At 40.2% G+C, this 60,948-nt stretch overlaps 6 protein-coding genes across 11 annotated transcripts in view; 4 read left to right on the forward strand and 2 right to left on the reverse strand.

The window, feature by feature from the left end:
- The window catches only part of klhl26 (kelch-like family member 26), a 7,670-nt gene extending 3,533 nt beyond the window's left edge, over window positions 1-4,137 (forward strand). Inside the window, exons 2-3 of one of the 2 annotated variants that reach the window (XM_056379364.1) lie at window positions 183-365; window positions 872-4,137. In XM_056379364.1, the coding sequence (XP_056235339.1) occupies window positions 183-365; window positions 872-2,453 (1,765 nt within the window). In that variant the 3' untranslated portion in view covers window positions 2,454-4,137. The remainder of the gene's footprint in view (window positions 1-182; window positions 366-871) is intronic. The other variant, XM_056379366.1, reaches the window with a different exon arrangement.
- Window positions 4,138-6,984: 2,847 nt separating this feature from the next.
- crtc1b (CREB regulated transcription coactivator 1b) lies at window positions 6,985-25,977 on the forward strand. Of its 4 annotated transcripts, none has more exons than XM_056378332.1 (14): window positions 6,985-7,117; window positions 9,329-9,445; window positions 9,985-10,110; window positions 11,095-11,156; window positions 11,442-11,536; window positions 12,047-12,132; window positions 12,217-12,260; window positions 13,180-13,403; window positions 14,263-14,414; window positions 14,552-14,791; window positions 15,473-15,559; window positions 18,381-18,467; window positions 18,570-18,744; window positions 19,707-25,977. In XM_056378332.1, the coding sequence occupies exons 1-14, from the start codon at window positions 6,992-6,994 to the stop codon at window positions 19,916-19,918; spliced, it is 1,833 nt and encodes a 610-aa protein (XP_056234307.1). In that variant the 5' UTR covers window positions 6,985-6,991; the 3' UTR covers window positions 19,919-25,977. The 4 variants fall into 4 exon arrangements, with proteins under 4 accessions (XP_056234307.1, XP_056234308.1, XP_056234309.1 ...); XM_056378333.1 differs by having other exon boundaries at window positions 12,062-12,132; XM_056378334.1 differs by lacking the exon at window positions 15,473-15,559.
- Window positions 25,978-26,434: 457 nt separating this feature from the next.
- comp (cartilage oligomeric matrix protein) lies at window positions 26,435-38,158 on the reverse strand. Its single transcript, XM_056378330.1, has 19 exons — window positions 38,005-38,158; window positions 35,157-35,230; window positions 34,300-34,351; window positions 33,686-33,834; window positions 33,328-33,465; window positions 32,501-32,578; window positions 32,093-32,245; window positions 31,717-31,821; window positions 31,119-31,226; window positions 30,826-30,985; window positions 30,428-30,546; window positions 29,608-29,660; window positions 29,307-29,500; window positions 29,010-29,188; window positions 28,853-28,901; window positions 28,396-28,592; window positions 27,782-27,954; window positions 27,370-27,509; window positions 26,435-26,874 (listed from the first exon to the last, which is right to left on the reverse strand). The coding sequence occupies exons 1-19, from the start codon at window positions 38,069-38,071 to the stop codon at window positions 26,816-26,818; spliced, it is 2,247 nt and encodes a 748-aa protein (XP_056234305.1). The 5' UTR covers window positions 38,072-38,158; the 3' UTR covers window positions 26,435-26,815.
- A 2,469-nt stretch (window positions 38,159-40,627) lies between these two features.
- Window positions 40,628-49,743, reverse strand: tmem38a (transmembrane protein 38A). Its single transcript, XM_056379191.1, has 6 exons — window positions 49,488-49,743; window positions 44,836-44,992; window positions 43,685-43,869; window positions 42,864-42,951; window positions 42,204-42,321; window positions 40,628-41,349 (listed from the first exon to the last, which is right to left on the reverse strand). The coding sequence occupies exons 1-6, from the start codon at window positions 49,609-49,611 to the stop codon at window positions 41,146-41,148; spliced, it is 876 nt and encodes a 291-aa protein (XP_056235166.1). The 5' UTR covers window positions 49,612-49,743; the 3' UTR covers window positions 40,628-41,145.
- A 1,279-nt stretch (window positions 49,744-51,022) lies between these two features.
- Window positions 51,023-54,309, forward strand: smim7 (small integral membrane protein 7). Its single transcript, XM_056379192.1, has 5 exons — window positions 51,023-51,147; window positions 51,365-51,406; window positions 52,417-52,469; window positions 52,575-52,665; window positions 53,535-54,309. The coding sequence occupies exons 1-5, from the start codon at window positions 51,122-51,124 to the stop codon at window positions 53,548-53,550; spliced, it is 228 nt and encodes a 75-aa protein (XP_056235167.1). The 5' UTR covers window positions 51,023-51,121; the 3' UTR covers window positions 53,551-54,309.
- Window positions 54,310-55,404: 1,095 nt separating this feature from the next.
- On the forward strand, window positions 55,405-60,421 carry LOC130170471 (mediator of RNA polymerase II transcription subunit 26-like). Of its 2 annotated transcripts, none has more exons than XM_056377748.1 (3): window positions 55,405-55,772; window positions 57,225-57,302; window positions 57,417-60,421. In XM_056377748.1, the coding sequence occupies exons 1-3, from the start codon at window positions 55,701-55,703 to the stop codon at window positions 59,004-59,006; spliced, it is 1,740 nt and encodes a 579-aa protein (XP_056233723.1). In that variant the 5' UTR covers window positions 55,405-55,700; the 3' UTR covers window positions 59,007-60,421. The 2 variants fall into 2 exon arrangements, with proteins under 2 accessions (XP_056233723.1, XP_056233724.1); XM_056377749.1 differs by having other exon boundaries at window positions 57,228-57,302.
- Window positions 60,422-60,948: the final 527 nt, after the last annotated feature.

A 60,948-nucleotide genomic window follows, 5' to 3' on the forward strand; every position in this document is an offset into this window, starting at 1 on the left:
CATCACTACTTCGATACAGATTAGATTACTTCATCACTATTTCTTTGTGCATCTACATCTTTGGTTAACACCAAAAGCTACAAATCCACAATTTAAGTACTGGAAAAAGGTTGTAGTTATTTGAAAAAAGTGCAGGATCCCTTGATTCACTGCTTGTGACTCGGCCTGTCTTTCTCTTCCAGTATGGCTAACAAGAATAGCACCCTGCGCTGTACTTTCTCAGCCCCAAGCCACAGTACCACTCTCCTTCAGGGCTTGTCGGTCTTGCGGGCTCAGGGCCAACTACTTGATGTCGTGCTGGCCATCAATGAGGAGCGCTTCCAGGTCCACAAAGCTGTGCTGGCTGCTTGTAGTGATTACTTCAGGTTAGTGAAATCATAAGACCCTTTACTGGCCATTTACATTTTTAATTGGAAGCACTTAGCTGATGCTCTTACCCAGAGCAATTTATACTGAGAGCACTGTTAGAGTAAGCAGTTCACAGATCAATCATATTCAAAGCAATTTAGTTGGGAGGGGAAGGTAAGGGTGGGAGAAACAAAATGCACGCTTGTTTTTTCTTTAATTTTGTCTTTTGATATGAGCCATTATACTTAATAATTTATATTTAGAGAATTCCTACTGATTATAAATTGTAGAATGATATATTCCAGACATTAACAAATGTTTGAAAAATGTAGCCAAATCTACTCTTAATGTTGTTTTGCACATTTTTTCTTTAAAAAGTAGTTTTCAGTTCATCTGCCGTGGACACCAGACCTAAAAAACAATAATTCAGAAAGATTCTGTTACTTAGTCATGGAAATTATTGCTCTGCATTTACATGAGATGGAATTATAAAAATGTTTTTTACTGACTTTTTGTGTTTCAGAGCAATGTTTACCGGAGGCATGAGGGAGTCAAATCAAGATACCATTGAGCTTAAGGGCTTGTCTGCCCGTGGGCTGAAACACATCATCGACTTTGCCTACAGTGCAGAAGTCACATTGGACCTGGACTGCATTCAGGACGTCCTCGGAGCAGCGGTGTTTCTTCAGATGGTCCCAGTCGTGGAGCTCTGCGAAGAGTTCCTCAAGTCAGCGATGAGCGTGGAGACATGCCTGCACATCGGCCAGATGGCCACCACCTTCAGCCTGTCTTCCCTCAAGGAGTCGGTGGATACCTTCACCTTTCGTCACTTCCTCCAAATTGCTGAGGAGGAGGACTTTCTGCACATTCCCATGGAGCGCCTCGTCTTCTTCCTGCAGAGCAACAAACTGAAAAACTGTAGCGAGATCGACCTCTTCCACGCCGCCATCAGGTGGCTCCAGTATGACGAGTCCCGCCGGGCTCAAGCCAGCAGTGTCCTCTGCCATGTCCGCTTCCCACTAATGCGCTCCTCAGAGCTGGTGGACAGTGTTCAGACGGTGGACATCATGGTGGAGGACGTGCTGTGCCGGCAGTATCTCCTCGAGGCCTTCAATTACCAGATCCTTCCTTTCCGACAGCATGAGATGCGGTCCTCGCGGACACTCATTCGTTCTGATGTCATGTCACTCATCACCTTTGGTGGCACGCCCTACACTGACAACGACCGCACAGTGAGCACCAAGGTGTACTATCTCCCTGACATCGCTTCCCGCCAGTTCAAAGAGCTGACGGAGATGGAGACAGGGTGCAGCCACGCTTGTGTTGCTGTACTTGATAACTTTGTGTACGTCGTCGGCGGGCAGCACTTACAGTACCGCAGCGGCGAGGGCGCAGTGGACAGCTGTTTCCGCTACGACCCACACCTGAGCCAGTGGCTACGGATCCAACCCCTGCAGGAGGCCCGTATCCAGTTTCAGCTCAACGTGTTGCACGGACAGCTGTACGCCACCGGAGGGCGCAATCGATCTGGCAGCCTGTCGTCTGTGGAGTGTTACTGCCCAAAGAAGAATGAGTGGACTTATGTGGAGCCACTTAAACGCAGGATTTGGGGTCATGCAGGGACTCCATGTGGAGAAAAGCTTTATATCTCAGGGGGTTACGGCGTCTCACTGGATGACAAAAAAACTCTTCACTGCTATGATCCCGTATCAGACCAGTGGGACTTCAGAGCTCCCATGAATGAACCCAGAGTGTTGCATGCCATGATCAGCAGCAGGGATCGGGTCTATGCACTGGGCGGTCGCATGGACCACGTGGACCGCTGTTTTGATGTGCTGGCCGTCGAGTATTACATTCCAGAGAACGACCAGTGGACCACCGTCAGTCCCATGAGGGCAGGGCAGTCCGAGGCAGGCTGCTGCTTACTGGACAGGAAGATCTACATCGTTGGAGGCTACAACTGGCACCTGAACAACGTCACAAGCATCGTGCAGGTGTACAACACAGAGACAGATGAGTGGGAGAGGGATTTGCACTTCCCAGAATCTTTTGCTGGCATCGCTTGTACGCCGATTATACTTCCACAAAACACCACACAACGCTAACTGCCAGACCTGTGACTGTGAAGATTTTATTCCATGTGCTCTTTCTACCGAACACTGACTCGACACTAGGTGTGAACGTAATATAAGCTGTTAGTGTGAGTGTGGGGGGGTTTAGTTGAGGGAATGACCTGAAAAGCTACGAAGCAGCATTACACAAAATAATGTATTATTTTGTATCTTTGCTTTGGGTGAGGTGTGTCTAATCAAGAGGTAGACCTTCATTGATATGAGCAAACCATCATATGAAAACTCTAAAGGGTTTTTATGTTGGGACACTTTTATAATACACTTTTGAATTACAGGATTTGAGAGTTTGTCATTATTCACCAAAACATTTTGATACGTTCCAGTGGAAAAGCCTTTAGCAAGATGATTTTGAGAGTAATTTCCTGTTTAAATAACAGATTGACTGATATATTATTGCCAGTCTGATTTTCAGTCAGCTATGACATAATATACAGTATAATCAGTCTTTTTATAACATATAATCAGTCTTTGATTATTGTACACTTGCCTATTTGGAAAATCTAAAATCACTGACAAATGAACTGAAGATATAGGTTCTCTTTCAGAATAGCATAAGCAAAAATTATAACACGTTATTACAAACTATTAGTAATTCTGTGAAAGTGTTATTGTTTCACCAATCAAGGGCTTAAGTTTCAGACGGCACAAAGAGGCTCTTTGATTTTATCCTATCCTTTTATCGGAGTAGGTTTGATTTGATAATCGCATCTTTGAGTGAAGGCCTTGAGTTAAAATTTGCTGTGCAAAGGTATTAAGAGACTCAACCTTTATAATGTTGGACTTTTTGATTGTACAGTTGTGTGTATTTTTTTTTATTTGTTGTTTTATTATTCTACCAAAAAAAGATAACTGATAATCTTAACTGTTTTTACACGTCTCCTAAAATGTACTGATCAACAAACCACATACCGATGCACAGAATTGATTGCACGAATTAACACAAGCATTGGATGTGTCTCAACTTCGAATCAGTGATTCCACATTATGGTGTTAATGTTCTTTCTTTCGCCCCTCAGTCAACGTTACAAGCCAGTGTGGACCTCTTAACGCTGCAACATAAATCTTTGATGTTTGTGCCCATTAGAATGTCAGTGTGTGCTGCTTTTTATGTTAAACAAGTGCTACATGTTGCTTTCAGTACATGCTTCTGTCCCAAGCACAGTAACATTTAATGTTGCAGGGGATAACTGTCTTTTAAAAAAAAAAAAAAAAAAAAAATGTAACTACTGAGCTGTTGCTCAAACCCTCACAAATCTGTAACTCACATGGTAAACATGCTCAAAGTATTTGTCATGGCTGATACCGACTTGTGTTTTTATTTGACTGCCTTGCTGCACTTTTAAGCAGTATCTATCAGACATCTGATTCTGCTGCTGAAGTTATAACTGTACTTAATGTGTGTATAAGGAAGAAACAAGCTTAAAGTTCTTATTTCCTTTTTAAATGTGACCATCTGTATGATGGTGAGGAGTGTCCATTTTAAAACTGTCTCCTGTTTGCCTTAGTGTTTCTTTGTCTTGTTCTACCTGTACCAATTAAAGCACATTACATTGTTGAACTGCAATATAAAAGAAAGCACTGTAGTCAAAGGGGAATGTAGACATTTGTGTAGCTTTATGTGCATCCTTTATTAAAGGTGTATCATATTTTAAAAATATCCTTCACGTGCTTTTTGTTTTTCGAGTTTGATAAGATGACGCACACAAGCCAACTGAAGCGCTGCGTCACATCATAAAAGTTGAAATGTTTGTGTCCACTCATTGCCACTGACAAAGTACTGTGCAGTTTTGCCTGATAAGAAAAATTATACTTCTTTTAAATCCAAGAAAAATGTCTTCTAGTAGATTTGCATTGATATTTAGGGTCATAGTCCTTGGGAATTTTTATTTTCTACTTGATGATGTCGAGCTGTCCAGGTGCAGAGGCAGCAAAGACTGCACCTTGACACGTGGAATGTAAAGGTGCAGCAGCGCCTTAACTCTGTGGTGTCCGGCCACCATGCTCCATATAACCATGCACCGTGATTTGCTCGTGGTACAATAATGAACAGAGATTTTTAACCAGCTCCAATGGTTCCTTTAAGCCTTTAGATGTTGATCTGGGATTCATTTTTACCTCACTGATCATTCTGTGTTGTGTCTTTGGATTCATCTTAGCTGGACGTCCACTTCTAGGGAGAGTAGCCACAGAACTAAATCGTGTCCATTTATAGCCAGTTTGTTTAACTCTGGAATGATGACTATCTTAACTCTTTGAGATGCCTTTGTAACCCTCTCAGCTTTTTGCACATCAACAGTATTTCATCGTAAGTCTCTTTCATCTTTTTTTTTTTTTTTTTGGGGAGGTACGGTTCACATTAGCAGATCCTTCTTGTGAATAGCAAACTCATAAATGTATTTAAAATAAATAAAGTATTTCTTTATAAATCAAAGTAGCTCTAACCCACACCTCCAATCTTTTTTTTATTGACTGACACTATGATAACTTCTGACTCACTTAGCTTTTATTGATGTCATTAGCGAAGGGATCACATACTTTTTCCAGCCCACACTGTTGATGTTTGAGTGGCATTATCAATATGAACAAGAACAGCACAATGATTTGTATGTTATTAGTTCAATTAGACTGTGTTTGTTCATAATCGTAACTTGGATGAAGATCTGAGCATATTTTAGGACAAATTTATATATAAAGGGAGGTAAAAAGGGTTCACTCACTTTTTCTCACCCTCCTGATTCTTGTTTAGGTATAAGCTACAGCACCACCAAACACATTCAAGGATTTTATATGTGTTTCTCAACTTTCTACAACCAAACATCGGCTACGTTGATTTTAGGATTCAGATGCTTTGCAATTTTTTTAAGATCTTTTTAGGCATTTTGACTTTATGAGACAGCGACGGTGTAAGAGATGGGGGCAGAAAGAGAGAGGTATTACATGCAACAAAGGGTCCTGACCAAAATCAAACTAGGGAGTTTGCAATTATATTGTGTTTACCTTAATCCACCAGAACACAAAGTTTCCCAGGCCCAGCAATTGTACTATTTTAAATAAAAAAAGGGAATATAGTGTAACAGCAAGAACATTGTTGCTGTTTTATAAACTATAAAAACCTATTATACTATAACCTAGATGTCCTAAAACCAAATCTTAGGTCATTTTGGTGTGTGTAGCAAGAACTCTCAAAAACTATAGGAGGTGGATTTATGCTGTTCAAATGGAATTTGATTCTCTTGTGGAAATGCCAGAGATTGGTGGCGCTCAATCTACTGAGAAACATGGACAATACTTCTCACCCCTTAATCCTTTCTGCATGGATAAAGTAGCATCCTCCACAATAAGCTAATACCACCAAGATGCACCACTGATGGCTGACAGATGTGTGTGGCCATCAGTCTGTACAAATGACACTCATACTGAATACTGCCAAGGGATTATAATCATGCATCTCGGTCTTAAACCACTGTTTATATTCCTACAACTGTTTTTTACTACATTTCCTACTTGCACTTCCTACTTGTGTGATCAGAACTTCATACAGTTCATACAGTGTTTTCCAAACATTCATACACATTTAAATGCCTGTGATTTGTAACATATGTGACACAGATGCACCTTTCCCTGCAGTTCATTAATTGCTTATAATTTGAAACACTAGCTGTTTTTTTTTTACCTCACTTCATTTCATTTTTACTATTTGATGTGTAAATATCCATGTCTACTTTATTGTTGCCATTAATAAAGGGTTGTTTAAGCTATAATTAATGAACATTATTAATGGTTAGGGTTAGAGGATAGCAACATATGGTTTGCCAGGTTGTGTGAAATCTTTCCCCGGCATGACACTTTCGTCTTTTTAGCCAATTACCTTATTATATTTTTTTCTTGGTGTTAATCACAGAAACCCTGGGGAAATGTCATATTATTCCATCATAGGGGTACTGTAAGGTTGCAACCATCAATTATTTTCATTATTAATACATGTCACGTTTATTTTTTCTAATCGCTTGTCGATTGTTCAAGCCCAGAATAACATATAAGGCAATAATTGTTTTAATTTGTACTGACCAACATTCATAAAACCCAAGGATATTGATATTACTGTGATAGAAAACTGGGGCAACTAGCAAATATTCACATATGAGAAGCTTGTACCAAGAATGTTCCTTGAATTCTTGGCATTTCTGCTCAAAAAAAACTTTTGGGTTCTCAAAATTGTTGTCAATTTTCAGTATCGGTTACTGGGTCCCTGGGGAAATTGTGAAACTGTACAGTGGGCACCAACAGGGGCCCAACAACAAAGTTTTGCCCCCGGTGCTCCTCAGGAGGAGAGTCCAGTCATGTTTGTGCTGTTTCATTGGAGACTCACCCACCTACAAACCCTGGGCTACTGGCAGCAGCTGCAGAGGCAAAAGGCGAAATAGCAGACACGCTGACCGTGCGCAATGACGACACAACAAGGCCCAGGCGTAGTGCGTAACGTAACATTCCATTGAGAAGAAGAGGGAAAGATGGCGTCCTCTAACAATCCTCGCAAATTTAGCGAAAAAATCGCTTTGCATAATCAGAAACAGGCGGAGGAGACTGCTGCGTTTGAAGAAGTGATGAAAGACTTGAACATCACCAGAGCTGCACGGGTAAGACGCGCACACCCCCGGCTGTTTACATTTTGTTACATCGCTGTTTTTGCAGCTAACGAACGCTGCGGAGATAAATCTGAACGTTGGGATGCTAAAGTGGCTAAAGTTAATATTAACGTCCTCAATGTTATCTGCACCGGTGCAACACCACAAAATCACGTTTTCACCCTGCCTGCAAAATAAAAAGCACCCTGGCCTTCCTCAGGGTAGTATAGCATGTGCAGCGTTAACCAGCTTATCTAGCCTGTGTAATGTGCACCTGTGCTCTTGTATGTGGATGGTTTGAGCAGCTGACATTGCAAACACATCGGCTGGCATGTAAATCACAGTATAATAACATGTTTGGAAAGTCAGCTGCTGGAAACTGCATAGGAGCAGCATCTCTGTGAGGGATCGTATGTGATAACCAGTGACTGTCCTCTTTAGGTTAACCATCTACTACTAGCTTGACGTTACCCGTTACACCAGCTCGGCAGCTATTTGTTAACAATAAGCAAACATCAGACTTTTCGGAAATAAAGACAGCTCTAAATGGCCCACATGTCTGTTTTCCTAGCTCTAACAGTTTAGTTTAGTCAGTGTACATTAACGTTAAGTCAGCATAACTTTGTCAACTTTCTCTCAACGATGGTAAACAGATGAGTTAACCACCAGGGCTGCAACTAACAGTTTTATTTGTGTATAAAATGTTGGAAAATTGTAGAAAATGACCGTTATAATCCAACAGCCCAACACGATGTCTTCAAATATTTTGTTTTGTTCCACCAACGGCCCAAAACACAGATATATTTGGTTTACTATTATGTAGGACAGATAAAAAAACAAAGAAACAGTAGATTCTCTAATTTGAGAAGTTGGGAAGCAAATGTTGGTCGTTTTTGCTTGAGAAAAATAACTGAAATTAATTGAATTATTCATTTATCAGAAACTACCTATTCATTTTCTGTCTGTTGAGTTATGTTCCAGCTCCATTATCAATAAACCTGCTGATTATTATTATCCCATGTTTAGTCAAGAGCTGGAAAGAGTGCTTGGTTTGTCCTTTATTACATTGATATAAAATAAGTGATTTTCATCATTTAAGTAATCAATTAATAAGAATTGACATTGGTTCCAGCTGCTAAAATGGGACTAGCTGCTCTGCTTTATATAATTGTAAGTTAAACAGGCAATTTTAAGATGACACTTTGGGCTCAGACATTGTGATAAGAATTTTTCACTATTTTTTTTACATTTCATAGACTAAACAATTGATTTATTTTTCAAAATAAAATCTACAGATTAATTGATAATTGAAATAATTTAGTTGCAGTCCTAGTTTCCTCTATAAAGTATCATAAAATAGGGAAACATGCCCATTATAATTTCCTCAAATAAAAGTTATTGGATTATAGTCCAATAACATTCAGTTAACAAACATATAAATCACAGTGACGAAGCAAATCTCAATATTTTAGAAGCTGAAACAAGGCAATGTTTTTTTTTCAACTTTCAACTAAAATGATTCATCAATTATCAAAATTGTTGCCAATTTTTGGCCAGTCAATTGATCAAGTAGTCGTTTCAGCTCAATGTACCACAAAAAGGAACAGCTTGTTGCCAGGAAACGTTTGGGCTAATTGTCGGCCCTATTGCTGGAAATGATGCCCACTTAGCACACGCTGCATCAGTGTAAACCTGAGCTGTACTGTCATTTACTGCATGGAGAAGAATTGAATTAACTTCTCTCAGATTTGTGGTCTCTGCCAGATTTCTTTGTGTTTCCATCCAAACATCCGTCCATTGCATTTGTTCAGATCAATCTTACTGCAGTTCATTATTGGTAGAAGAGGCCTTCCATCACATGTCACACATAATGACATACATGTCTTTTGTGACTGATTTCTCTATGAAGACGTGTGGCTGATGTACTAGCCAGATGTGTTACATGGAAAGTCTGATCTGTAATTGCACCAGCTGTCAGTCAGGTGTCACTCACATCAGCTGATGTGGTCTTTATTTGCTATGAAAGATGTTGTCTGCCTCTTGATTGTTCATGAAACAGCCACATCTGCCTGTCTCACCATGTTTCGTCTGTCAGTTAATGAAATCATTAATCGTTCATTTCACCACTGTGGACTGGCAGGTGTCATTCATTTTTAGCATCACTTTTTTTGTGAATCAGATCAGTCATTCACTCATGCTTTCATGCAATTTTACTTTGCACAGTTGCAGTTACAGAAGACCCAGTATTTGCAACTAGGGCAGAATCGTGGACAGTACTATGGAGGCTCACTGCCCAATGTCAATCAGATTGGAAATGGCAACATTGACCTGCCTTTTCAGGTGAGCCCTTAGCCTCTCGGCTGGTAAATCAAAGGTTTGTTCTCGAACAGTGTACCTTTTTTAGTTGTTGGCGATAATATTGGACACACAAAGGCTGCAGTTATCTGTAGTATTGGTGAAAGATTGGCTCAAAACAGTGAATAAAGCAATTAAAGAAAGTCTGCAGGCTTAGCTTAGGTTATGACGGTAGTAAAGTGTCCAGAAACCACCTGCTGGTCAAAGCTGCAAGGTCCGACCGGTTTTATCTTGGTTCAAGAATGAAAGAATGAAAGGATGAATGAAGTGTACTACAAGGCATACCAGTTCTACCCTGCAGTGTAATTTGGTTCCAAAATTTTTAAGTATATCATTGCTTGTCACGGCTTTCCATCTTTAAATACATTTGCCAACTCGAGCATCAGTATGGGGGGCCCATGGCTTGACTCATTTTGAAATGAACACATTTGCACCATTAATCCTAAGACATTATCCAAAGACATAGTTTTGCTGTGTAAGTAAGTGGTTTTGCTGGCCTCATTCACCTGGTGTGCTCACTCTAGAACTCGGTGCTGGATACCAGTCGGACAACCAGGCACCACGGGCTGGTGGAGCGTGTTTACCGTGACCGGAACCGCATCACATCTCCTCACCGCCGGCCACTGTCAGTCGACAAACACGGACGCCAAATATCCTTTGTCTGAAAGCGCGTGGGGATGAGGATGTTTTGACTTTATTTGTAGTTGCTCTGCTCTGAATCTGTACCCAGAGCCTGCTTTATCACTGCAGGGTTTACACCTTTGGTCTTGTTTTGGCCTCTTTTTGATAACAGACACTTGGGTGACTTGGACCCCCTTGGCTGTTTCCAAAGACATAACATGATCTGAGTTGGTCTCAAGTGTGAACAGTTTCTGTCCAATTCTCATTGACACAAATACAATGACATTTCATTTCAGCATATTTCATAGTTGCAATGATGGATACACTTTAAAATGAATCCGAACTTGAGATGGGATATAAACTGTATGGGAGGATCTTCCAGCTCTGGCTCTTTATTCACAGTACCATGATAGATGAGAGTTGATTACATGGTTTAGCTAACAGAAGTAAGTAAGGAGTGTAATTGCTATGTATTAGACAAATAACACTGGAATTATTTTGTTTACACAGTGTACTAAACCAGACAAATTTGCATACAAAATGGTTTGTGAGGAATACATGCAGCATGTTAGCATCTGAAACCTCAGAGTGAAACAGTGGATAGTTGCCCAATCCATTTAGAGTGATGTCTCTGCAGTATATGTAGGTCTGACACATGACAAATACCACCAGTTATGGTTTGATACCTCTAATGGTGAGGTATCATCACACAGTGCTGCAGTGTTTGACAGATTTCGATCAAAGTGAGGTGAATTTAAGAGCGTGATATCGAATGATACAATATGAGACAGTGTGTTGTCACACTTCTGTTGACAGGATTATTCTTAGAAATATGTTCCACCATTAGGTAACAAGACGCTGACTGAAGCCCTTTTCAAAGTAATTGGATCCCAGTAACACTTGTGTGTATGTATCAGGTCTATTAGATTGAATCAGCCAAGAGACATAAAAGTATGGATTAGCTTGGATCCATTTTTCATCCCGCCTACTTTATTAGCCTTAACTAAATTCACATTGACAGCTGTCCTTACAGCTCAGTTTACCTCTCCCCACCGCCAGACACTAGCTGGAGAAGGTAAGCCACCTCCCCTTGTCATTTTGCCAAAGTGATAACTGAGGCACAAAACTGGATACAGCTCAATTGCAAAAATTAAAACATGACACCTGTGTATCCGTGTTGATACAAAATTTCCAAACTCAACCAACACAAAGAAGAGCACACATTTGCTGAATGACGGCAAACAAGTGTTCATAACAGTGTGAGATTCTTGATGGGTATGATGCTGTAGACTTGGCTATCTGCCCTCAGTGTGGATTTGGCAGTGATTTTGCTGACATCTCATCTTTCTAACACATACAGGACAAATTCGGACTCTGCCTTACACCAGAGCGCCATGAATCCGAAGCCCCAGGAGGTGTTTGCAGGGGGATCACAGGAGCTGCAGCCAAAACGAGGTAACGGAAGATCCAGTTACAAAGACACAAGGCTGCTTTTATTTATTAATGTGCCAGTGCAGGCGGCAAACCTTAAATGACACAAAAGGGTTGATGTCACAAAGAAGTGGATCTAGACTCCTCATGAAATATTTATAGAGTAAATGGATACTGATCTCTGGCAAAGAACTACTTCAGCATGTAGTATAGCACACAGCTGGCTGTAGAGAAGTGACATCTCTTAATGAAGCTGACTCAGGATGATCTAGAGAGCAGGATCAATAATTCACTGATTATCCATGGATTATGTCTTTTTATGTGTGAGGCTCTGCTATAATGAAGCCAAGATTGGCTGGCATCCACAATCTGTCTGGTGGTCACCTTGCTATTTTTAGAGACTCGGCAATCTAGTGCACAGCAATATATTCTGCATGACTGGGTGGGATATTGATGACTCATTTCTTGCACTGATTTGAATTGTTGTGTATTTTGTCATAGCAAGCAACTGTGTCTTGCTGTTTCACTAATTAGTACTGCTGCTAACAGTGCCTGGGACGGAGAATTCAGAGTCAAATGCAGACAAGGATGCGCAGAAACAGTTGTGGAATGATAAGAAGGTACTGATGGGAGAGGGAAGGGCTGCAACCTGTACACTTGTTAAGGTACAAGATTTGCAGCTCATGATTACGTTTTCTCCTCAGGATGATGCATCAAAGCCCAACGCGTGTGATGTCCCGGGAATCAAGTGAGTGGCTCAAGTGTATTGTATTATTATTCTTTACAGTGAAACTCTGGGGTTAGTTACACAGCCATAAATAAGTCATGCTGTAAGTGCACCGATACAAGACAGCCGGTCTAGCTACACTAGAAACATGCTGGAAAGGCACTTAAACACGCTGCATGTAGTCCTACAGGAAATGACCCAGATGCTGGTATAACACATCTGATCCCAGTGAAAAGCAGAGTCTGGAAAGCAGTCATTGGTGCTTTTAATATTATTGTAAGAGTCGTCTGTTGTTCCCTTTCAGCACCACTTAATTTAAAATGAGGTTTAAATAAATGTTATGCTGTCCAAGTCACTAATGGATCACTGATGCTAAAATAGTACAGGAATCAGAAATGTTCCTCCCACAGTAATTAAATATAGTTTCATACACGGACTAATCCTAAATAACAGCTCTTAAGTGTTCTCTGGTGCTGTTAAAGGTTTGTTTACATCTGTAATGTTTGTCATGGGCCTGCATTTTCAATTCTAATAATTTATGAAGCATAAAATTCAGTCATTTCAGTCAAACTCGAGCAATGTCATATTTCACTGACCGGGCCTTGTAGTTTTCCCCGTCATGTGGCCAGTCACACTACATTAAAGTTCTGCTAAGGCGAAAAAAGTTTTATTGGCATGACATAAGTTATGTTACGTCTGTTGAAATGCACTTTTAAAGGATTTTTAATTTCAAGGAAAATCATGACAGTAACATTATTGGTTCATGAATGGCCAGATTTAAATAGGTATTGAATTATGTCATGAAGTATCAGTGTCTTTAGTTAAAAAATATTGGCATCTTTGTTGATCAAAGTCTAGACCACATATTGTGTCACAGAAAAACTAAAAAGCGTTTCTCATGACTGATGGAACTCTTTTTTTCTTTTTCTTTTTTTTTTAGTATATTCCCATCACCAGACCAGGAATTGAACCCATCCGTGCTCCCAGCTGCACACAACACCGGCGGTTCGCTGCCTGATCTGACTAACATCCAGTTCCCTCCTCCGCTATCCACCCCGCTGGACCCCGACGACACCGTGGCCTTCCCCTCCCTCAGCTCGTCCAACAGCACAGGCAGCCTGACCACCAACCTCACCCACCTTGGCATCAGCGCTGCCAGCCACGGTAACAACCTGTCATTCATGCTCGCCATGTGAGGAGGTAGAGTGATGGGAAAAACCTCTGTATGCTTTACACTCACACTTCACTTAAATTTTTATTACGAGCATAGTTGTAACACAAAAAACATTTTGTAGTTATTTGGAGTTTATTTGGAACTGGATAGTAGGTAAAATATTTAGTTTGAAACAGCCACAAAGTAAAACAGTAGAAGATATCAAACCTAAGAGTTGCTACTGTAATATTAGTTGTGTTTTCCCTTTATATCATTTGCCTATACAGCAATTTGTGAAACAAAGCTCAAAAATATGTCAGCGATATTCTCAAAATGCCAAAAAGTAACAGGATTCTATTCTACGCTCATATCTGCGACCTCAAGTGAAAGCACATGCAGTGTTGGCATGAGTGCTGAGTCTGGATCAGCAGACTGTTGGCTGCCTTTTCATCATTTCCGATGACTTGGCCTTTCTGAGCTGATGATCAGTTTGGCTCAACAGCATCAATTAGTCACAGCCTCTCATATTTGAACCCGAAGAACCACGTAGGAGCTGTACAAAAGCACAATGGACTTGTGTCTTGGTCATATGCTATTCTGCGGTAAACTCTTACGCATTCCACACACTAAAGCTGCAACAGTTACTTGAATTGAGCAAATATTTTGATAATCGATTCATCATTTTTTAAGAATAAAATGCCAATATTCTCTGGTTCTAGCTTTTCAAATATAGTATTGGAGTAATAGAGTGTTTCCTGACATTTTATAGACCAATTGACGAATTGATTAATTGAGAAAATAATCAGGGGATTCGGTAGGTCTGAGTTGAGTTGAGTTGAGTTGTATTCACCTGTATTTGTTTCTTCCCAGGGATCCCTACCTCCTCTCAGCCCACCATGACTGTCACGGCACAGCGCCGGCAACCTCCTGTGGTGCCGCTCACCCTCACCTCTGACCTCCATCTTCAACAGTCCCCGCAGCAGCTCTCACCCACCCTGTCCTCACCTGTTAACATCACACAAGTAAGGAGCTGCTGGGCCAGTGTACAGTTGTGGCCTGGGTGGTGTTTTTATAACAGTAAAGCACTTTGACTCTAGGAGGGTAAAGAGTTGAAATTACACACAAACCCTAAACAGAGTGTGTATGCGTCTTTCTTCAGGCCGTGCCAACGGAGTCGTTGACCCTGGAGCAGCAGCTCGCCCAGTACCCCCTGTTCAACCAGTTGACGGCTCAGGCCCAGGCCCAGCTGCTCAGCGACCTGCAGAAGCAGCAGCAGGCCCTGCCGCAGGGCATCCAGCTCATCGCCTTGCCAACTCAGGCCTCTACTGGTACAGTCACCGCCACTGCAAGCAGCCCCTCACCAGACAGCCAGACGACCGCCAGCATCAGCATCAGCTCGGTAAGGAGCCAGGAAGTCTAATCAGAGACTGGAAGCAGAGATAAAACAAACAGTTAACCTGATGAAATGACTGGGACTGTTTTGCTTATTCTTAAGGTTCTATTCATTTTGTCACTTTATTGTTCAACCCAGAACACCCAGTGAATATCTTCACATCCTTTTTATGCTACAGGACTTTTACATTAATTTGTCATTTTTTTTAGAATAACTCACCTTATTTACTCTTGACTATCAGATCATTTTTATTAGTTGTGTGATGATCAGGAAGATGCTAACAGGGTTTTTTTTAAAGCTGACAAATTCTTCTCACCATTTGAAACTTTTAGCATTTTCTATAGTTTTCTCAGCTTTTGTGTAGTTTAAGGCATTTTGAGATACAGTAGGAGGAAATTGGCTTATATAGACTTATACGAAAGACATATACACCTTTGACCACTCTCTATAACACAACAATAACTTCAGCTATGATATCAGATGTTACTGTTCCACAGTCACATTTTCCAGCCACAGAGTTGCCCCACAGTTTATCAGCTGGTGATTCCTAATACTTCCCACTTGCATGTATACACTTTATACATACTGAGCAGGTCCTTGGCTGATGCCCTCTCACACCCCGTCCTTTGAAGTTTGTGTGTGCCAGGCATGAAGCTTAGTGCTAGCTAACCCTCTTCCCTCCAACAGTACCGCAATCAGACTGGCTCACCAGCCACTCAGTCTCCAACCTCCCCAGTCTCCAATCAAGGCTTCTCCCCCGGCGGCTCGCCTCAAGTAAGGGCCCACCCACCGAGCTAGCTGCTGTTTGGGGAAGGGCTTTGCGTCTGGGGGGAAAGCTAATTGTAGATGAGTTAGGCTGCTTTTCATTCTCTGTATCAGCAGTTAACCACTCATGGTGTCAACAGCTGCATAACTCATTTCTTCATCACCACTGTCACTGTTCACTGTGTGCATGACAACATGGCGATAGTTTGTTGATGGAGGCCCGACCATTTGTTACTGTGAACATGTTAATGTTCATTTGAGCTACACATGATTGAATCTTATGTTCGTTTGTGGTGAGCTGCAAGATGAAGACAAGAGGTCTCAGATTGTTGTGAATAGACTAAATAGTGTTCCACAGGTAAATTATGAAGTAGTGTATTGGCTACAACTGTGATACACTCATCCTGTTGGGAAAGTTTCCCTAAGAGACCATTAATCTAAGGGCAAGGAAGTCCTCATCATTGAGGCCTTTTCTCCTGTAGAAGTGAAACATGAAATACGGTAATACACAAAACACACATTTTTGTAACTTCCCATCAGTCTCATACCTGCAGTTTGAGCGGTAAAATCATTTTCTCTGGCAGTAAGCATTTTTCAGTCTTGAGTGTCTCTGAGCTCATCATCCATGCCGGCCGTTATTCTTGGCTGTTTTCTGCAGTAAAGACGTTGGGAGATGCTATGAACCCGATGCCAATCATGATGCTTATATTTGCTCCGTGGCAGCAAAACACCAGATCATGAAGCCTTCAGAAACACCTGCAGGTTACCCTGGACTACCAAAACATATTTATGGCTGACTATTAACAGTTTCACTATAAACTAGGGCTGCAAATGAAATCGAAATATAATCGAAATTGCAATATGAACTGAAGTGGCAACAGCTGCCATTTTTTTTGATAAAGGTAAAATGTGTCTGAACATTTTTGTGCATTATTAGCACCATCAGCATTGTGGTGCTGCAGAGACGCCCCGGCCTACAAATCATATTCTCCAGACCTTTTTTTTTTTTTGTATATCGTTCAGCCCTTCTATAAACAGACTTGAAAACACTCGCTAGCCTAGCAACTTTAAGGCTACGAACAACCCATAATGCAACACTCTCAGTAGAAGGGCCTGTTAAAGCAGTCCTCTCTGCATTCAGAAAGAATATTTGATGTTCTGAACATGTAATTGTCTAGTCTTTGAATATAAGACAACTTCCACTTTTTCCAACGTAATTCCCAGAAAAAAATATCTTGTTATATTCTGGCCAATATCATATCAGTTGTTTTTTGGTTTAAAATTTGAACTAAGTTGAAATACGTTTCTTAATTGATTGGTTGTGTGTTCGTTCCCTCAAACAGACTTTATTTCAGAATAATTCTCCCATGTATTTTGGGTCATTGGAACACAACTCTGCCTCCATTTACATCTGCTATTTACATACACACAAACACAACATGTCGCTGCCTCCTGTGGGGAAGAGTCATCAGAGCTTTATTCCATCTTCTATAAAACATTTGGCAGAGAGGAAAGGACAGCTGCATGTGTTTTAATAATACACGTTATGTGTTCAGTGTTTTTCAGGGTGCATGGCCACTTAATGGCTAAAGGCCACATCAAGAAAAGCCATTACTCTGTCAAAAGCTGAAAGATAAGATGTCAGAAAAATGAAAATAACAGGTTTTTTAGTTAATGTGAGAAAGCTGACTTGGAAATACGAGGAGGAGGGACTCGAAAAGGGAAAAAGTACAGAGGTAAAGATCAAATCTAGACCAGCTAAGACTTTCACACACTGATTAATGTCCTCGGCTTCAGTAACTAAAAGGTTAACGTTGGAAATGGTTAGACTGGGACTCCACCACTAAAAGAAAGCCAATCACACAGTGTTGACTCTGGGTCCAGTGGTGCTTTTCTCATTGCAAGAATATTTGAAAGGGAAAACCTGGTATTTGTCTGCCCGGTGGTGTTCTCACATTTTACTCACCTCTTTCATTGCAGAGATGTGGAACATGAAGGCTCGGGCAAGAGTGACACTGAGTGGGGGAAAGAGCCTCTGTAGATTTCCAAAAGCACTTAAATTCAAAAGAAATCATCTCAAATGCTTGCCTCTTAGTCTAAGTGGAGGTAAAGGAAATCCCTAGATATCCTGTATAAGGTAGAGTGGTGGATGAAAGTGTTTGAGATGGTTTCTGTTGAATAGATGTTTTTGCTGTTGGGTCATTGTGCTCTTTGCCCTCATCAACCTTGTTCTTGTTGGAGTCCACGTTTTTCAAATCTCTTCAGCAGTAGCAAATGAACAATAGTTGTAATGAACTAAAATATGAGAATAACCCTTGTTGTTGCCAGATGCCAGAATTTCCCTTTAACAAATTGATTTGTGTTTGTGTCGTCATGAACAGGGCTGCCGCACTGTTGTATATCCCTGTCTCCAGGGACGGGACAAACAACCACACCATGTTCATTCTCCCATTCCATGTCTTAGGGTTTCTTTTTTTTTTTCATTTGAAATTATTAGGTGTGTTTGTTTAATTTGAATAATAAATCATAAAGAAAATCCCTTTTTTTAAAGTTTTTTTCGAGCGTTTCATTCACCTCTTTTTGTCTCTCGACCACGACAGCTCTAATCCAGAAAACCATTTGCTTCGGTCACTGCTCGGTCTGACAGTTGTGTCACTTTGTGTTTTGCTTGTGTTTTCTGTTCTTCCTTCGCTGAAATGTCTGCTTGTGGGCCCAGATAACCTGCCCTCTGGCTAATATTGCTTTTTTTTGTGTGTGTGTGTGTGTTTTTAATTGTTGCTGCTTTCTTACCAGTTGTTCTGAATTTTTTGGTTTACTTCTCTTCCTCCAGCACATCCCTGTGGTGGGCAGTATATTTGGCGACTCCTTCTATGATCAGCAGTTGGCATCGAGGCAGACCAATGCACTTTCTCACCAGGTGACACAGAACGCTCAGAAAGCCAATAAGCAGCAGTGACAGAAATGTTTTCATCAGAAAGTCACTGACTCAAACGCCACGTTTCAATTCTCTGATTTCTAGCTGGAGCAGTTCAACATGATCGAGAACCCCATCAGCTCCACCAGCCTTTACAACCAGTGCTCCACCCTCAACTACACACAGGCGGCCATGATGGGCCTCACTGGGAGCAGCCTACAGGACTCTCAGCAGCTGGGCTACAGTAACCACGGCAACATCCCCAACATCATCCTAACAGGTAGCCACACCAGCCAGTCCATTAGATATACTTTTGCCCTATTCCACTTGAGTTTGACCATGAGCACATGGGACTCATTTAAACACAGTTATGTGCTTATCTACTTCACAGTTTGGATGCTGCAGCGTAACTGCGGAGTAGTATTGAGTTTAACTTCTTTCCCAGGATGAAATTACCTCCCTCTTCCAGCGCAAGATGACAGTGATGACATGTAGGAATTTATTTATGGTTAAATGCAGGATATAGTAACAGTGATATCGTACTCGCCCCCAGTGAAAGTTGAGATATCAGAATGCAGCCATGTTACTAAATGTATGTCCAATATGTCTGACCACATTCTGTTGTAAACATCCATCGCAGGTCACAGACTGACTTGAGGCTGTACTCGGATTGTCCTGTGCAATGAGGACATTTTTTGTAACATCACTGGTGCTCATGTTTGTTTTATCTCTAAATAAAGTGGCTAGATAATCTGTTTTATGCAGCCCGCATGATTGTCAGTCTGCCTGTGTTTGTTGCTCCACTGGACCTATTTTTAGTGCCGTCGCTGTGTTCAGAGATCTCAACAATTACTTTGGAAAGTGCAATGTCACATAAACAACAGAACTGCGGCACAGGGTTAGAAAAAGACTCTCCACACGTCACATGGTGGCATTATATGATCCTTTAAGCTCAAAATAATATTTTAACGATATTTGTTCTGGCTTTATGTGTAATTGTGTGTAATAATTCTTTGTATTTATTGTTTTCTTTTCCCAAATTATATAAGTGTCAAATGACAGCTTGATTAAAATGTTCAAAATAACATAACCAGTGTAACATAATAGAAAATAGTTTGTAGTTACTGTTGCCATTTAAGAAATGCAGATACCTCTTTAAATTTATTGTAAAAAAAACATTGGACTGTCCCGTGTTTCTCAGACGTCAGTATCACCATCTTTCTCTATTGTCTCATTTCTCAGTCACAGGCGAGTCTCCTCCGAGCCTCTCCAAAGAGCTGACCAACTCTCTGGCCGGTGTTGGTGATGTCAGCTTCGACGCAGACTCTCAGTTTCCTCTGGACGAGCTGAAGATCGATCCACTCACCCTGGACGGACTGCACATGCTCAATGACCCCGACATGGTGCTCGCCGACCCCGCCACCGAGGACACGTTCAGGATGGACAGGCTGTAACGTTAGAGGCCGACTGTGGCCAAGAACAAGAAGGGGAAAAAAAAAAAAAAAAAAAACACACTAACTTGTGAATGGAGAGAAGCAAAGGGCAGGATGAACCCTCTCCCTCGTTGCATGGCTGTCCAGCTGTCCGACCTCGCCCTCGACTCCGTGAAGCCCTTTGAAACGATGCGCCACCAAAAGACAACAGGGAAAAAGACATCCAGTGGCTTGCCGGGGAATGGCCTCGCTGTCGTTTTGAATGAGATTGGTCGCTCAGCGCTTTCGCTAGCCTGCTGTGTTTACAGTGTACCATTACATGCCACATATATTCCAAAAACGCACATTTGACTTTTTTTTTTTTTTTTTTTCTTTTCATATCCACTGTACTATTTGTTTTTGTTCATAATTTGCTCGTAGCAGGAAGCTGCTAGGACATTGGGCTAAACCATTCCCGTTATAACGGCTGTGTTCAAAAACAAACAAAAAAGAAAAAAACTTTGCTTTCCTGTACCCGGCAATCAAATGAATCGGTTTTTCCCATCATGCCGTAACGGCTTTCTATTTCACACTCAAAGCTTTATTTTTTGACAACCAAATGTTATTTTCATCATGTACTGTATGTTTTGATGCTTTATGTATTTATATGTTCTATTTATTTATTTGGTTAAAGATTTTATATTCCATTTCATAATTTAAATTTGATGCCAAAATGCTCTCTGTAGGCATAGTGTAAAATTGCACTGATGTAATTTGTGTCTATTTATTAATTACTAACATATTTATATATGTGTTTGTTAAGCTACTTGGTTAATGAAGGAGTGCAAAACCTCCCCATAGTTGCTCTTTGGTGTTCGATGTGCCATTCTCTGATGTGGGACGTGGTAGACGTTGCCATGCTGCAGCCCAGCGGTCAAATCAAAATGTCATAGTTTCCAGAAATGGATTTGGGTTTTATGCCATTTGAATTAATTCTTTTCTGAGAAAATCATCAGGTATTTCTATTTAACTAGAAAGCAAGAGAAACATGTCCAAATTCATTTTCTGCCAGTGAAAAGCCAATATCCATGCAGACTGAAGCTGTCTGTTTTTAAACCAGAGAACACTAAAATCTTAAATCTTTTTCACTGTGAAATCACCTGATTTTGCCTTACATGAGTATTCTACTGTTCTACTTAAGTGTCTAATGTGACAGCGTATTTTCGTAACTTATTGTAACATTTTTCTTGTATTTGAGAGGAACTTAACTTTTGATTAGTGATACTTGTGGTTATGTTGTGTAAGGTTTGACAAATCAATGTACTGTATTTTGTAGCGGTACAGTTTATAGCCAAATTGTTGATGTTTTTTAAAGTGGGGCAAAAAAAAAAAACTAAATGAAAAAAACTCAAAAGGACGGGTTTAAAGTGTTTGAGAAGTAGTGCAATTATGGGGAGGCTTTTTGCTCCTTGACAGGGAAGCTCTAACAAAAACGCTACTGACCTTTGCAACAGGGGTCATCAATAACAAAAGTACCATACAGCAAATAGGGGTTTTAAATATTGATTGAAGGATATGTAACAGTATCAAAGCCTTCAAATGGTTGTATTCGTTAGACGCCGTCTTGCAGTCTCAGAGTTTATGAAGATAAGGATATTTTTATTACAGTGAGTAAACTGAATGAAGTAGAAAAAGGCTACGTAAAGATTATGTTTAAGAAAGAATATGAGTGTATTTATATATTTAAAGTATTTTATGCAATTTTTTTTTTTTTGCCAGCACCAACACCGGCCCCGTTCCATTCAAAACAAGCAGGGATCTAATAGAGTCTAAAAGAGTTCACACAAATCTGAAAATGTACATCCCGACATCATCTCTAGCTACGTCCATGACACAGTTGTCTTTTGCCAAAAATGTGTCAAAACAAATTGTGTCAAATTTTAAGATTCACGTCAGATGTCGGTCCGCTTCAGCCTTTTGTCAGAGTTTCCCTGAGAGTTGTGTGTAGGTCTGTGGGATCATGTTTGGTATATTGTAATGTTCATGTACAGACGTGCTAATCATTTACTCACCTAAAGCGCTGTTGGGAAAAGTTCCCAACCCCCTCCCCTCCTCTTCCCGAAAAGGAATCACGTTTGGTTTACTGCACTCCTCTACAGTTGTACAGTTGGTTTCAGTTGAAGTGTTTCTTGTCTGCTGTACACCTCCATCAAAGGTTTTGTTTGCCTTCAACAGATCTGTGATTCCTATGCAAATGAGACAAAAAATGACCCTCAAAGGAAAAAAAAAAAATCCACCTGCTGATGTTTTATTGTTTAACACATTCCAGGAGTTAAGCTGGATTTATGCTTCGGAGATGGTGTGGTAATGGAGACCTCCTCAAGAATGTAACTACACACTGCAGCTACAGCTGGAAGTGTGATTGGTCAGCTTGGCCTGCTTGTGTTCTCTGTGACCTGTTGCTGATGCTGGTAGAAATCGCTGACAGTCACATTTTCAAGGGAGGGTCAGTAATCTCCTCTTCAATATCACTCCACAAATTTATATTGTGAGCTAGAGAAGCCACAACTTTCCCTTTTGCAGTATTGCACATCTAAATTATTACTAAATTATTACTTTTGTGCATAAGATATACAAACTTGTACAGACATGATAGAGACAAGGATTTCAAGGGCTCTGTTGACCGTCACAAAATAACAGAAAAAGTGGAAATGATGAATGATCATCTCTGTTCAGCTGCTGGACAAATGTGTGTTTTTGAGATTAAGCTCCTTTGTATCCCTATAGAACATGAAAGAAAAGATGTAGTCTTCTTTAGTTGGAGAGTACAGTGTATAATGAGTGCAGGACGTGGAGTTTTGCAGTGGTGCTATGACAATCAACGAGTGAAATCGTACGCTGAGCTATAAATGAATCTGCCAGAGAAGCATAAATCCAGCTTTACTTTGAAATGAAGTGTCTTTTCTTTCTTTTCTTTTTCTTTCTTTTTTTTGTACATCACTCACCCTGCCTGTTCTGTCTCTAATCACTCTTGGATAGTCTCTACATTTTTCACAATTCCCGTCCACCTTAATGCATACTTCCTCTCTGCCTCTTCTATGAATTTCTTCCTGTGTGACTGTTGAACTTTGGTGCGAAACTGCTGCTCCAGAAAGAAACCCTTTCTCTCTAATCCTAAAGGAACTGATGCCAAACTTGACCTACTCTTAATGTTTTAGATCAGTGGAACATTTTACTGTAGTGAAACATTTGTCACGGGCCAGGTACTCATTGAAGGAAGAAAAATAAACAAAACAAAAAAAAAAAAGGCCCAGAAATGCACAACACTTTACCAGGAGCTGATTTTGTGTATCTAAAGTTGGGATTTTTCCTCAGAGTCACTGAAACAAATGTATAGAGCTCATTCTTTACATGTTTCCAAAGGTTTTTATTCCTAAAAGAAAAAAAATACGTATTGTCTTAGACCCGAACGTCACTGCTGCGTTACCAATAATGCCAGTGTGTTGAGCTTTCCTGTCATTTCTTTTCTCTCATCCTGCTGAATAACAGTCATTCACACTGACCTTGTACATACACTATAGCTGAAACAAAATGCATGACTAAACTGACAGTCCAAACCTCTAAATGAGAAAAGGCCTTCTATAGCTCCGCAGGTTTGATTTGTGTAACATAAAGCTATCACCAAGTCTGAAGGGATGCATGTATGGGTCTCTCCTGAGCGACAGTTAACTCCTGTTAAGTGACTCTGTTACCTCCATCTCTGTATAATGCTACTTCACGAATGATAAAAGAATGTATTTTCTGTGGCAGTGTCCTAGTTTGAGCCTGTTGCCAAATGACCTGACGCTTGGAGTTTTCTGGTCCCGGTCTTCTTCTCTTCTCTGCTCTTCGGTTGTCTCTTTCCTCCTCCCAAAAAAACAGACTGTTGCTCGTTCCACTCTCTCTCTTTCTCTCTCTCTCTCTCTCTCTCTCTCTCTCTCTTCCTACTGTAGCATCTCACTGCGTACGAGTCGGTGTAAACAGGCGATTCTCATACTGTCGATCCGGCCGCCTCCTCTCCGTCATCACAACCTTTTGGCTTTCTTGAGAGAATGAAAGGAGGTTCTGTCTCGCCAAGACGGCAGGTTGTGGGAGCTTCTGCATTACGCAGGCAGCTGCATGACATGACAGACACATTGAGCAGATTCTTATCCCATGTTATGTACAGGACTTAAATCTAGCTATGCTGAAGTGGAGTGTGTTTTAAGACATCAGATATGATTGTTTTATGTTGTCGTTGCCTATCATGTCAGGTTCTGGACTGGGTAAAGTGTAATTCTGTTTTTTATTTGATTTTTTTTATGTTTTTGTGCAGTGTTTAGTCCACTAGTTGCTTGGCACTTTATTTGTGACCTCCTGGCTTTTGAGCAGGGACTGTTCTGCCCGATGTGAATGCTGACTGTTTCACACCAGATGTATACTCCGGAGATATTTTCATGTCAAAGAAAAGATGACTTCTATATTTTCCTTTGTAAACTATATTTTGGCTTGTCTTGTTTTTTTTTTGGTTTTTTTTTTGTTATTTGTTTTGTTTTGTTTTTTATCTGTGAAGATTTTAGGAGATGCAAAACTAGAAAGGGCTTACTCCAGTGCAGCTTGCGCTCTTGTGTTGGAAAAGAACGGCGCTCCGAATGTATTTCTCTGTTGGTCATTATCCCCCACATGAAAACCACATTGAGCGATTCACGCTTCACACAGTGACACTAGATCGGCCTCAGTGCAGCAGTTAGTTGCAGTTTGCGTCTTGACTTTGGCCACACGAACTGCTGCCAACAGAGAACTGCACTGAACGCTGCTGCAACACAGTCTCACTTCTTGAAATGATCCAAACTCTGAAATGCAGGTTACATGTTTTGGACATGAAGAAGGTGATTCCATCAAAATGAAAGCATGTGGCCCAGGTCTTCCCCGGGACACCACGCTCTACCAGAGGTTCCCAGCTGCCAAAAAACATCTGGTCGATAAAGCGTGGTGTGCTGGAGAAGAGATGCCAGACATGAGACATGAAGACATAAAGTGGTGACATATGTGACAGGGGTGTTAATGTAGTTGCCATTTTCACTTGTCACACAAAGTGAACAATGACTGTGTAACACTGGTGAAGGTTAGAATTAAATTTAGGCAACTTAACGACTTTGAATAAAGTTAGGACAATGTAGAAAAAAAAAAAAGAAGAAGCGGTTAATAAGGTAAAAGAAATGTAACCATTGATCATCAGAGCTGAAGCTTGGTCGTGGCTACTTCTCACATGTAGAGCCTGAATTTGCGTTTTAAAATACTGGAAACAAACTTCTCAGGCCGATGAACAAAGAATTGGAGGTCCATATTCCAAACATTAAACAGAAGGATGACCTCAGAGTATATTTTACTACGTCCCATGAACTGTTTGGTTCTGACTCATCTGCTTGTTTTAGTTTAAGACTCCCCTCGCTTGCATTACTTCTTAGCACAGCCCATGTTTATGCTGTGTTAAAAAAAGCAGTGAAGCTAAATCTGGGTCCAAACTGAAAAAGCAGATGAGTGAAGTTCATACAGGCGTCCTGTGTTTCAAGGTTTATCCTCAATCCCAGAGCAAAAGGAAAGAGCTGCTGCTCGGTCTTTACTGCTTGTTCCCAGAGTGTTTTAGGTCTGAAATGTCCCTTTAATAACACAGGGTTTTCTACATCGACTAAAAGGCTCTGGAAAAACAGTTTAAATTCCACGTAAAGCTTATAGTGAGAATAGCATTATATCACTGTTGTCCTGTTAGTCGTAGTAAAAGATCTGTAGTTATTTATTTGTTGCCATGTGATTCTCCTTATGTGACAATTTGTTTATAAGATGAAAGAAAAATGTCAATTAAATTGAATGTGGAAGATTTTTCTCTGCACATAGTCTTGATTGGAGAATAATGCTGGTTTAAAAAAAAAAAAAAAAAAAAACTGTCCGGTGTCATTTTACAACATCACAGCGTGTTGCTGTGGACATGCATGATGTTTCGATCCTGTTGTATATTGTCTTTGCTATCGTTTCTATTTTGTAATCTGTATTTCAAAATGCAAAATTTAAAAGATTATTTTGGATATGTGCATGCTTGTGAAATGTTCAGAATGTTGATTTCCACTAAAAGCTGTTGAGTTTGAAAAAAGTCATGTCTGTTACTTAAAGTCAAATGTTTGACCTTGTTTGTAGAGTTAATATATGAGAGGGATTACTAATATTGGATAACGTATAGAACCTTTCATTTATAGAGCACGTTTCTAGATATTTAAAGACTCGTTACATGACAAAAATATAATATTCCTGATCTTTTTTTTTCGAAAATTTGCATCATCACCAACAATAATTTTTTCCCACTGATGCATTTGACATGTTTACAATTTAAAGTTACGTCTAAAATCAATTATTTCACAATTGGTTTTGTGCTAATACTCTCTGGTTATTGATCAGAGAGGCTATAATCTATTTGAAAATGCACAATCGCCATAATAAATTGTCACAGTTAGAAGTTAGAGTTTAAATTCATCCAGATACTGCTCATAATTTACCAAAATCCACATTTATTCAATATTGACAGTTTAATCTTTGCAATAGTTCTTCCTTCAGAAAGTATACATTGAAAGTTATAAAAAATATAGATGATGATATTTCGTTTCAATATTATTTCAGACAAATTTCTTCAAAAAAACTGTTTATGTTTTATTTTTTAATCGCTGGTTTCCTCTGAGGATTTTTTTACAGCCGTGAAGTTTCCGCTTCTCTGTCAGGAGTTTGGAGCGCAGTCGATCTGTTGTCGTCTTCATTTCAGAGACGTCTCTTGGACTTTTCATTCAACTTTTTGTGTGACAATGATTTTCTTTCTGAGACACCGTTGTGCGTTGGAAAGTGTTCCCAGAATTCCCTGGGCTCGTCCCCGTTTCATCAGGCCACCAGCTGGACCTGCTGGGCTCTGTAGGTGTCAAAGTCCTCAGGAAGAGTGTCTGAAACAAGACACAGCATGAGGTGGAATCAGTTTAGTTCAGTTTGAGCAGCCAAAGGAAAAATACTCCACAAGGAGAAGGAAAATTTGTTCTGTTCTTACACGATTGCTGCATTTACACAGCCTCTATTTTCCATTTGTGTTTGTACAGTAAGTATAAAACAAGTTTGCACACCCAAATTTATCAGAATGCTCTTTCAATTTCTTCTAAAACATGGAGAGTAAAATGTTCAGATGTGTTCTTTGCCCTTCTTCAATCATTTTACTTCATATCAAGCCATTTCCAACTAATTAGCTTTTTAATAACTGAGGTAAGTAGTAGTAAGTACTAATAACCTTTGTTAAACTGTTTAAAAACATTAATGCTCAGTTTAAAATATCATTTTGTTTAGAACTTAAATACAAAACCAACGACAAGTAGCTGATAAATGTCGCTGTAAAAGAGCAGTTTGTGGCCACAGTCGCGTCTCTCAAACCTCTGTGACGCGTCACTCACCGTTGCAGCGATAACGCAGGTTCGCCCAGATGATGTTCTCCTGGGAGAAGCAGAAGACTCCTAGTCGGCCTCCTCTCATCGTGGTGTCGATGATTACACCTGTGTCCGCCACCATCTGAGGACCCTCGTAAAAACGAACTCTGCACACCAACAAAGAGAAGGTAACAACACAGCGAAGCATGGAGTCATGATTTGTACATATGTTATTCAGTCTGTAAACAAGATAATTTAGAATATGCTTGAATATTTTTTCTCTCTCTCTCTCTCTCGCTCTCTCTCCCTTTTGGTAGCAGCTGCCAGTTTCTCCCACCTGCCAGTCTTGGTGCTAAGCTAAAGGCTAACCATGTCAAGGATCAAACTTACCGCACAGAGATTAAACTGATTTAAAAACAATCTCATCTAACTGATGTACCTGATGTAGCCGTCAGCGGGCCGGTGTTGGAGGAACCAGCGGTACGAAGTCTTGTCCTTCCAGCCAACATTGCGAGCATCTTTCCACAGGAGTTTCACCTGGTCACTGGTGTCACCGGTGTGCCACAGCGCGTTCCTCAGGTTCTCGCCTGGACCTGTGTTTGACTTCACGGCCTTTTGGAAACCACAAATGACAAAGTCTGAGTCTCTGGACCAACTGATGTCTTTGGCCCTTTGATTGCAGCAGATCATTAAGCTTGTCATGGCAGCTCTTGGGTGTTTATGCATATCTTGAGGAAGAATGGAGTATTGTCAACATAAAGACACAAGCAAGAAGTAAATGTACACAAGGCCACTGGCTAATAGCTGGCCACTGAGGTTTACCCCAAACAAACAGGTTATGTCTTCCTCCTCTGTTCCTGAGAAATGCTGATATTTCGGCACCAAAGCACCATTTATAAAGGTTTTATAAGCTGTAATTTTAATGGCTTTATAAATCAGTTTAATAGTGCTTTAGAGATCAGTCACAAGCATAAGAAAGCCATTTAAAAATCTAAAATGTGAATGTGTCTTTACAATATTATTTCTTTTCTTATTGGCGGAGCAGCACACTACCTTCAGTTGGATGCCAGGTTCTGCCACAGCTCTGAATGGGTTTGCCTGCCAGTAGATCTGCTCCACCTGCTTCCACATCACCACGTAGAAACTGGAGCTGTCCTGGTAGCCGAAGATAAATCCTGCGTAGTCGTCGTCCGTTACCGTATTTACATGAAAGGTCCCTTCAAAATCCACGCCGCTGAAAGCAGTGTAACCTGTGGGGGAAAATGTTGCACACATGTATGACTAGATATGGTAACGGACCAGCTACAGTTTTAAAGCACAAAGTGAAATTTATGGATACTTTGATCTTTATAGAAAGATTGAAGTTAAGCTGGTGGTGGCAGCTTCATATTCACCGTGCACTCATGAGAGAGGTGTCAGTCTTCTCATCTAATTCTTTGCAAGAAGCCTAATGAGCTACTTTCCCAAAATGTCAAAGTATTCCTTTAAACAGCTGATATGATGCACTTACCAACAGCCAACCCAGGATCACTGTTCATCGTCTGGACAATCTCTCTTCCCTGCAAGATTAAAAAAAAACCATGGATTTAAGATTTAATCAGATTAGAAGAAGTGTTTTGGGACACAAGAAATACAACAACAACAAAAGGAAAAAACAATGACTTAACCTGGTTCAGCACCACCCAGTTGGGGTCAATCTGTGCATCTCCCTCCGGATCTAAAACGACAGTCTGGTACTCCCTGAAGTCAGTGAGGGTGACTTCAGCATTTTCTGGACAAACATCGATGGTGTCGATGATAGTGTCGTTGTCAAAATCCGTCTCACAAACATTACCTATACCATTGCCTGAGGAGATAAATTAAAGAGCAGTTGTTGACTGACTTAAGAAGAAAACTTTTTCTTTATTTGTTGTTTAAGAAAATGACAGGAATTTCTCCTTTGATATGTCAGGAGTGCTGCCCACCGTCAGAGTCCTCCTGCAGAGGGTTGGGGATCAGACGGCAGTTATCGGGACCGGGCGGCAGCAGGTCTGGGATGCCGTCATTGTCATCATCATCGTCACACTCGTCACCCTTGCCGTCTTTGTCGGTGTCGAGCTGAGAGCTGTTGATGACAGCTGGGCAGTTGTCCCGAGAGTCTTGGTGACCATCACCGTCACTGGATAGACGAGAGTTTGATTTTATTGTCGTGTGAAAGTTTTTGATTTCCAGTACGACACAGAGAACTATTGTATTTGTGATGTGACTGATTAGGTCACACGATACCTGTCCTTGTTGGTGTCGCAGGGGTCTCCGATCAAGTCGTTATCAGCATCCATCTGAGAGAGTTAATGTGAGTTATTGTTGAGAGGAAACTGAACAAGGTCTGTGTTACCTTTGACAAAACAGGCAGCAAGGCAATGAACCCAACATATCTGCTGACATCTTTAATTACGTGACAGTTTTTATAAACGTCATTAGCAGGAGGGCAGCCAAAACAAGAACTTTAAGTTGTTCTTTAAGCCTTTTGTTCAGATCAGTCATCAGTCATTGTGCTTAGTGGTGAAAACTATTCATATATTTACATTTTTTGCTCTTGAAGAACCTTATTACAGCTTATTACTGATGGATTATAAAGTTAGAAAAGTTTTGGTTATTGTACATGAGAGATGTGTTTTTGATGCGGCTCAGTTGGAAAAGGTGATGTCAGTTTTTTACAAAATATGAATCAAAATCTGATGACAGTTGTTTACTCATGGAAAAAGACCACTGTCATTCAAATCGGACCAAACTAAACCCAACAGTCCGACTCTTTTTTTTAACTTTAACTTTGATTGTCATGAATATTTGATGTGTGAGTTGCAACCACATCCATTTAGCATTCCTCTTTAATTTGCAAAATGTTTTTATACTTCCTTACTCTTACTCTTACTTACTCTTCTGTCTGAGGAATTGAACCTGTTCATACTTCGGCTCGACAGACTGACCAGTAAGATGATCATACTCTTTGAGTTAAAATGGCTCTTATAACACATGTTGAGTTTCAGTATGTAAACAGCATGGGAGCAGTATGTAACCAGAAGAGCATGAAACACAGTCTTCTGACCTGGTCGGGGTTGGGAACATAAGGACAGCTGTCGCAGGCGTCTCCCACTTTGTCTCCGTCTCGATCTTTCTGGTCGGTGTTGGGAACCCTTTTGCAGTTATCCAGGTGATTGGGGATTCCTGAGATTCAAGTGTTCATCGGTGAATGTGAAAAGTCAACCCCTGATTTTTCTTACACTGAAGTCGTATAGCTGCATGTATTCATCAATGATACAATCATACCTCAAGTTGTAGGCCTCATTCATATCAATGTTTGCAAATATTGCTATGACAAATCAAAACCTACATACTCACATCCCCTTTTAGTCCATTTAGAAATGGATTGTCTGTCCTGTAATATATACATACATATATATATATATATATATATATATACAATGACCCATATGGCATACTAACCATCCCCGTCAATATCTTCATCACACTCATCACCAAATTCATCCACATCTGTGTCTTTCTGGTCGTTGTTTTTCACAGCACGACAGTTGTCGCAGGCGTCACCAAAGTCGTCCTCATCAATGTTCCTCTGATCCACGTTGGGCACCAGCACACAGTTGTCCTGAAAAGACGCTGTTTTAGTTTCGGGAAGTGAAGTGACTTGAAAACATATACAGTGTGTACACAAGCCATTCTTTAATTTGTATCTCTTTTAAATGATTTTCATTTTTCATCACTGTCTTTAATGTATGAACCTGCATGTTGGGGATCCCGTCTCCATCTGCATCCTCATCACAGGCGTCTCCTATTCCGTCTTTGTCTGCATCTTCTTGACCAGAGTTGGGAACAGTAAGGCAATTATCCTGAAAAGAATTTTGCTCACTATTAATTAACGTTGACTACAAGAAAGCAAAACCAAAAAATCAGGTACAATTAAGTTAAGAAAGGGAGATGGCAGGCAAAAAAGGACAACCAAAACCCATTTATTGCACCAGTATAGTGTATGATACACAGTGTTTTGGATCAGTTTCTCCTTCCATGAAGAGCGTGTTTCAATTCAAGAGCTGCTGAAACTAAGATATGTTAGTTTTAGTTTAGAATTTTACCGTCCCATGATGGTCTAATTGTTGTTTCTAATGCAATTCAAGCCCCAAACATTGGCCTGAAACAAAGACTTTTCAGTTTCTGACAAAGTGTCAACAAAAGTTAACTTTAAATACTCTACAATTTCTCACTCTCACTCTCTCTATATATATTACGACAGCTACAACGACAGTTGTTATTCTTTGTAGATGACTATATTGTGATCATTTACACTGTTTTTTGTATCGTGGAAATAAATTAGTTACTCACCTTGTTACAGTTCCTCTCAGGACAGTCCAGCTTCTCATCGGGGAAACCATCGATGTCAATGTCAGAACCGCAGAGGTAGCCGTTACCAGCCCATCCAACTCCACACTGTGCGGATGGAAAGTGTTTTATGAACTGTCCCGACTGTTTTCATTGGCTCTGTTGTACACTGCACTAAGTCCTCTAACAGGCCTGCGATTGCACAATATTTGGCACAAAGTGCTCAAAGTTTTATATTTCAAAGAGTTGGGTCAAAAATGTTTAAACAGCTTCATGGTATGTTTTGCAGCTCTGTACAAACTCAGCTACTACTACTGTATATTTAATGCTTGCCAACCTTTTCCCCGAGGAAAAGAAGTCTAATGTTTAATTTGTTCACCTGACACTCGATTGCCCCCTCTCGATGTACGATGCACTCTGCGCTGGCGTGGCAGGGGTTGGGCTGTCCATTCCCGCAGGCTCTCTCAGGCTTGCAGCCACGTCTCTGATCGCCAACGTAGCCCGGCTTACAGGGACCACACCTGAACGAGCCCTGATGATACACAGAGGCACTGACTCCATCAGCATCAGAGCTCAAGGTTCACACCTACACCTATAGGCAAAAGAACCACCAGCCCTCTGACTGGACTTGTGATTGAACTGACACTGTCCAATCAGCATCAGGTTTTGAAGACATGGTCAACATTTCTAACATTGTTAGTCCTCTTTTCTTATATACGAGTTATAAAGTACTGTATTAGCAGCAGATTCCCCTCAAGCATGACATGTTCCTAGTGATTATACTCACAGGTGTGTTCATACAGACTGAGTTCTCCACACAGCCTCCACTGTTGGAGGCCTCACACTCATTGATGTCCTTGCACACCTTGATAGGAAAAGCAGACAGAAAGAACATCCAGTAACTTTAATGGGCTTCCATGTCAAGATCGAAATAAGAGGCAAAATGAAGTGCAGTGAAGTGAAAGCAGTCTTGTGTTTCAGATTGAAGTGGTGCTGAAACGGTCCAGTGCGCTCTGTTTGACATTCTGTGTGGAGAGGGAGGAGGTGTTGCTGATGGATGTAGAAAGGAGCTGGTGAAAGGGACAAGACGAACGTGTTGAGGTAGAGAGGGGAAAATGGCTACTCCTGTATGTTTTCCTCCAGACTTACCACAGTCTCATAATAGGGGAGAAGATGTTTTAAAAAATTTTTTTGAATTTATTTATAAATTACTTTATTTTTCACAAATTTATTTTTAAATATCTAATTAAATAGGTTGTGCAGCAGTTACTGTGGATGAATGATACTACTGTCCATACAGTTAGTCTTCATCTTTTTAATAAAATATTGATGACATATTGTTTTTAATACCTAAATATTTAAAACTACCACCACTTCAACTGAAATAACCACATTGATTTAGTTTATCTATAAAATATCTTATTATTATAATAATCATCAAGATTCACTTACTAGCATCCGCAGGGTGTGTGATATGGTCAAGAAAGAATCTCCATGCTCAGTAATTTATGAGCCTGAGTCACTTTGTTTTCTTCTTTTGTTCTGACAGTGGATGTAGTGGTTTAGAGGAGCTGAACAGTGTGTTTGTATGTGTGTGTGTTCACCGTTGCTGACCTGTTTATTGGCGGTGGCGTAGGCAAGGCCGACGCCCTGGACCTGGGGCCCAGTGTATCCAGCAGGACAGGAACCACAGCGGAAGCCGGGGGAGGTGTTGATGCAGCGCACACCCATGTGACAAGGCATCACTGTACACTGCCAACAACAGAGATACACAAACACACACATGAGGATGTTATTCATGATCAATTCCTGGCTCTGCTACACCACGTAAGCTGATGATGATCAATTGTTTTGAAGTGCATCAATCACAAAACAAATATTCTTTTCTTTTAACAAGCCCTGCACAGTAACTCAGATGTTTTCAGTGGCTAATGTATTATGTCGTGACATATTGTATCATATCTCTGTGTACCTCGTCCACGTCAGTGCAGTGGGTACCGTTACCCTGCATACCATCAGGACAGGGTCCACACTTTACACCCTGAGGTGTCTCCATACACTTCACCCCTGGGTGGCACGGGTTGGGCACACAGGAAGAACGAGGCTGCATTCCTCCCATCCCTGAGGAGAGAGAAGATCAAGTATCTTGTGTTTCAGTGCAGTGAAGTGTCGTTTCATACGATGCTTATCTAACTTTGCTCTGATGATTTGTGTCTAATTCGCTTTGACGGATTCTGTGGTATATCAGCTTTATATGATGATATGGAGCTTCCATCAACACACAAAAATATTAATGCATTCTGTCCTGATAATAGTCATGTATACATCTTGCTATGCACATCTTTAAAATCTGGGGGAAAAAACTATGGATAAAGTGTGTTATCAATTCCAGGTCTTCAAACTTATTGAAAATGGATGTGGAAATTGGCTTTTACTATCAGCCTACAACTCAGGACAACAGCCAGAGTTTTCAAATTCATTTTCAAAATGTAAGTGGGGGAGTAATTTCAACATGGAAATGATGTACTTTCAAACATGAACTGGAGTGTATTAAGTACATTAAGGGTTTCTGGCAGGTCAACTCACCACAGGCTTCACACTCCATCACTGTGTTCTTCAGGAATACTATCTCTTTTATCTGAAAAATACAGTGGATCAATAGATTATCATTTACTGGCACAGACATACAGTTTGTATGATTCCTCAACACAATAAGTAGCAAACTGAATCTGATTATCTGCCCATGCAAGTTTAGTAAGGTTTTGTCACCTAGCCGTTTGGAAAACAGCTGTTTACTTATCGGTCTAGAAGAAATTTTGTGAGTTCAGCAGCAATTTCCCCATGAGCTGTCTCTTTATATCGCCTCTACTTCTATCGTGTATTTCCTTCTTACTGAAGTAAGCATGCTAACCAGCTAGCCCTGGTCCAGCTGGTCTGTCTCATTACTGTCCGATACTGAGTCACTGTAGCGTCCCGGCAGCCGTGCAGAAGTAAGGCTGCAATGGCAGAAGCTTTTGGAAAGACTCCTAAAAAAAACAGCTGTTACTGCTAATGGTGGCTATGTAGCGTTAGCTTACAAATAGCTCCTTTTATTTACAATGGTTATCAATTAAAATGCAACATTTTTGAGGCCTAAATAATTATGATGAATCAATGAATTTTAGCTTTTAGAGCTTTTAAGTAGAAACAAGGGTAGAGTATTTGAGTTTTATCTCTTCATATCTAAAATGCATCTGATTTATTTTTTGGGCAACTGATAAGTGATGGGTTTAACATTTAGTCTAATTTTTATCTGCAGAAATAATTATGAAGTATGACCTCGCACCAGATCATAAGCAGCCCTGTGTGTGTGCGCAGACTCATGAGTTGTGCACAGCTGAGTATGATGAAGATGACGAGATCGCTAACTGTGCACCAGCTGTGGAAGTGAAGATGGTTTTTACCTGTTGTTTCAGAAGCTCTTTGATCTCAGCCAGCGCAAGGTTAGTCATTTTAATCTGGCTGATAATTTCTCCATCTGGATTTGGAAAAAAAACAAAAACATTCAGCAATGTATTGCACTTACAACGATTAGAAGAGATACATTACATAACTATTTATATTACCAGCTGATTTACCCTCTTAAGTGAACCAGTCTACTCATGTGCAGAGTTTAACTATGTGTGAGATATAACCCTTTTAACACACAGTGCCCAAACTGCAAGGGTTTAAAAGTAACTGGTACTAAATGTTTCTTGGGCAGCTGAGTCGTTGTAACATTAGTTCATAAAAGAGCTCTCACATGGCTCAGAGTTGACTGAGAGTGATTTAGATGGGAAGCCTGAGACACAGAAAGGCCAGGCGGAACAAAGAGCAAAGAAAAATGTAACAGCTCATGACCCAAAGCCACAACCTCATCTGTCAAACATGGTGGTGCTTCTGTTATGGCTTTTACGTATGCAAACCAATGGAACTGACACACTGGCATTTGTTGAGGATTTCACTGCTGACAAAATCAACAGGATGAATGCAGGTCGACATGAGCATTCTGTGTGTTCACATTCAGTAAAATGAATCTAAACTCACTGGATGATTTCACCATTTAGCAGGACAACTGTCCTAAATGTATGGTCAAAGCAAGCAAAGGGTGAGGAGGTAGAAAATCCTCGAGTCCTGTGAGTCAATCACCTGATCTCAGTCTGATTGAGCTGCATTTCACTTGCTGAAGACCAGACTAGAGATAGAGACCCCACAGCTGAAGGCTGCTGCACTGAAGGCCTGGGACAGAATCACCAGGGATGATACAGAGCTTCTGCTGATGTCTATGGGGGTAAGGATTTAGGTAGTCATTCCCTTAAAAGGATTTTCCAAGACAATATTAAATCTACTCACATTAAATCTGAAACTTGGTACTTTAATGTTGTATCCATTATACTTATTCAAATTAAATGTGCTGAAGCTCAGAGCCTGAAATGCAAAAAAATATGTGGACTGTATGTACAGTACACAGAAGCACTCCATCGAACGCCAAAACAAACAGTCGTAAAACCTTGTTCCAGGTGGATGCCTCTTTAGAGGTCTTTGCACCTCATCAGTTTTTCTGTGGATACTCTGTTGGCTGAACATCTGGGACTGGAAGCTCACAGGGGGCAGCGGTTACAACACACATGTCCTCCTGTACAACATGATGCACTGCCTCTTATCTAATAGTCTAACACCTGACATTCCTCAGCCACCACAGACCTCACTTGTATCCACTGCCCACGCTTTCACTGGAGTCGGAGATGTTTTGATTGGAGCTGGAAAACTGATTTTCCAGATATGGAATGATACAAAATTTTATGTAAGTTGCAAAAAGTTATGTAATTTTTTCATGTTGCATGCGTACAGGAACTAAACTCTGTGGACATCCTGGTGTTTTTACAGCGTGTCACTGTAAGTCCAAGTACCGAGTCCCAGGTTTGAATATGATCTGGATTTTCAGTGCAGATAATGAAATGTAAACCATCTGTCACCATAACCATCCTACAAAGCAGAGAGGCTGAAAAGTTGCTTATTCAAATCAATAAACTCTGGAGTTTCAGCCTGTACTTTGTCTGGTATAACCACTAGCTTATGGTGGTAACTAACTGACATTACTACGTCTGTTTTCTGATTTTATGAGTCTTCTCCTATTGTTCTACTGTTACACTGTGTTTTAACATGTCAAAGAAACATTTTTCGTTTTATCACGAAAGTAAAAAAAGCAATTCAATAGAAAAATTACAAAATGAAGGGAAACTTTGTGTGACTGAGCAGTGAGAGTGAAACAAAACAGTGGAGTCACGAGCCAGTTCAGAGGAAAATTCTCTGCTCTCGTTGTCACATTGTTTTCACATTATTGATATGTTGTTATTATAAAGAATATTGATTGTACCAACTCTGAAATTTCTCTTTAAGTCCACAAAAATGTGAAAAAAAACAAAAACTGCAGTGGTTCTCAGTTTACAGACCCTGTGGCTGTCAGATTCGTAAACCTCCAGCCAGGCTGGGATACTGTTTGTGTTCAGGTGTAGTCAGATCTTGATGGACCGTACTGCTTGTACTAATTGACCCAAAGACCCCAACATCCCCCCTTCAGTCACTTCAGACATCACCTCTTCCCCCAGAGGAGCCGTATAAGGGCAGAAATCTCCCCAGTGTGAAGCGCAGGAAATGTGTTCTTCTCATTAGCAGCAACTCTGTTTACTGAAAGAATTCCACAGCACAGAGAAAAGATACTGGAAATAAATCTCTCCCACCACTAATAGAAAGGTTGGAGGATTTTTTTTTTTCCTTCAACAGAAAGCTCACAGTGATTGTTTTTCCTCATTGTGTGTAAATACATTTATGTCCTCAAAGCTTTGCAGGGAATACTCAAACTCCAGAGTCCTCTGAGTTATTTTACCTTGACAAGTCAATTTTGTGTTTCCTCGAGAAGTCAGATTCTTGGTTTTCTAATTATAAAAATAAAATAAAATAATAAGCAAATACCTTTTTTGTAAACAAAATTGTGGCTTAATTTTGATTAATTTATAGGATGTTCTCAGACATTTTTGCGATGCCATTTTCCCAGTGAGATAAGTCAGTTTTCATTTTATTGTTTCCCAGCCCAAAGCTTGTTTCAAGTCATGTTGTCATACTGTGCTGCTGCTTTTTGCAGTCATTACCTGTCTTATATAGTCATGTGTATTTTAGTGATTTCTATGCTGTGTGGTGAAATGAGGACAATAAAGTTCCTATCTAGCAAACCTATTTAAAATGACTATAAAATCTAAAAAGAGTTTGGCTCACCTCTCTGTCCTTCTGCAACGTGTTGTCCCATGCACAGCGCGCAGGTCAGCACCAGGGACCACAGCATGATTTAATCTCTGCAGCTCTTCAGGTACAGCAGATCTGTGTCTTCTCTCTCCCCTTCCTTGAGCTCAGTATCAGTGGACCCCGTGCAAACCTGGTTCCCGCATAGTTTTAGTCTTTCCTCCCCTGCTTTGGCTTTATACCAACCCCCCCCCCCCACTCCTCAACCGCCCCACTCACACCCCCACTCCCTGGCTTACATCCCCAATCCCAGTCCTACAAATCACTTCTTTGGAAATGAGGATAGGGGTTTGATTGCACAACATGAGACATCCACACATATAACAGAAGCATCAGTCTCTGTGTGGTTTCCATTCAGGTCATACCAAAGTGGGCCAATTGAAAGGACCGGTTATGCTTCACTAACAGCTAGGTAGGGCTACATAGTACAAATCAAAAGGGGGTTTTAGTCGGTTGGTTGGTGTTTTCGGTTCAGTGTATTTTAGACAAACTGGCCTGCTGGAAGAACGCAACCCACTGCAGGGCCAGTGTGGATCCAACTGGGGCTCTGCAGCAGGACTGGTTTTGATGCTTCAGGTACTGGAGACGGGCAGGAATCGAATCACACACTGCACCACTGGCTGACTGATTGTGAACAAACCCATCGCACCACCAGGTCCCCTTCACACTGGGTGTTTCCCCTAATCGCGCTTTTCAATCGTTACTTCGGGTTTTGGACTACAAAATTCACAGAGCCTCCTAAAGATCAACCTTTAGAGCTTCAGTCTTTTAAGAACATGAGCTCTTTGGTCAGACAAATGATCAAATGATATTTGAACTGAGACACTCGAGCTTTATTTCTTTCACATTCTGACTCCTTCATTTAGACATTGGCTGTAAGAGAAAGAATGGAGCATTCCTTTTACTAAATACCGCAGCATATCAGTTCTGGGCTTGATTTTATGAGGCTCCATGAATTTTAAATCCCAACACCCAAAGTGAAGACTCACAGCTCTTAATTGTCAGAGCAAACGGCTCAGGGTGTCAGAGGCTTGCTCTGAAGTCTTGACGTAGTGGGTTCAGTCCTTTGGTGAATTTTGAAGCCAAACAACCAGATGAAACATTTGTTTCAAGTGTCTTTGACCCAAAATAACTTATTTATAAGACTCAAGAAAATGAGGGATGATTATCTGACTATGCAGCTCGTGCTGTTACAGAACTTTTTGGAAGGTTTGTGGGTATGAGTTTGATTGTTATGGGGCTCAGTAAAAAGAGTTTTTTTGTTCTTGTTGTTTTCTCATAAATAATTAGAAATGATGGTCCACTGTTTGTGAAGTAGGAATGTGTGTGTGTGTGTGTGTGTGTGTGTGTGTGTGTTCGTATTTTTCAGTAATGGGATAGACAGATGTTGGTTACATTCCTCACACTGAAGGTTTTGGGGTTTTAGACCAGATCACTTTGACAAGCTCTCACCACCTCCACTCCCTCGTCTTCTCGCTGCCTTGCCCAAAGGAGCGGGGAAGTCTCATTCTGGGCCATAGTGGAAAAACAAACACAACATCTCGTTTCTGTCGCCACACTGGAGAATTGGATACTTTGTGTGGAGTGGAAGAAATTACATAACATCTCTGAGATCTTCTTTCTCATCTTTAAACTGTTATCAATAAGGGCTGAAAGTTTGATTTAATTCTAACTGGTTCAATAATGTGTTTTATCAAAGGATGGAGGGAACCATTAATGATTAAAATTCCTTCAATAAACAGTTTTCCCATTCTTTCACCTTAAGGGTTTCTAAGGTTCTCAAATGTGATGATTTGCTGCTTTTCTTTGTCTTAAGTTACAAGTAATTATATCATTTTGAGCTTTAGACTGTTGGTCGGACAAACCAAAGAATTAATGGATTCATCAGAAAAATGATCAACACATGAATCCATAAGGAAAAGAGTCATTGGCTGCAACCTCCTATAAAACTGTTAAAAATTGTATTTACAACCAGCTACAATAAAGGGCCATTTCAGCTTTAGAGGTGTGTGACTGAGCTCCACCAGTGCTACAAATGTGACCTGAAAATGCAGCAAACAGATCTCTTACCTCCCCGATCCTCTCTGCCGCTGTGAGGAATGTTGAGGTCAAAGGTCGAGAGCAACAAGCCTCCTGTAAAGTTCATTAGTGATGCTTTATTGCTTGTAGTACAAGAGTTTGTCAACACGGCAGGGGGCTTCCCAGTTTCTCAGGACGCGACCTCGGGTTGACCTCAGACCTTTCCTGTCACCTCCCAACAGCCTCAGAGTTACATAATACAGAGTTTATGAAGACTTCCTCCTGACTGCCACCCGACTCCTGTCCTTTGTGTGTTGCAGCATTAAGTCCTAAAAGTTTTATTTTCTTTTTTTTTAAAAAAGGGGAATATTTCAACATGTTTTTGTACAATCAATCTGTTGAGGCACTTTGGTAAATGTAATACGATACATACTGCTGAATCTAGGCCTGGGCCTAAAGTGGAGACAAGATGTTGAAACGATATCTAGAAAACTGGTTTTAAACATTTACAACCAATGGAAAGAAATCATAAAAAAAAAATTTATGTCAATAAGGGGAGGAAATTAAAAACCACCAGGACTCAGTGTTTCTCTTAATTTTATTCAAAGACATGAATTTGTCTCCGTCTCAATGTAAAAAGCAGCAATGTTTATGCTTTATTCACATTTGAATTTCTGATTGAGAGTCAGATTAATTTGCATTTTCTGTTTCTTTAATAAAATACGGTTTGGTGGATTAAAAGAAATCCAACGACACCTGGTAACACAACTACTGATGTGGGACGAAGGCCATCCTAGAACGACCACGCAGCTCATACAAACATGGATCACCACACAGTGTTTGGCACAGATGTTCACAAACGCATAAATAAGTAGGTCTAAAATGTCCAGGTTGGGCTGCAGTGTGAAACGTTTACTCTGGTATTTACAGAGTCCTCATGCTGTGTAAAATGCAGAAAGCACCATTTGGCTCTAACAGAAAGGGTCTCATTTGGTAAAACATCAAACTGCCCCTTTCCCTAGAAAGGAATGGGAGGTCCCATCATGTGGAGGCCATGAGGGCGAGTCAGATGCAGTTTCATCAGAGCAGCGTGACATCCTACTCGGCTTTCTTGGCTTTCCTCTTGCGAGCGCCTTCGCTCAGCTCCTCCTTGGTTTTGAGAGGTGAGGATGGAGTGGCGGCGGGAGGATGGTGGTGGTCCTCCTCAGAGCCACCCAGTGGGGAGCCGAACAGCAGATGGCAAACCCAGGACTCAATGAGGGCGAAGGGGGAGCCGTGAGAGTGTCTTGCGGTCATCACCACCTGAAGGAAGATGGAGACAGTGGGAAAATTTTAGGACATTTAAATGGGCTCTCCACCTATTTTTTGCACGTGGAGATTGGTTTACTCATCGTGACGAGTTCAAGTCAGTTTGAGAAGAAGAGTTTTATGACATTGTCTGCGGTTTTGGAGGAACTTTCTAAAGTCTGATGAAACAACCCTGATTTTCTTTGATGTTTGAAACATGTTTACCAGGAGCGGAGGGAATAACAAAAGATGCAAATGAGTTGCAACATGGGAATTGTAGGATCCAGCATTTTTGGACCTTGTCTCATACAAGGGACAAAAACTGAAGATATCTCAGCCTCTGCTGCATCGGTGTTTACCATTGATCAAATTTGTGTCTGTTAATTGAGATCTCGCATTGCAATGTCACTGAACTGTAATGACCTTTTATTCTCCTGTTGTTCAATTTTATTTGATATTGTCTCGTGTTTCTTTTATATCTCTGAATTGCCTTGTTCTTTAAACGTGCTGTACAAATAAACTTGCCGTGCGTTCTTGTGCATGTGCTAGTCTGACATAAAACAAAGCAAGGATCTCATCAAAACACTGATCCACAGGTTCACTGGTGCTCAAAAACTTAAACAGAAGTGTGTTTCCCTGGAAAGCCGATGAAACACAAATAGTGTTTCATGTGTGTTTTTTTTTCCTTGTTTAAATTTAGCCACAATTTAATATGACAATTTACATATGACAAGCAAGTGGGGTGTTTTATTTCTGGCACATAATCCTTTCATGAAGGATGAAATGTTATCTTCTTATATACAACACAATACGCAATCAGAACTCTAGACTTAAATCAGCTCTGTCAACTACATGTCACACGGCAGCACCTTGCTTGTGGCCATGAAGAGGGTGAAGACGAGGATGAGGGTGCTCTTGGACACTGGCAGCCAATGAGCCTCCTGTAGGGTGAAGAGGATAGCTCCGTACAGACTGGCTTTGGTCGGGCTGCGGAGATGAAAGACAAACTGTCAGCAAAAATCTGTCCATCATATTGCTTACTAGGGCAGAAATCAGAGATGGAGTGGGAGATCGTGGCAAACATTTTTTAATTTTTAAATTTTTTTTGTCATTATTGAAAAATGTGACGTTTTTATTAGAGGTTTATTGTTACCTCTGAGGTTTGAACAAATTCTCTTACACTTATCAAAAGCCTTATGATAAAGTTGAAGTGTCTGTTGCCATGATAAAAACCATGGGTAATATATTTTCATCTGACAGTGATATTACAGGCTCTCTTATGGATGCTGCCACTAGGGGGCACCAATGTCAAACTACCAAGCTACATATAGTATCTTCAACAAACTTACTGTGCGTTTCAAACAGATTGACTGTAGTTTGGGTCTGACTGTGATCACAGTTAGTTTTAAGTTCTAGTTTTGTCTCTGGGGTTGGGCTACACGCTAATCTAAAACAGCCTACATGCTGGATGAGGTAGTGATGAGTATGTGTTCCCATCAGCTGCTGCAGAGCAGGAAACACAGACTTACAATGACATGTTGAGGATCTCGTTGGTCTCGGGCCTCCACACACCGCGCAGCAGCTGCTCAAAATTGGAAATGAGAGCCACTCCAGACCCTGGCAAGATAAAAATAGACAAGTGGAAAAAATGAGGACAAAAAAGTCTGCGTCTCGTGTCACTGCTCTCATCTGGCTTCAGCCTTTCTCCCCCATTTTCAGCATGACCAGCCTGCAGGGCCGCACCGCTGCAGCAGAGACAGTAAGAGGCCAGAGCACACTGACTCTTTATATAGATTTTCTATGGCTATTTTTGTTTTATGGGAGAGTTTCACAGAGAAGAAGTACAGGGGAAATGTGGTTTACAGTAGGTGTTTAACAAAAGACGGGACCTCGCAGGTGGTCCTTATTTAACAAACATTTAAATTGTTGCCTATTGGTAAGTTGTGATTAGTTATTGTAAACACACGTATGAATGGCTTGCACTGCCCGGGGCAAAAATTAGCTGCTGGGTGTCTGTTAATCCCCTGATCCCTCAGCTCCGTGTGAACTATGTACAGTTTTGCTCGCATGGAATGCTATCTGCCCCCGTATCGGCTGTGTGGGGATTCGATTAAACACAAATGAATTCACCATGCACCGTGTAAGCACAAAGATGAAAAAGATAAGGTACTGAAAACTGGACTTTTTGACACGATTCAAAAGCCCAAATGAAACATGACTCATTTTCATGCCACAACTTGTTTTGCTCATAGTGTACTGTAATATCCTGCATATGATATTACCAACGATGTAACGGTACCTGTCCTGTCCTACTGTATGAACAAAAGTTGCTGTGAAACCTGACACCAACCTTTGACGTATCCGATGATGACCATGATGAGGAAGCCGTGGTGGTAGGCGTGGTGGGCGTGGTGAACACCGGCGGCGATCTTACGGGTGCGGACGACCTCCTTCAGGGCGACCAACACGAGTTTGACAGGCAGGAAAGCCACGCATTTATAGAAGAGGTTCAGTGGGCAGTAGAAGATGAGGTACCTGTGTTCGTACCGGACATAGGGAGAGAAATATAAGATATCAGAGTGAGGGAAGGTGAGGGCAAGAATTTTCTTTAAATTTCTCTCCTATAGTTTATATTTAGCTTGATGAACATTGTATTGAATGTATTGTATTAAAGGGTCAGTTCACCCAAATCACAAAAAGCCCCCTATATTTTCCCCCTTGCATCTAGCCATCAAGTTTAGTTTTTTCTTCTGCTGAGACGTGAAACAACCCACACAACCCAAACAACTGGACTTTTTTCTCAAAGTTTCATGTTCGTTAGAAAATTGTTTCTAAAAGGTCATGAGTCGTAGTCGACCACTAAATGATGTTTTAAAGTCTTTTTCACACTGCCACTGAAACTGAATCTTCAAATACAGTATAAAGATACTGAAATCTACCTATAAAACTCCCCCCAGGGACTGTAGATCCCCCATATTCTCATAAAAAAAATACATGGTGCCAATCTGTGGATTCTCCCAAATGACTGGGTGGTAGTTTCTTAACAGATATGCTGAGTTTGTTAAAATCCTTTTAGATGTTTTCAGCCCCACTAACCAACCTAAAAACTAACAAAAAAAATCTTAAAAGCATAAAAACAAAGTAGCTGCATAGTTAGATATAGTTGGTCAAAAGTGGGAAGCATATTTAGTGTTTTTGGGTCCGACCCGTTTGATTGAAAGACTTGTTTCTTTTCCTATGAAAAGCAGAAAAATAAATGAACCATTTTGTTGTCTGGCCACAATGGCAGGTCTAAGTCAGCAGTCACATGACATAAATTACCAGTCAATTTTTTGAATGGAAAGACCTCCAAACAATGGCTGGAAGGGAAAAGTCTTGAAAGTTTGATGAAATGTGCAAAAATCAAACAAAAAAAAAAACCAAAAGAAACTGTGCATGTGTGACCTTAAAACAGAATCTCCTCGCCCGTGAAGGGTGAAGTCGTTCTGAGGATTTTCTCACCAGACAGCTGAGGCCAGAAGGATGTGGCTGTTGTGTTGGAAATAGTCGATGGGGCTGCTTCCAAGCATGATGTCTGCGAGGATGTAACTACCGAAGCAGTAGAGCATGGCACAGAGCCAGGAGGCCACAGGACTCCTGCGAGAAACCTCCACTGAGCCTGCAACACAGAGGAGGAGCTGTCAACAAAATGTAATAACAGTATAATAAGAATGTGTTTCAGTGAGCAAACAGGTTAGGTTAGAGGTGTTGGTGAAGGTTGTGTGTGTGTGTGTGTGTGTGTGTGTGTGTGTGTTCGTGTGTGTGTGTGTGTGTGTGTGTGTGTGTGTGTGTGTGTGCACTCAGTGTCCTGCTTATGTCTGTTTGTGTGCAGATTAAGATGTATTTGGCTTTTATTAAATATCAGATCTCACAGTCAGCTTCATCCACTGTCAGATTCTGTCACGACCACAGCTACAAAAATACCTTGAAGCATTTTAAATCTTATTTTGATTGAATATTTTCTTTCTTTTTATAATTTCTTTATTAAATGAAGGTGCCTTAATATATGGATTCGGATTGCAGTGTGAGGGAAATACAGTTTAGGCTTTTCCCAATTAATTGTAACTGAATGATTGTAAGAAATTATTGATTCCTATAACTAATTTATTTAAAATAAAAACTTAAGAGGTAAGATGCCGTATGTACGATTTTAAAATGTCAAACTTTTGTTTTTTCTTATACCAAAAAAACATTGTAGCAGATATCAATTTGAATTTTAAAATGAAAAAAAAGTTAATATAATTAGTAATTGACAGATTTAATCATTCAATGTAAACTCATTTTAAACCATGTTCTTTTTTAAAAAAAAACAAAAACAAACTAACTCTTCTTTAATTTCATTATGTTTTTTTTTTTTTATGTAACAAATTATTTTAGATTAGAAACCATTGAAAAAAGTACATAGCCTTGACTGTGTCCTAAATTTGAATTGTCTAAATCCTGTTTTAGAAGCTTTTCCACTTTGGCCAGAACAAAGTTCTGTGATAATCTTTGTTCTTTTTTTGGAAATCACATGGGTCAGATTGATTTGGGCCGTGTATATGAAATTTAAAAATATTCTGTTTGTTCTTGCAGCGCAAAACTGTTAGCGACGACCTTCAAAAGTCATTATCAGTGGATCCCTTGTGTGTCTATGCGCTATATCTTTGTCCACACCCAGTCGACCATTTCAGTGCACACCCCCGATAATCTGTCTTTTTATCATAACCTAATATTGACCCAGGACTTCTACAGTCATTTACAAGTTGACAGTTTGCCATCTCAACAAATGCCCGAGCACAGACTTCAACAGAACAGACTGCTGTTTGTAATTTATAAACTATATGTTTTAGATATGATAATTTAATATTCATTTTTTTAGTATATGTGACACTGACTTATTATGTGCCAAACGTCTTGGACGACTTGAAAATTGCTTGTGTCTGATTGGTTGGCAGGTATCCATTAAAACTGTCTATCAGGACACTTCAATTACAGCCCCAGTCAACAGTTTGCCCACATTTCTAAATCAATATGCAAGATGTGTTAAACTGCAGCTAACTATAGCAAAAATGTCAAGGCTTCAAACTGCGTTACAGGGAACCCTCACCGGTGAAATAAAGCAAACTGCAGCAAACTAAGAGAAAACTGACTGAAAGAAACAGGATGAGCATTTGAAGATGGACTGTGTTGTTTCTTTCTGTAGCTTTATGTTCAATAACACACTCTGAGGGGCAGAAGAGGAAGAAAAAGTAGCAAAACCTCACTACAAAACTAAAAAGGCCTGCTATCAAACATTTTACTTGTGTAGAACTACATAAGTATTATAGTATTCTGTTTTTAAATGAATAAAAAACTGGCTGCTGTTACAACATTGATAGAAACATACAGTAAATCGAGATGTGAGCACAAATCTCCTACAACAGGTGGGTGAGGGTGTCGTGCTGCAACTGGCGCTCAGTTTGAAAGCAATCTGATCCTGAGAAATGCGGCCCTATAAATATATTCTGCTCAACTGCTCCTCCTGCCTTGCAACTGTCAGGCCCATCTTAACCTCTGACCCCCACACTTGTCTCCCTTCCCTCCTACAGTACCGACCCCCCCCCAAAAAAAACTCATTCATGTGCTCCTCTAACATGTGGTCTGTGAACTGGGGATCTCTACTCAGACACGTGCGACTAATGGTGGATATAAGGTGATCAAATCTTGGCAGTGTGAGTCATTTGACTGTAAAATGTCCTGAAATGTGAAATGAGATAAAGTTGTACACAGTCATGAGGTCAGCCTTGGTTGATAGACATGCTATAGTTAGTCTGAGGCCTGATGATAAAATAGATTTTAACTCTAAAACGTGCATCAGTGCCTTTGACTGTACGACTCTTTAAAAACAAATACTGTCTCAGTGTTTTCGACTTCTTGTTCATTTAATCTAAAACAAAATACAACAAATGTGTTAAAAGGAGAGTGAGCCAGTCCCCTTTACCTCAGCTACTACGGGAAATGTGAACAGCAGCATGGTGTTGCACCTGCTTTTTGACACCCGTAAAACTTTGGGATGCAGTAAGAACTAAGTTTATTCATAAATTAATTTGTACATTCAAACTAGCAACGGTCACAACAGAAATACTACAACAACAACTGCACTAAAGTAAAACGGCAAGTCACTGCAAAAGATTCAGAATTTCAACTGACACATGGAGACATGTTGCTGCGCTTGCTCACAATTCAAAAGCATCGGGAGAGTTGTTATTCAAACTAAATTTGCATCTCGCAGTAAAAGTTTGCATTGCTCACTTTACATATTGCACATGCAGCAGCAGCAGCACAACAGCCACGTGTTGTGTTGTTTTAACCTGGCTCAACACTTAACAGAGTACACCACCCATTAACCGTAGCACTCCTATGACACTATCAGACTCCTAAGAACCTAAGGTATCGTCTTTACTACCCAAAAAACTTGGAACCTACATCACCCACAATGCAACTTGACAGCTGACAATTTAGATCAGAGTTTCAGGTGTGTTATGCTAGTAGCGACTGACTAAGTCTCGAGCTGCTAGCCTCAAGCAGAGATGAGGAGCGGGCTACAGAGGTCTGGTAACTTCATCTCTCTTCAGACCCAACCAACGTTGACTCAAGTGACATCACTTGAGGCAGATTGTCAGATTTCCTGCAGCTTCCTCTGGCGCCACAAAATAAAACTTTTCTCACATATGCAGTCGTAGTCCCCAAGACCTGTAATCAGACTTTGATGTGTTGATGTGTATCTGAAGGTACGCTCTAAGGGTGACTCTAGATTAGCATTCATTTATTTTCTGCTTAATTTAATTTAAAACACAGGGAGTTCAACAACATAGTTAACTCTGTCTAACTAAGTAATACTAACTAGCCTAGTTGTAGATACATTTTGAAAAAGCATATAACCATTAACTTTCTCCACATACTTCATGTAGCATAATCTAAGTTTCCAGAAGTAATTTAAAGAGACGACAAAGTAATTTAAAGAGATACAGAAGTTTATTCACCTGACTAACAGCTCCTATACTTTCCTCACTGCCAGTGGCTGGAGCATCAGTGCAGCGGAAAATGTGGGAGATAATGACACAAGGATGACATTTCCCAGTTGTCTTAGTACAAACCACGTGACTCATGTTGTACAAGGTGTTCAATGCAGCTTATGCTCCTTTAGAAGCGACAGAATAAATCTGTGAACTTTTTGATTTTGTGACGAGGTTGAAGTGTGTGTGGCGCTCCTGCCTTCTTCACTTCACACGTCAGAGCAAACTTTTTCTTTAGGGGTGTGGAAAGTGAGGTATTTCAAAGACTGCACACTCCCAGGGACATCAAGGTCATGCTGGGCTTCTTGCTCAACACCTTATTTCATGTTTAACGCTCAGTGTAAATAACACACCCAACCCAAATGCAGCCTACAAGTGTTCAGCAGAAGGGGCTTCGGAGGCCCACTGACACTCTATTTCAGGATCTTCTATTTATTGCCTAAGCCATTGGTATGCACAGGCCTTCTCTCGGGTTTCATCCTCCTCGAGAGGATCTGTTGCTCAAAGGAGTTAAATCTTGGAAAATATCAGCCTTGACCCAAAGCTGAGTAGTTTAATCTACTCCAGCGAGTTCCTACAGTGTAAATGAGGTCAGGCTGCTGCAGCAACAGACATTTCCTCAGCACCAAGCTCCTGCTTCACTTTATATAACAGGTCAAGCTTTATAAGGATAGGGTGCTATAGAGATAACAGCAACAGAAAGACCATTTTGGGATTCAAGAGCAATGAGTAGTTATACCACAGAAAAAAGCATAAATTAATAAATAATAAACCACTAATTATTAAATGCACATTATATAAATATTAGGCTTTTTCATCTCAGTCACTACTTATACGTTCTTTTGGGTTTATATTTTTAATTCCTATATTAGCAATATATATTTTTACTTTGTGGTGTTGTAAATAAAGGTATGTTTATTAACAACAACAGGTCTGGTGAGTGTGGAGCATGTAGTACAGTAGATGCACCTGCCAAACTATGCAGATAAATATATTTATGTAATAGTGAAGCATGCCCTTAATCTGAAAGACAAGCGCTCACTTGCGGCAAACAGAAAAGTGTCAAAACACACTTACCTGGCTCATACTTGAGGTAGAGGATGGATACGATGTAATAAGCGAGATCAAACACAGGAAACATTCCCATTTTAGAGAAGGCTGGGGCAAAATCGCCCAAATTAAGAACTGCCAGCACCTCCATGTTGTGTGTCTGACAACCAGTGACTCTCTGTCTTATTTTTTTTAATTTTTATTCCAACTGCGCAGTCTGGATCGGAAGCCCCCCCAACCCGGTCGACCGACTCTCCACCAAGCCCCCCGGTCTGGACAGTGAAATCCTGTGACACTCAAGCGCTCCTATTAATACCTCTCATCTCCAGAGCCTCAGCATCATCATCATCATCATCTGCGCTCCGTGCCAGCTGCTCCGCTTCTTATGCGACAGGAGGTTTACGTGTCAGCTGCTGGAGAATTAAAATGACAAATAAAAGGCTTCGTCCTCTTCTTCATCGTAGAGTGTCCACGCTTACTACGAGCAAAGAATTATCCACTGGTTCCGGATCAGATCCCGCACCGGGGCTGACTCTAATCCCTAACAGCTCGACAGCATTTGGTGATATCGCTGCTTGTTTACATTCTTCCACATGAGGCAGAGATATTGTGATTAAATGCGCAGCTGTGCTAAACTTGAATATATATATATATATAAAACCCCTATTTTATGTATTTTAATTATAATAAATTATTTTAATATTATTGTTTTTTATTGTTTTATTTTTTTTATTTTAATTCTTGAGGAGAATAATAATCGGCGCAACGACGTTTGTCACCACCAGGGGGCTCTAAAACCACCACACTGAAAACCTTGCATCTCCAAAACATCTAGTGATTTGAGATGGGTGAATTGTATTGGTCATCTATCTAAATGATCAACACCCGTTGCCTATTACGTTTATCCGTTTTGGACATCATTATCCATGTCTTCAGAGAAGTTTACTGTTGAAAAGCAGCAACAATATCAAATAGTTGGCTACTGAACTCTGACCCACCCCACAGATGACCTCCGCGACTCCTCAGTGGTGGGTCTGAACATTTTTCCTCCTCTGTTGTATATGCATGGGGGCAGCAGAGTTGGCAGTAAAATATTAGATTACACAGTCATAGATGTCACAATAGAATTTCTTGTTATTTTAAGCTACATTTACTCCCTGACTGTTTAAAAAATGGTTATCTAAGTTCTTTAAAATTTTAATTTTCCAACGTTGAAGAGAGAGAAATGACCCTGCGATGACCTTTCTTAGCTGTAGATGGCGCTCGTTTCTAAGAATAGGGTCTCCAAAGCAGGATATTTCTGCTGGTGTTGCCTCTTAAATCCAGCCTGCTGAAACTTAGTGGATGAGTTTTACGTCCCTAAATTTAGTCTTTCAGGTAGAACGTCGTAGTCCTTATACCAAATATTCTTATAACATCCATTCAGTCTCCTTTCCCCTCTCTCCTACAATGCCCCTACCCACAGTTTAAGCCTTATCCACCCATAACTACTTAAACAAATCGTAAGGAAGTGATAGGGAGAGGCCTGCCTGACAGGCAAATTCAGGGTATAAAAACTTAAGAGACAGCGCTCGTCGGGGCACTGAAACTTCATTGGTCACATTTTTGATTGCGTAGATGAAGACGGAAGTGAGAAATCTCTGTGATGTGATGAGAGCAAGATGATCGCAGATCTGTTGATATTCGGGTAATTTATTCAATGTCTGGCATGTGTTTACATAGAGACACGTTTTTTTATTTTACTGAAATGTTTTCCGTGTGTGTTTTTGTACACGGCGGTGCCAGTTAGATGGCGGTGTAACAAGCTAACTAGCTCAGTGCTAATGCCAGCTCAGCAGCTAACGTTAGCTCTGCAGGTAAATAATCTCACCTGTCTGACCACTTTGTCTCTCCGTGCTCTCCAGGACCTTGCTGGTGAATGCAGGGGCTGTGCTGAATTTCAAGCTGTGAGTATTTCATCCAAAGTTAAACGTTTGACTTATCATTTTGTAAATATACACGAAGTATAAAGCTGCCAGGAAACTAAATTGCTAGAAAAAAGACAGACACGTAATAATTACTTAAATATTATTAGAGAACAGGTCAATGTTGTACAAAAAAAAAAATGTTTTACGATATAAACATGCAAATTTAGCATGAAAATATAATAAATAAGATAATAATATCGTCTGTTTACATGTTAAGTGACTTTATCCCAACTTGTTTTTGTGCCTCTTCCATTAAAAGTCAGTATATGCCTGTATTGTCACTGACAATATGAATAATTAAAAGAAGTTGATGATATGAATGAGTTGAGGTGTGTGAAAACCCCACATCAGCACTTTGAACTAGTGTCACCAGCTTCTCTCTAAATGATGTACAAATAAATGTATGCTTTTGTAAATAAAACTTGCATGCTTAGAGTGTTTTACATTGAAACCAGAGGGTTAACCACTGCTGCTTTCAACTTTACATGTAGAACAGGGCTTTATTTTATTTATCTATTTATAACTTCTCTCTATATATGTGTTAGTGACCTGGCTAATTTTCAGTTGCAGTTCTTTGGTGAGATGTTCTGAAACCAATGAAGTGAGGGTATACAAAGACAACAGGATGCCATAAAGGCAGCAATAAAAACAAAATAAGCATTCTCAAGACAATGCAGACACCATCCAGAGGGAAACAGCAAAACAATAGTACAATAATATAGCAACAATATCCATTATTTGTAACATGTAGCCATGCAACCAACAGAAGACACCCAAAACAGAAATAATAAGGCATCAATAAAATATAATTATTATGTTGATCTTGACAAAATGTTGAAAGATACTGAGTAGTTAGTACAATGGTAATATCAGACACATAGGCCGTGCAGCACAGTCACAACTATAGAAGATAATATCACATTGTTAAATAAAGCAGCAGTAAAATGAACAAATGGAACAGTAGGACATTGACTGTGGATGTTTTGCAGCAAAAGGAAGGAGGGCCAGGGATTTGGAGATGAGTCCAGAGCGCCAACAACAGGTGTGTATGAGTGTTAAAGAGAGAGATGAGAATAGAATTAAGAAAATGTGTGTGTCACAGATATCTAAAAAGTACAGCCACAAAAATGATTAGTCCATCTTTCAGGTGACAACATCAGAGAGTTCCTGCTCAGCCTGCGATACTTTCGGATCTTCATCGCTCTGTGGAACATCTTCATCATGTTCTGCATGATTGTGTAAGTAAGACTCTGTTAGTCAATACTGGTCATGTACTTTAAAATAGTTGTAAAAGGACGTAATGGTGAATGTGCTGATCTCTCAATTTCATTCACTAGGTGACGTGTTCTTCACTGGCACTGTAGTTTATTTTGAGTCAATCCCACATACACCATCATTCTACTCACACTAGAGGGTCAAATGTTTATTATTAATGGATGAAAATAGTCCCCAACAAATAGGCTGTTGACCCCTGTTTGAGTAAAGTTTGCTAAAAATCACAGTGTCCGGCTGTTTTTGGAATTTACTGCGCCTTTACACAAATAAATCTATATATTTGTGACCTATTTTTCAAGATTTATATCTTCAGTAGAAACCAGTGGAGTTGGGGTTGTGTGCCACAGACTGAATAAGGAAGTCAGAAAGTAGCTCATATGGGATTTGTTGACAGTATGAAAAACAACTTAACATAAGGCTCAACCTAATAATCCCTCTGCTGCCTTTTTGATGTCGTAGAATGTACAACATGGGACAAAAATGTAAACTCCCGTTTAAGATTGTTTGATTATAAATCATTTCTGGTGATACTTTTTCACCAGAGACACATGTAATTGCCTTTGACTAGTGTACGTGACACTTGACACGTGACACGTGGTTAATCCAAATGTAAAAAAAGGTGATATCACTCTCAAATTGATTGACAGGTCTTTTACTACAGGGACATACACGAGGCAACAATTAGGTTAAATATTTTCTGAGGCTTTTGGAAGCCCCCTTTTCTTCCATTGTCCACCCTCTTATGCTTTTTAATCTTTTAAACAAAAGTCCTGGAAAATGTGCTATGAACTTGTTTCTTATCTAAGTAGTTGAATGTCTTAAATCTTCACAGATTGTTTGGATCATGATCAACATGTGCGGTGACCAGACTCCCACTTTTTCAACATGGATGCTCTGAACTTCTCCTTGATGGGATTTTCTGTTCCTTTGACTCTTTTAACTGTAATTATGCTCCATTTTCTTTACCACCTCAAATTCTAATTCTGCATCTGGCTGTTCAGGAATCTATGAATCGCTGTATTTATTTTGTCTAATACAAGTTGTTACATTTTTACTTTTTTGTTTAAGCTGTAACTATCTCACCACCCCTGCCTTCTGCTGGATATGTGTCGTAAATGTGCCCTTGTGCTTCAGTGTAGAAGACAAGATGGTTTCTTCAGCATGTCGGTTCATTTATTAAAGAAACACCAGGGTTGAAAATGATGGGCAGCCTTTGCTAACAGAATAGGAAATTTTGTTGTTAGTTGTCTGTCATCATTCAAGGATCCTGCTCTGTCCCATAAGAGTTGGCGTTCAACCTTTGACTTACCAAGATGATCTTGCTGAAACATCCTTTTATTCCTTTTACCTGCATGGCCGTCAGAGTTCAGCTGGATCCAACAGACAAGTCAGAATTATCTCTGTCACCTTCTGATACAATAAATGGTTCAGACATCTCCAAATTTTACTTATCTCCTGTTATGTGTGTGATGTGCAGCGGCTCAGATAAAAAAATATAAATATATATTTTCCTTTTATTCTGAGGCACATGTGCTGTAAGTAAATGTATATGCACTATATAATGTAAATGTGTCCTTATTCTTAACAATAAAAATACAATTTTCTTATCCTCTGTCTGTTAATTGACTTGCATGATTGTGACTGTCTATACTGACTTTGCAATGACATGACTAATAAATTAAATACATTTCCTAAAAGCAGTTGCAGTTAATTTGCAAGAAATTAACATATTTTACCATCTTTTATATCAGACTTAATTTTATTTCAATGTTTAAGCATAAACAACTACAGCAGATTTGGATTTGTTAACCTCAAGAAGTCTTCTGTATAACCTAGCGATTATTTCATTATTGTCTAATCTGCTGGTTATTTTTCGATTAATCATTTTGTCTATCAGACATTGGAAAAAGGCCTAGAACACAAGCGCACATCATTAAATGTCTTATTTTATCCAAGCAGAAGTACAAAACCCAAAATATTTAATTTACTCCAGTGTCCAAGAAAAACAGCAGGTTCTGACATTTGACTACTTGTATGCAGTATTTTTTAATTTCTGCTTTAAAAATATCTCAAATGATTTATCATTTGCCTGCAAATCTGCACAATTGTTAAATTTATGCCATAATGGCTTTAAAGGGGTCTTTTATATTTTTTAATGAAAAGGCATAAAAGAAAAACGCAGTATAAGTTAAAGAAAAAAAATCAAAGAACACATCACATAGAGCTTTTGAAAAAAAAGTGTGTTAAAAGATAAAACTTGGTGATGATTCTTTATTTGTAAATTTATTACATGATACCTATATTACTTGTTAATTTTATATTTATTCCAGCACATTACTTACACTCTTCCATTCCTTGCACCACTTCATTTTTAGCCTACTGGGTTATATATATAATAGTCATGTGTTGATTTATCTTTGTTCTGCTTTGTTATCCCTGTTTTTTCTGTATGTCCGTTTATCTCCCTGGATGCTTTTGTTATTGATACTGTGAGCTGTGCACTAACGTACTTGACCATTAAAACCGATTCTGAAGTAAAATAAAATATATATTATATACTTTATACATATGTAATAAAATAAACGTAGGTTTTAATAAGAGATCTATTATTCTATCTATTGTTCAACATATCACGGCAAACAATAATATAGACGCGAGATGACGTAAATTGACGGTGGTTGCGTAAAATTCTCCCGTCGTGCTCTTCGCGGGCTCTTCACAAAAAGCCCGATGAGAAGGCCGAGGAGGAGGAGGCTACCAGCCGAGGGGGGTAGCCAATTCCCGGAGAGGATTTTCTATTCTCGTTGTCTGAATTCACGAATACGTGAGGACAGCGAACGAAACTAGATTTAAAGCATGATAAGACATGACGCCCACTCCCACAGAAGATCTTCCGTCGGGCCTGTGAGTGTCGGCAGGTTTCCCACCGCCGCCTCGCCTCCTCGGGGGATCCTGCTGTCTTGAGTCCGTCCTGACCGACCCACGACACCGCCAGGCGATGACAGCGGCTACAGCCACTCCGCAGGTGATGAGAGACCGGCTGCTACAGGCCATCGACGGCCAGAGCAATGTGAGTATGTCCCGTAGTTTCCAAGGAACGAGCTGGGTGAAGAGAGACGGACAATAAGCCGCTTCATGTCACTGCAGAGGGGTGATAAAGTGGAGGTGTGGGGCGAGTTATTATTTGCTTGCTAATTAGCTGGCTAACCTCTCTTGTTAGTGATAGTAATTAATACCAGGCATTCAGGAGCCTGGCTAACACAATGCTGTTGGCTAATGTTGATGAAGACAAGTTGGCAGTTTGTACACACTGAATTGCACAATGCCTCATAACTATAGCTTAAACTAAGCTACCAGGTAGGAAGTGTAAATCTGCAGGTAAGTGTCCTTCAGTGACAGATGTTGATTAAATGAGGGTTTCAGGAAGCTCAAGTGTTTTTATACTTTGAAATAACATTTCAACCCTTACCCAATACAGCTGATGACAATGCGTTGGTGTGTTACAGGACTTCTCAAAGATTGGTCAAATCTGTGGTACAATTAAACTGGACAACACCCTGTCATCACTGTGACATTACAGTGTCAAACTTTAGTAGGATGCCGCTCCAGTTCTTCTCTACTGTGAAATTACCATGGTTGTCTCACAAGCATTATTGACTAAGGTTAGATAGTATTTCCAACTTGAAGAATTGTATGGTGTGGATTCTGCAGTATATACTGTGCTCCAGATTAAAGTGAACAGTCAGATATGTACAGTACGTTTCTTCTATCTTGCTAGCAGATCTTACTTATTCTCCTTGTGGGTTAACATGGTTGTATTTGCATGCAGTCTCCAGTCTCAGTTTGTCATACTGAACCTGAAACCAGCATGAGTACATCGTCTCTTGACATACAGGTGCAAGTTTGAAAGTGTATTCAAATTAGGCCCCGGCCTTTTAATAGCCCCTCTTTCTTTTGTATGTAAAACGTGCACATTAGGCCTCTTGCCTATAGGACTATGTTGGAATAATATATATAGTATGTGTGTGTGTGTGTGTGTGTGTGTGTGTGTGTGTGTGTATATATATATATATATATATATATATATATATATATATACACACATATATATATATACACATATATATATATATTGGTGATTTGATCCTTTGTTTTCATTCAAGTTAAACATATATAATATGTATTCATTTGTTCTTATGTTTTTTACTTATAGTTATAGTTATTATAGTTATTTATTTTCATAGTTATTTTATCTAATTCCCAATGACTTTTACCAATTCAGTGCGCTGATGTCAATTTGGACAATAAAGTTTATTGTTTAACTGTAAAATGTCTTGCTTTCATTACATATCTTCATCACAAGTGTCCATATATGTGTGTGTGTATGTATGTGTATATATATATATATGGAATCACAAACTGTAACATCGACATACAAGTAGATGTACTTGGACGCTGTTGTAACGCTGACAACACTATACTGTTACAGGATTGTGTTATATAAAGGCATGTGTCTTTTCAGCAGATATGCAACATGGTGGTAGTTGTGGAGGTGATCTCTTTTTTGGAAAAATATCCCATCACCAAAGAGGCACTGGAGGTAGGTTACATGCATGCCAACAACATGTGCATTCAGAAATAAAATTCAGCTGAATCTGGTTTTTCAGGAATCAAGTGACAGCCAGTGTTTAACACCAATCTTGTCTCCTTGAAGGAAACCCGTCTTGGCAAGCTCATCAACGATGTCCGGAAGAAAACCAAGAATGAGGACCTTGCAAAAAGAGCCAAGAAGCTTCTGCGAAACTGGCAGAAGCTAATTGAGCCAGGGAAGGATGAGGTGTTGTCCAAAGGACACACTGGTGCATCATGGTCTTCCAATGGTGGTGCTCATCCCTGCATCTCCACTCCAGCTGCCACCACACCATCAGGTAAAACAGGTCCAGAGTTGAAGAACAGAAATGACTTCAACAACTGCTACTCTCCAAGGGTGGAAAAACCAGGCAACAGGAAACGTAAGGCTAACCAGAGGGAAGGACAGCTCTTGCCAACCAAGATATCCAAAACAACTCTTAATGATAAAATACAAAACTCAAAACAGCTGCCAACCAATGGAATTGGCAGTAGCTCTGAAATTTTTACAGATTCTCATGCACATCAGCCTTCAGACAGGGAGATTTCTGAGCCTTTGGACAATGACAGGCTAAATAAAATCCCTGTCAATGCTGTTAAACCTCATCCAAGTGCCCCGGTATACAGCCAGCCTCTTAGCACTTCTTCTTTGCTAAAAGCATCCGTTCTGCAGCAGCAAGCCAGACAGGAGCTAGCTGCCTCTGGGGGGCAGTATCGACCCAGAAGCCCTCGCTGTTCCTTGCAGAGTCCTCAAACTCCAAAGCAGGAAGTTGTTGTCAAACAAACTGCAACCCAAGCACAGAGTGAGCCTCGTCTTTCAAGCCCCACTCTGAGGCCCGGGTCTGTGGACACCTCTGGGCTGGGGCCTTCTCCTCAGGCTTTAAATGTCTGTGTTCAGGGTTTGCACACTGACGGGTTGGGGTCTGCAGATTTAGACTCTCAAAGCAGGACTCCCAATACGTCTCTTCACAATTCAACTGCCTCCCCCTGCAGTGACGGGGTCAGTTTGGAAGATGATGGTGCTGTTGGCAATACAGGGAAAAGGAAAAGACAGAAATACAGGCCTAAAGACTATGTGGTGAATTTAGATGGACAGACTGTAGTTGATAGCACTAAACCAGTCAGGTTAAAAGATAGGAGGCTGACATTTGACCCTGTAACAGGGCAGATCAAAACCTCCTTCCATAAGGAGTCTTGCCAGGAGGGGGAGGTCAGACTGGGGCACAGACCTGAACCTCAGTGGTCAGATCAGCCGAAGCAGAATCCATCTGTCCCTCCCAGTCCCTTCCAGCAGACAGACTGGAAAGAGCTGTCGAGGAGCGAAATCATCCAGTCGTACCTTAGCCAGCAAAGCAATGTGCTGACATCATCAGGCGCCCACACCCCGGGTGCACATTTTTTCATGACTGAGTTCTTGAAGAAAGAGGAACACCAAAGTAAAGACACCAAGGAAACACACGTGTTGGCACCAGAACGATCAGCCAAGGATTTACCAGGGGTTAGCAGAGAGGTCAACAACGAAGACCTCAGCAGATTACATGCACAACACTGGTCCGGAGTTAACGGCTGCTATGACACAAAGGGTAACTGGTATGACTGGACGGAGTGCATCTCCTTGGACCCACATGGAGATGAAAGCAGGCTGAACATACTGCCATACGTCTGTCTGGACTGAAACAGAGGTCAGGTTTCTGAATTGGAAGGTGTAAGCTGCCTTCATCATACATGTGTGAAGGCACTTCTGTAAGTGTAAGCTGCTGTTTTGCACTGTTAGTGAAAATGGAATAAATATGCTGCCTGCTCGGGTGTGTGTTGGAGCACAGGGTGTGTAATCAGTGTTTTTATGAGTTTGTGATCATTGTGTGAGGACAGCACGAAGGGAAAAGGCTATGCATTATCTGCCCATGTAGTTGTTGGTGTTCAGTAACTGTAAAGATTGAGATTCCAATACCTGCCCTTCTTTGTACTGTAGAGAGACATCACATTAAACTGCACAGCCACAATTTATTCATCTTATGTTATCGACACGCCTTGCAGAATGTGACAGAATCTTCTGCTTCTTATCATATTTAGTTCACAGTGCAGCATTTTTTCATTTCAAGTTTAGTTCAATTTTATGTTTTAAAAAAAATCTGTGACCTAGTGGGATATATAATTGGAACATACATTTGAGAGATAAATTTACCAATGGTTTTTTGTTGGCATTGGTCGTGTCTTGAACAAGGCTTTTTAGCTGTAAAAGCTGAAATGAATGCTATATTCAAGTAGCTATCATTACCATAAGTATTAACTGTTGTTGCTGTGAAAAATATTTCTCATTGCAGCTTTTAGAACCATTTTTCCCCCATTGCACGACTGTCTTATGCTGCGACTTTTAGCAGAATGAATAACTGACAAATCAGTCTTAAAACATTGGAATTTATTATAATATTTTTTTTTTTTTGCGTTTTGAATACTGTTAAATAAAGTGACACGAAACTGCCAGATGTGACTGTGCAGAAAAGAAAGGCTTGTAACGGGCTAGAACGATATAAGCTGATAAAGAAATGTGGCTGTCATGTATGATATTTATTTACATCCACATATTCATTTTGAGATTTATATACATGTTCAGCCTACACTGAATAATCTTTTTCTTTACTCAGAATCGGTTCAGTGACGCAGCAGTGGCAGTCCAGACTTTCCCTGCTGATACACCAACCTATCTTACACAGGGAAATGCTCTAAAATTACACATTTTGATAACGTGAACTAACTTTATTTTATACTTGCCTTTTCCCTTTACTGTGTATTTAGGTTGTAAAATATGAATTGAAATGGCAGAGAGATTACGCCACTAGCTTGCATCTTTGTACTGTCAGGAAGAACTGAAATATAAATTGACATGCTGGATAAAGTACTTAATATCATTCCTTTAGATATTGTTTGCCTTATGGAAACCTGTGTTTTCCCTAAAGACGGAGCCTTAGTGAATGTACAGAAATTAGCCTTTTGTGTTCAGTTGAATGCAGAAGAGAACATATTTGCTACTTAGTCCTTTTAAGTGGACATGTTGATATGTGTTAATAAAAAAAAATTAAGGAACTGTGATTGCTTGTCTTTTCTTTAGGCTGGATCTGCATGCACGTCACCCTCAGTTGAATTTTAATCCCCAGGATACCCATAGTTCTTTGTTACAATTTCTCCTCCGTAAATGCAGTTGGTGTTGATTTGATCCATTTGTTCAACAGAAAAATAAAATGGTAACATTTTTTGCTTCAAAAATGACAAACGTGTCCCAGTTAGAACTTCTCAGTTTTGAGGTTTGCTGCTTTTTTGTGTTATGTGATAAACTGAATACTTTTTAGTTTTTGGTTTTGTCAGACAAAATGGGAAATTTGATTGTCATGGAGGAAATTGTTATGGGCATTTTATATACAAAATATTTAACTTATACTAAACATATATTCTTTATTTAAATGCATTCTTAAAGGGTTTTCTTAGACAAAGTATGACAATTTAATCAATTCTGTAGCAACATCCGAGCACGTGAGTGGCGATGCAAAGTTTACAATCCCCATTTTATCTCTTTCAGACAGGAGCTGTGCAGCCAATCACACAGCTGCCTTTGACCTTGT

The sequence above is a fragment of the Seriola aureovittata genome, chromosome 6 (genome assembly GCF_021018895.1).
Source record: "Seriola aureovittata isolate HTS-2021-v1 ecotype China chromosome 6, ASM2101889v1, whole genome shotgun sequence".
NCBI lineage: Eukaryota > Metazoa > Chordata > Actinopteri > Carangiformes > Carangidae > Seriola > Seriola aureovittata.

Excerpts from the sequence above, each read along its gene's own strand:
- smim7 (XM_056379192.1), top strand. The coding sequence starts at position 51,122 with ATGATCGCAGATCTGTTGATATTCGG. Across the intron at positions 51,148-51,364 it reads GCAGATCTGTTGATATTCGG|GACCTTGCTGGTGAATGCAG; the intron begins GTAATTTATTCA and ends CGTGCTCTCCAG. Across the intron at positions 51,407-52,416 it reads GCTGTGCTGAATTTCAAGCT|CAAAAGGAAGGAGGGCCAGG; the intron begins GTGAGTATTTCA and ends GATGTTTTGCAG.
- crtc1b (XM_056378332.1), top strand. The coding sequence starts at position 6,992 with ATGGCGTCCTCTAACAATCCTCGCAAATTTAGCGAAAAAATCGCTTTG. Across the intron at positions 12,261-13,179 it reads TGTGATGTCCCGGGAATCAA|TATATTCCCATCACCAGACC; the intron begins GTGAGTGGCTCA and ends TTTTTTTTTTAG. Across the intron at positions 14,792-15,472 it reads CCAGCATCAGCATCAGCTCG|TACCGCAATCAGACTGGCTC; the intron begins GTAAGGAGCCAG and ends TCCCTCCAACAG.
- LOC130170471 (XM_056377748.1), top strand. The coding sequence starts at position 55,701 with ATGACAGCGGCTACAGCCACTCCGCAGGTGATGAGAGACCGGCTGCTA. Across the intron at positions 55,773-57,224 it reads CCATCGACGGCCAGAGCAAT|CAGATATGCAACATGGTGGT; the intron begins GTGAGTATGTCC and ends GTGTCTTTTCAG. Across the intron at positions 57,303-57,416 it reads TCACCAAAGAGGCACTGGAG|GAAACCCGTCTTGGCAAGCT; the intron begins GTAGGTTACATG and ends GTCTCCTTGAAG.
- tmem38a (XM_056379191.1), bottom strand. The coding sequence starts at position 49,611 with ATGGAGGTGCTGGCAGTTCTTAATTTGGGCGATTTTGCCCCAGCCTTC. Across the intron at positions 42,952-43,684 it reads CATCATCGGATACGTCAAAG|GGTCTGGAGTGGCTCTCATT; the intron begins GTTGGTGTCAGG and ends TTATCTTGCCAG. Across the intron at positions 42,322-42,863 it reads GAGATCCTCAACATGTCATT|CCCGACCAAAGCCAGTCTGT; the intron begins GTAAGTCTGTGT and ends TCATCTCCGCAG.
- comp (XM_056378330.1), bottom strand. The coding sequence starts at position 38,071 with ATGCTGTGGTCCCTGGTGCTGACCTGCGCGCTGTGCATGGGACAACAC. Across the intron at positions 32,579-33,327 it reads ACGCCACCGCCAATAAACAG|GTGTGCAAGGACATCAATGA; the intron begins GTCAGCAACGGT and ends TTTCCTATCAAG. Across the intron at positions 30,547-30,825 it reads TGAAGATATTGACGGGGATG|GAATCCCCAATCACCTGGAT; the intron begins GTTAGTATGCCA and ends CTTGAATCTCAG.